The following is a 66571-nucleotide window of genomic DNA, read 5'->3' on the forward strand; positions in this document are numbered from 1 at the left end:
GACCCAAAAGCAGAGCTTCGTATTCAGCAATATTGTTTGTGCAACTGAAATCAAGTCTTGCCGCATAACAAGTTTTAACTTTAGAAGGTGAAACCAACACAGCAGCTGCTCCTGCTCCGAAGGTTCCCCAAGACCCATCGCAAAACATTGTCCATGCTTCGGCATCTTTATTCGTTTCTTCCTCCTGAGCCCCTGGCGTCCAGTCAGCAATGAAGTCTGCCAACACTTGGGACTGAATCGAAGATCTATGCACATAATCAATACAAAATTCATTGAGCTCTGCATCCCATTTTCCAATCCTTCCAGTAGCTTCTCGGTTTCTCATAATATCCTTCAACGGTTGTGAAGAAGGAACAATTATATTATAAGCTTGAAAATAATGCCGAAGCTTCCTGGAGGCCATCAAAACAGCATACAGTACCTTCTCCAATTCTGTATAATTTTTCTTTGATAAACTAAGAACTTCGGATACAAAGTATATTGGGGCCTGCTTTTTGACTTGGCCTTCAAGCTTCTCCTGAACAAGTGCTGCACTTACCGCTGAGTGTGAAGCTGCCACATATAATAACAGAGGAGCCCCTGGCGTTGGTGGAGTTAGTGTTGTTAGATCTATCAAATATTGCTTCAGCTCTTCGAAGGCTTTCTGCTGGACTGGTCCCCATTGAAAAACTTCGGCTGACTTCAGCACTTCGAAAAATGGTAAATTTTTCTCTACTGATCTAGATATGAACCTGTTGAGAGATGCCAGTCTTCCTGTCAATCTTTGAGCCCCTTCTTTGTACTTGGTGGTTCCATTCGAAGGATAGCTTCAATTTTGTTTGGATTAGCCTCAATTCCTTTTGTTGAAACTAGACAACCAAGAAATTTCCCCTTCTTTACTCCGAAGACACATTTTTCTGGATTCAGCTTTAAACCAGCCTGTCTAAAATTAGCGAAGGTCTCTTGCAGATCAGCAATGTGATTATCTTGCTTCGTTCTTTTCACAATGATACCATCAACATAAGTCAGCACATTCCTGCCTATCTGAGAATGGAGAACCTTCGCTGTCATTCTGCTGAAGCTTCCTCCAGCATTTTTAAGCCCTTCAGGCATCCGAAGGTAACAATATGTTCCACTAGGGGTTATGAAGCTGGTCTTCGGCTCATCCTCCTTCTTCATCCAGATTTGATGATAGCCTGAATAACAATCCAACAGACTCATGAGCTCTGATGAAGCTGCTGCATCAACTAAGGAATCTATCCTCGGCAAAGGAAACTCGTCCTTCGGGCAGGCCTTATTGAGATCAGTAAAGTCGATACACATCCTCCATTTACCATTGGCCTTCTTTACCATAACAGTGTTAGCCAGCCATTCTGGGTACTTTACCTCTCTGATAACTCCGGCACTGAGGAGTCTTTTCACTTCATTCCGAGCACCTTCAGCCTTGTCATCAGACATCTTCCGAAGCCTCTGCTTCCTGGGTCTGAATGATGGATCAACATTAAGCGAGTGTTCAATAACATCCCTGTTAACTCCACAAAGATCATTAGCTGACCAAGCAAAGACATCTTTGTTGTTGAACAAAAACCTTATCAAGGCTTTCTCCTGTTCTTCGGATAATTGAGATCCCAATAGTACCTTCTGCTCTGCTATATCCTCACATAAGAGCATGGGCTTCGGCTGATCAGCCGAAGCAGCTTTTCCCTTCTGAACTTGTACTGCTTACAAGCTTCAGCTCCATCTATGTTATGGATTGCTTTTGAATCTGTCCAATTTCCTTCAGCCCTTCTGGCAGCTTCCTGACTTCCATGAATAGCAATGGGCCCTTGGTCCGAAGGTATCTTCATGCAAAGGTAAGCTGGATAAAGAATTGCTTCGAAGGCGTTGAGAGTACCACGACCAATGATAGCATTGTAAGGATACTCCATGTCAACAATGTCAAACACAATTTGCTCAGTCCTTGTGTTGTTGACAAATCCGAAGGTTACTGGCATGGTGATCTTCCCAAGTGCTACAATTTGCCGCCCTCCGAAGCCACAAAGAGGGTGCGTAGCATCATGGATCTTGTCTTCGGGCTCTTGCATTTGTCTAAAAGCCTTAGCAAATATAATATCTGTTGCACTGCCTATATCAACCAAAACATTATGTGAAAGCATCTAGGCCCCTGGTTGGTTTTAGTGATTAATGACAACGTAATATTATATGTGACTAACGTGTGTTTTGCAGAGACAAATGGTAAGTTAGGTCGCATGACAGGTAAAAGCACTACAATGTGAAAGCAATCTCGGAGATAAAAACTCGAAGCGACGGCTAGAACAACGGAACAAAAGGTGAAGGTCTACGGAGTCCGAGTGTCAAGGAGATGTGGACACTCGCGATCTAGTTAGGTCTTTTATTCTCTTTTAGCCGTACTATAAAGAGGGGTTGTCGATGAGTAGTTTGACCAAGAGAGTTCTAGTGTAGTGTTGGTGCACAATCACACTCATATACAGTGCTAGGTGTCACTCTAGAACTCACACACAAGTTAGAGCGAAAACCGATTTTAAAATCAGTTGAAAAACAAGACTTAGAGTTTCTGGCTTTGGGGCACCGGACTGTCCGGTGTGCACCGGACTGTCCGGTGCACCCTCTGCCAGGTGGGCCAGGCTGGTCCATGGCAGGGACTCTCCCAGTCGCAGAAACCCGAGAGCGCAGCCTTCGGAAATGAATTTTAGTGGCACACCGGACACCGCACCGGACTGTCCGGTGTGCACCGGACAGTGAACTGTTCACTGTCCGGTGCGCCATGAGTCCAACGGCTAGCTGTCAGAACTAGCCGTTGGAAGTGACCGTTGGCGCACCGGTGGCGCACCGTTGGCGCACCGGTGGCGCACCGGACTGTCCGGTGCGCCATCGCGCAGCAAGTTTCCTGTAACGGCTAGTTGGTGGGTGAGGGCTATTTATACCCCTTCCACCCACCATATTCAATGTCTTGCACTCCACATTTATTCCAGCACTTTGGTAGAGCATTGCAAGCACCAAAAGCCTAGTGAGGAGATTAGAGAATCATAATCCGCGCTTGTTCCTCATTAGCGCTAGTGAGAGCCACCTAGAGCACACACCACTTGCATTAGGCTTCTCTTGGTCAAGCGAAAGTCTATGGCTTGTTACTCTTGGTGATCGGCATCACCTAGACGGCTTGGTGGCGTTGGGAGCTCGGTGATCACCGTGAAGATCTTGTTGGTGACCCGGCTCAAGTTTGTAAGCGGTCTCGAGGGATCCACCGCGCCGGAGTGGCAAAGGATCATCTCGTAGTGAGCACTTGGTTCTTGCGAGGATCAAGGGGGAGCGATACCCTTGCGCGGGTGCTCCAACGAGGACTAGTGGAGAGTGCTGACTCTTCGATACCTCGGGAAAAATTGGAGGAGTCTTCTAAACTTTGCTTTACATTCCGCACTCAATTTAAGCACTTTACATTGTGTATTTGTTTAGCAAGTATTTGAAGTATTATCTTAGCTTTGTTACATTTCTAGTATTATATTCTTAGTGCTAGTTGTTGGGGTGAAGTTGGGCTCTTGTTTAGCTCTTGCTTAGGTTTTAATTAGTGTTGATTTTTAGAAAAGCCCAATTCACCCCCCCTCTTGGGCATCGTGATCCTTTCAATTGGTATCAGAGCCTTGTTGCTCATAGATTAGCTTAACCGCTAGAGTTACGATGTCCGGTGGGGATGGACCTCCTCCCGTTTTTGATGGTGACGATTTTCCTTATTGGAAAATTCGTATGGAAGCATACTTAGAGGCTATAGACATCGGTGTCTATAAAGCCGCCACACAAGGGTTCCCCGAACCTAGAGATGCCACAAATCTTGTAGGTGATGAGTTCAATTATGAGAAATGGAATGCGAAGGCCAAAAACACCCTTTTTTAGAGGCCTTTGCAAAGATGTGTTCAATAGAGTTCGGAATCATAAAAATGCTCATGATTTGTGGATGGACATTTGTGCTCTACACGAAGGAACTAGAAGTGAACGTGAGGAAAGATATCACATAGCTATGCGAAAGTTAAATTCTTTTGAAATGCTTGTCAATGAAAATGCAAACGCTATGTACTCACGACTTAATATTCTTGTAGAGGAAGTCAATGGATTGGGGCTTACTCAAATCTCACAACCGGATGTTGTGAGGAAGATTCTCAGTGTCCTCCCAATAGACAAATATGGACACATTGTCACTGTGCTACATCAAATGGATCTTTCGGTTACCACACCTACACAAATTTTGGGAAAGATCAATGCCCATGAAATGTACATGCACATCAACGACAAAGAAGAATCATCTTCCAAAAGAAAGGATTTGGCTCTCAAAGCAAATCATGAAAGAAAAGGAAAAGCAAAAATACAAGTTGAGGAAGAATCCTCAAGTGATGATGACCTTGATGCAAACATTGCCTTGATGGTAAGGAAGACCACCAAGATGTTGAAGAAGCTAAATAGAGAAGGCATCAAATTTGATTCAAGGAAGAAGAAGTTCTTTTCCAACAAAAGAAAGCCCATTTCTGAGATGGACTGCTACAACTGTGGTGAGCTTGGTCATCTTGCTCATCAATGCAACAAGCCCAAGAAGAACAAGTTCAAGGGCAAGAAAGAAGATGACAGCGATGATGAAAAGAAGGAAAAGAAATTCTTCAAGAGAAAGGATGGGAAGCAAAAGAGGTTCCACAAGAAGAAGAATGGAAAGGCATATATTGTTGGCGACTGGCTCACCGACATCGAATCATCAAGTGGGTCTTCTTCAAGTGAAGAAGAAAATGATGAAAAGGTTGCTGCCATCGCCGGGGACTTCTCTTCACCACCACCATCGCCATCATCCACTTCTCACCTGTGCCTCATGGCTAGGGGTGAACGAAAGGTACAAAATGATATTAATATTGATGATGATAGTGATAGTGATAGTGATGAAGAATTTGCTTCACCTTCATATGATGAGTTAGCTGACTTGCTTAAAGAATATACTCAAATCATTAGAAAGTCAAAAGCTAAATGTGATAGGTTGAAAAATGAAAATGAATCTTTAAATGCCAAGTATGACATAGTTATAAAGGCTAGTGATGAAATAAAGGAAGAAAATAAAACTATGTCATCAACTGTAAATGAGCTCACAAACTCCCTAAAAGATGCTAAGGAAAAATATGACAAATTAAATGAAGCTAATAGGGAGTTGAAAAATAGACTAGTAAAGATCAAGGAAGACTATACTCAAATTAAATTTGATCATGACAATCTTCTTGTTGAAAATGAACTTTTATCTTGCAAAACACATGAGGCTATTAACCCTGTTGTTAAGCTTGATGTAGCAACCTCATGTGATGACTTGATTCAAGAAGAGCAAACTAGTCTACATGATGAATTGACTGAAAAAGTTGAAGTCCTGACTTTAGACAACCAAAAATTGAAGAATTACTTGACTGATGCAACTACTAGAGGAAAAGTTGCTATTGAGAACAATGATTTCAACAATGAGTTGGCAGTGGATAATCAAAGGCTTAAGAATGAGGTCAAGAAACTAAAAAGTGAAAATGAACATCTTGCAACAAGTGTGCAAAAGTTCAACAAGGGTCAATACCTCCAAAATGAGCTGCTTATGAACACTGTTATGAAAAATAACAAGAGTGGTATTGGATACAATGCTTTTGTGCAAAAGAAAGCTATCACTCAATACAAGCCAAAGCAGACTCACAAGCCTATCAAATGCTTTGAGTGTGGAAATGAAGGTCATTTTGCCCACAACTGCAAAGCTAAACCACCAACTCCCTTGCCTAAGCACTCAAGACCATTTGCTTTCAATGCTCACTATGTTCTAAGAAAGGTTGCAAATGGAAAGATTAAGGTTACATTCCTAGGTCCACCAAATAAGAGTAGACCTAGACAAATCTGGGTGGCAAAGTCCTTAATTGAGAGAGTCACTGGTCCTATGCAATATAGGGCTCTCAAAACTCAAGCTTGAATTGTCTGTGAATGTAGGTGAACTACAAGACCGGTGGGAGCCATTGGGTTATTGACAGTGGATGCACACAACATATGACAGGCAACCCACGGATGTTCACCTCATTAGATGAGAATGTTGATGGTCAAGATAAAATCACATTTGGAGACAACTCAAAAGGAAAAGTACAAGGACTTGGCAAGGTGGCAATCTCAAATGACTTATCAATATCAAATGTTCTCTTAGTTGCACCTTTGAGCTTCAATTTATTATCAGTGGGACAACTCTGTGATCTTGGACTTCAATGCTTATTCACTCCATCAAAGGTTATTGTAACAAAAATGGATGATGAATCAATGGTATTCAAGGGTTTTAGATACAACAACCTCTACTTAGTGGATTTCACTTCAGAAGATGCAGACTTAAGAACTTGCCTCTTCACCAAAGCTTCTCTTGGATGGCTTTGGCATAGGAGGCTTGCACATGTTGGGATGAGCACACTCAAGAAGGTATTAAAGAAAGATATGGTTAGAGGATTAAAGGATGTGGTATTTGAAAAGGACAAGCCATGCAGTGCATGTCAAGCTGGAAAGCAGGTTGCTAATACACATCCCACTAAAGCTTTCATGTCAACATCAAGGCCACTGGAACTACTTCATATGGATTTATTTGGACCTACAAATTATGTCAGTGTCGGTGGCAACCTCTACTGTCTAGTGATTGTTGATGACTTCTCAAGATACACTTGGGTGTTCTTTCTCCATGACAAATCTGAAGTTGCATCTATATTCAAGAAGTTTGCCAAGAAAGCACAAAATGAATTTGATTGCAAGATTAAGAAGATTAGAAGTGACAATGGCAAAGAATTTGACAACACCAACATTCATGAGTACTGTGATGAAATTGGGATCAAACATGAAGTATCTGCCACATATACACCTCAACAAAATGGAGTTGTTGAAAGGAAAAATAGGACCTTGATCACTCTTGCAAGAACAATGATTGATGAGTATAACACACCGGAGAGGTTTTGGGCTGAAGCTGTCAACACTGCTTGCTATGCATCAAACAGACTATTTCCTCACCGGCTACTTGCGAAGACTCCTTATGAACTACTAAATGGGAAAAAGCCAGACGTCTCTTTCTTCCGGGTGTTTGGGTGCAAATGCTACATCTACAAAAAACGCCATCATCTAGGGAAGTTTCAAAGACGTTGTGATATTGGTTTTCTTTTGGGTTATTCATTAAAGTCCAAAGCATATCGAGTATTCAACCATGCCACTGGCGTGGTAGAAGAAACATATGATGTGGAATTTGATGAGACTAATGGCTCCCAAGGAGCACTTGAAAATCTTGATGATGTAGGTGATGAGCCACTTAGGGAAGCAATGAAGAACATGCCTATTGGAGCTATCAAACCAAAAGAAGATGAAGAAGAGGTGCAAATCATTGACAGGCCTTCTTCATCAAATGTACCACAAGATGATGAAAAAGATGAGAGGCATGCAAATGAAGATACATTTGTCTCTCATGAACAAGCAAGGGTACAAGCCGAAGATGTTGATGCTCCAGGATCTTCTTCCCAAGTGGTTGACAGGAGAAACTCATCACTACTTCAAGCTCATCCTCAAAACCAAATCATCGGGAGTCCTTCACAAGGGGTTATTACTCGATCACATAGACATGCTAATTTTATTGAACATCACTCTTTTGTTTCTTGTGTTGAGCCTACTTGTATAGATGAGGCGCTACAGGATCCGGACTGGGTGAATGCCATGCATGAAGAACTTAACAACTTCACCCGTAACGAAGTTTGGACCCTGGAGAAGCCCCCACAAGATGCAAGAATCATTGGAACAAAGTGGGTGTTCAGAAACAAACAAGATGATCAAGGTGTGATTGTAAGAAACAAGGCAAGACTTGTCGCAAAGGGATTTTCTCAAGTTGAAGGCTTAGATTTTGGAGAGACCTTTGCACCGGTTGCTCGACTGGAAGCCATCCGTATCCTACTTGCATATGCATCATGCTATGATATAAAACTTTATCAAATGGATGTAAAAAGTGCATTTTTAAATGGCTTCATAAATGAACTTGTATATGTTGAGCAACCGCCTGGATTTGAAGACCCTAGATATCCTAACCATGCTTACAGGTTGTCCAAGGCGCTATATGGGCTAAAGCAAGCTCCAAGGGCTTGGTATGAGCGTCTTCGCGACTTCCTCATCGAAAAGGGCTTCAAAATCGGGACCGTCGATACAACTCTCTTCACAAAGAAACATAACGGTGATATTTTCATTTGTCAAGTATATGTTGATGATATAATATTTGGCTCGACAAATGACTGTCATTGCAAGGAATTTGGTGAGTTGATGTCGAAGGAGTTCGAGATGTCAATGATTGGTGAGCTAACATACTTCCTCGGCTTTCAAGTCAAGCAAATGAAAGATGGTAACTTTCTCTCACAAGAGAAGTATACCAAAGACTTGTTGAAAAGATTCAACATGGAGAAGTGCAAACCAATCAAGACCCCCATGCCTACAAATGGACATCTCGACTTAGATGAGGGAGGTAACCCGGTTAATCAAACTCTCTACCGTTCTATGATTGGTAGCTTATTATACCTTACCGCATCTAGGCCCGATATCATGTTTAGTGTCTGCATGTGTGCTAGATTTCAATCTAATCCTAAGAAAGCTCATCTTCGCGCTGTTAAGAGAATTCTTAGGTATCTCAAGCACACCACAAGCGTTGGTCTGTGGTATCCCAAAGGAGCTACTTTTGATTTAATTGGCTATTCCGATTCGGATTATGCCGGTTGCAAAATTGATAGGAAAAGTACTTCTGGGGGATGCCATCTGCTTGGTAGATCACTAGTTTCATGGACATCCAAAAAGCAAAATAGTGTTGCCTTGTCAACTGCCGAAGCGGAATACATTGCCGCAGGTGCTTGTTGCACACAGATTTTATATATGAAACAAACTCTTCTAGACTATGGCGTAGTTCTAGAAAAAGTACCTTTGTTGTGTGATAATGAGAGTGCTGTTAAAATTGCTAATAATCCTGTACAACACTCTCGCACCAAGCACATTGATATCCGTCATCACTTCCTTAGAGATCATGTTGCTAAAGGAGATATTGTTTTAGAAGGAGTGAGGTCGGAAGATCAATTAGCGGATATTTTCACTAAGCCACTTGATAAGACCCGCTTTTGCATGTTGAGAAATGAACTAAATATTCTTGATCTCAGAAATTTTATGTGAAATGTCAAATGGTGTTGTCAAGCTTGCATTGCATATTTAAATTCCTTGTATTGCATCTAGGGCTTGTCTAACCTAGTTGAGATAACCGCCAATAAAGCGAGTGAAAAAGCTTAACTCGGGTCAAACTTGACAAGTCCTAGCTTTAAGCTTTTAGCACCTAAATTCTTACTTTCATGCAATTATTGGTTCTTGAAATATGCATGAGGTACTGCACTTAGGGGGAGTATTCAAAACTCAAATCACTCATGAAAACCCCTAGTGCAAACCAAAATACAAATTTCACCATTTGCCTATTTTCTCTAAAAAATTATCTAGCCTATGGCAAAATATTTTGAAAAGTATATGAGGGTGCCAATACCTGTCCCAACAAGTGTTCTTTTGTGTGATTATAAGTTGGGATTTGGTTTGGTTAGGAGTTAGATAGAAAAATTCAAAATTTTCCAAACTCCCCTCTGTCTGGGCTCACCGGACAGTCCGGTGTGCACCGGACACTGCACTGTGCAATGTCCGGTGCACCGGCAGCCGCGCGCAAAATTCCTCTTTTCCTGTGCGCTGTCCGGTGGTTCACCGGACAGCTACTGTGCGCTGTCCGGTGTGCACCGGACAGCCACTGTAGACTGTCCGGTGTGCCCATCTCGCGTTTTTAAAAAATCGGCCTCCAGCCCATGCCAGGCCAGAGGCCTCATCCTTTCCCTGGCCGCGCTCTGTCTCCGCTGTCTCTGGCGACTTCCAAGCGCCCGCCATCGATCTCTTCTCTCCGGCGGCCTCCATCTCCGGCGGCCTCCATCTCCGGCGTCCTGCGCACCCCTTCTGCTCCCCCTCCATAAGCAGCCCTCTGTCCTCCCTCTCTCTCTCTCTTTTCTCTGACAGTTAGGCAGTGAACTCCACCCTCTTGCAAATCCTTCCAATCTCTGTGAAATCCGATGAATTCCTTTGTGAAATGTGTTCCCCTATGTGCCTTAAGCATCCTTGCAGGTTCCTAGCTCCTTCGGGAGGGCATTCCCACCTCAAATGGCCATTTCCCTAAAACCCTAGATCCCCGCACACCACGTGCTCGGTGAAATGCCCAAACCAGCCAAACTTGCTCAAATTGAACCCAAATTTTTCAGGCTCCTTCACCACACTTCCAGTAACCTACTTGCCAAATTTCACGCCAATCCGAGATCCCAGGCTTAAATTTCATCAAAATTCCCGTTTTGCGCGATCGTTTCCGAGTCGAGTGTCCAAAACCCTATTTCTTCGCCTAAATTCAAACCAAGCACACACTTCACTCATATTGACCTATATAAACCTATTCGTGAAGTATCGGCTCAATCCCATATCGTTTTGTGCCTCAATTTGAATTCCAATCACCCTATGTCTCTATTTGTCCGTCAACCGTCGTTTTCACGGCTTTTGACTTATCGATCGTCCCGTCTCGTGCCATCTCTCTTTGTGTATGTATTTATTCACATTTCATATGCTTATGACTATGTGACTAATACGTGCTCACCTCTTCTGTCATTTCAGTGACCTTGTGTGACCGTGTGCCGTCTCCCGTTCTGCCTGGATCGTCACCTCCAGTGTGCGCTTTCCAGGTAGACATCTCACTCTTTACTAAATCTATCGGTCACTTTTGCTCTGTGCTTAGTTTCTCTATCTTGTTTGCAGACTTTAGTTCCGGATGCCGCGCACGAAGAATGCGTCGGCATCAGGGGGTGGCGACGATGAGGACCCTCGTCGCCCCTTCAGGCAGGTGAAGGGCAAGACTGTGTATCTGGAGCAGCAGGAAGGCCGCAAGAAGCGGCGTTCAGACAGAGAGGCTCGTGCAGCAGCAGCTGCTGCAGCAGCCGCTGCACAGGCAGCACTTGGAGATCAGCCGGATGTTCCATCAGATCAGATTGCTTTCCGTGCTCGTCGTCTCGCCTCCCGGTCTCGCTCCTCCACTCGCACCTCCGCTTCCACTCTGCCACCCACTCTGCCTGCTCCAGTCACTCCTATTGCTCCATCCACCTCCACCGCCATACCCACTACCAGCACCACGCCAGCTTCCACTGCTTCCCCTGCCCCCGCTCCCGCTTCAGCTCCACCTGTCCCTCCACCTCGCTTCCGGGAGCGTGATGAGACTGAGGTTCGTCCTCTGGCTTCGGATCCTCGTCTGTTTGATCTTCAGCGTGCTACTGCAGCCCGGGTACGTCGGTTCAGGTACGTACCCGTGGAGTCTTGGCTGCCTGCTCAGAGAGACCCAGCAGTAGGAGTTCTCTTCAGCACACGGATTCAGGAGTCTTTCTTCAGGGCTCAGATGTCTGCTCAGATTGCGCTACGAGTTCACCGCCTATTGGATCTTCCAGCCTTCTTGCTAGCAGCCGGTGCTGAGTCTGAGGCGCATCTCACCTATTTGCCAGGCCTTCTGTCCTTTCTGACTATCAGCGGCAGATATGTTGAGGAGTGGGTCCGCGTCTTCTATGCCTCTGTTTGGATTGACCCGGATCATCAGTGGATGAGGTTTCGTTTTGAGCGCGAGGATGTCACGATCACTGCTAGTCAGATCCGTCAGCTTTTTGGATTCCCTGATTCGACGACTCGCCTTCACAGTCTCTGCTACGGCACTTCAGATCCTCCACGTCGCCCTCACGGCGGTGTGGCTCCAGGGACAGCTCACGTCGCGGCTCTGTTTCGCCCGCCTTTCACAGATGGGTCCCGACGTTCTCCAGCAGACTTCACTACTGCAGCGAAGTACCTGTATGAGCTCGTCAGGCGGACACTCCTGCCTAGGATGGGATACAGGGAGGCTACCACTCACATTCAGCTTTGGCTCCTTGGTGCCCTGGTATCCCACTCTGAGTTTGATGTTGTTGACTTTCTGATCTGTGAGATTGAGGATACTGTTCTGGATGGGATTCGTGCTCGACGGCAGCTACCGTATGCTCACTACTTATGCCACATCTTTGCGCAGCTGATTCAGCCACCTCGATTTCAGAGCACTCTTGAGGCCTCACGCCTTGTGTTTGGATCTTACCGCCCTGCTCCTGAGATTCCAGTGCCAGCTTCTGCTTCTGTGTTTGACTCTCAGGCCGAGGACGCAGCTCTACGTCAGTTTGACACTCAGGGTACAGCTGCTGATGATGATGATGATGATGATGATTTTGGGGTTCCTCTTCCGCCTCCGCCTCCTATGCCTCCACGCTCACATGATCATGAGGCTGGGAGTTCCCGTGCTGCCCCTGCTCCTACTCCAGCTTTGGACCCTGCCCTTGCTTCGATTCTTCAGACTCTCACCCAGCAGCAGCAGACTCTCACTCAGCAGCAGCAGACTCTCACCCAGCAGCAGGCTCTTCTGGCCGCCGAGCAGGCCCGTTTATCCGACAGGATGCTCTCGATGTTTCAGAGCATGCAGGACAGGCAGGATGCACTTCAGCAGCAGCTTATTCAGGATAGGGCAGAGAGTAGGGCATTCATGGCTCTCATGCTTCAGCATTCTGGTATCTCAGCACCTCCGGTTCAGTCTGTTCCGCCTCCTCCGCTTCACGCTCCAGTGGTGCCTTCGATCTTGTCTGGACCCCCTGTTGGTACCTCTCCGCTCCGGTCGGTCACTTTGGCGTTCACCTCTCCGGTTCTCAGCTCTGTCTGTCCGCAGCCGCCAGTGCCACCAGCATCTGCTGTTACCACTACCGCTGTGGCAGTATCTGTGACCGCTTCTGTTCCGGTAGCTCCTGCAGCGCTGCCTGCGTCCGAGTCAGTACCTGCTCCAGCTTCTACCGCAGATCCTGGATCCGAGACTGACTCTGACCCTCCGTCGGCGTTTGCTCTGCTACCTAGACCTCGACCGGATGCGCCCCCGCCGCCTCCTCCTGCTTCAGGTGTTTAGGTTCAGGTCCCTTTTGGTGTTTGACGCCAAAGGGGGAGAGATATGAGTTGTGAGAGCTAGGGGGAGTTAGAGAGTTAGTAGAGAGTCAGTGTCCTTTTGATGTAATATTTGTGCCTGCTACTCTCTGTTCTAGCTTGATGTTTTTGCCTCACAAACTCGTCATATACTCTCGTTGCTTATGGTTGACTGTGTGTATTACGATTTCATCTTATATCATATCACCAGTCTTCCTGCTCTTGTTTCATTAATTTACTTTCTCTTTTATATGAACAAGAATCTTATGATGTGTATGCGTTCACTCTTATTATTATGGTACACATTCTTTCTGTCAAAAAATTACTGAGTATAACTAACCATTCTTTCTATTGACAGAATCTTCAAAACAAACTACTCTCACAAAACTTGTAGGGTTGTCATCAATCACCAAAAAGGGGGAGATTGAAAGCATCTAGGCCCCTGGTTGGTTTTAGTGATTAATGACAACGTAATATTATATGTGACTAACGTGTGTTTTGCAGAGACAAATGGTAAGTTAGGTCGCATGACAGGTAAAAGCACTACAATGTGAAAGCAATCTCGGAGATAAAAACTCGAAGCGACGGCTAGAACAACGGAACAAAAGGTGAAGGTCTACGGAGTCCGAGTGTCAAGGAGATGTGGACACTCGCGATCTAGTTAGGTCTTTTATTCTCTTTTAGCCGTACTATAAAGAGGGGTTGTCGATGAGTAGTTTGACCAAGAGAGTTCTAGTGTAGTGTTGGTGCACAATCACACTCATATACAGTGCTAGGTGTCACTCTAGAACTCACACACAAGTTAGAGCGAAAACCGATTTTAAAATCAGTTGAAAAACAAGACTTAGAGTTTCTGGCTTTGGGGCACCGGACTGTCCGGTGTGCACCGGACTGTCCGGTGCACCCTCTGCCAGGTGGGCCAGGCTGGTCCACGGCAGGGACTCTCCCAGTCGCAGAAACCCGAGAGCGCAGCCTTCAGAAATGAATTTTAGTGGCACACCGGACACCGCACCGGACTGTCCGGTGTGCACCGGACAGTGAACTGTTCACTGTCCGGTGCGCCATGAGTCCAACGGCTAGCTGTCAGAACTAGCCGTTGGAAGTGACCGTTGGCGCACCGGTGGCGCACCGTTGGCGCACCGGTGGCGCACCGGACTGTCCGGTGCGCCATCGCGCAGCAAGTTTCCTGTAACGGCTAGTTGGTGGGTGAGGGCTATTTATACCCCTTCCACCCACCATATTCAATGTCTTGCACTCCACATTTATTCCAGCACTTTGGTAGAGCATTGCAAGCACCAAAAGCCTAGTGAGGAGATTAGAGAATCATAATCCGCGCTTGTTCCTCATTAGCGCTAGTGAGAGCCACCTAGAGCACACACCACTTGCATTAGGCTTCTCTTGGTCAAGCGAAAGTCTATGGCTTGTTACTCTTGGTGATCGGCATCACCTAGATGGCTTGGTGGCGTTGGGAGCTCGGTGATCACCGTGAAGATCTTGTTGGTGACCCGGCTCAAGTTTGTAAGCGGTCTCGAGGGATCCACCGCGCCGGAGTGGCAAAGGATCATCTCGTAGTGAGCACTTGGTTCTTGCGAGGATCAAGGGGGAGCGATACCCTTGCGCGGGTGCTCCAACGAGGACTAGTGGAGAGTGCCGACTCTTCGATACCTCGGGAAAAATTGGAGGAGTCTTCTAAACTTTGCTTTACATTCCGCACTCAATTTAAGCACTTTACATTGTGTATTTGTTTAGCAAGTATTTGAAGTATTATCTTAGCTTTGTTACATTTCTAGTATTATATTCTTAGTGCTAGTTGTTGGGGTGAAGTTGGGCTCTTGTTTAGCTCTTGCTTAGGTTTTAATTAGTGTTGATTTTTAGAAAAGCCCAATTCACCCCCCCTCTTGGGCATCGTGATCCTTTCATTATGGACCAGAAATCCTTTGATCACACAAGAGATAACCATAGCATCGTTGTGTGGGTAGTCCTTGAGTTGAAGATCTACTTGAGAGAAGGTAATTGGAATGTGAGACCATCTTGACTTGATGAAGGGTCCTTGCACCCCGACATGTTGTACCCTTCTCTGTGCCTCCTTCTTCTGCTTCTTGTTAGCTGGCTCTGAGCATGAACCGCCTGTTATGAGGAGTACCAGCTTCGGAGCCGAAGCAGCTCCAGCTTGATCGTTGAACGAAGCCATTAGCTCAAAAAAAGTGGAAGCGAGTTGACCGGAGGTGGACGCCAATGTTGGAGACTTGTTCTCAAATGCTATGAATCAAGAACAAGGCAACACAAAAGATGTTAAATATCAAATGTCCTTCGTCCGCTGAAGCATCATCTCCTCAAGGGTTTAATGATCTTCGGACGAAGGCCTCAAACACAATATTACGAAGGTGACAAAGATAATATAAAGCGATGTAAAATGTAGAATATTAAAGATAAATATGTTGGAGATAAATGGCATCACTCACATATTTTATCATATGAATCTAAAATGTTTGAATACAATGTTTAAGGTATGTTTATACCTTCGCCTTGACAAGTAATAATTCCCGAGTGATGCACTTGCGATTACAGGAACACGTGAACAGTAAAGGAATATTGTTCACTATTTATAGGCATAGGACACAACCTGTGAGGAATTACAATCATGCCCTTCATAAAAGTTTACAACAATGATTCAGACCCCTACAGGCTAAAAGGTCATTCTATCTTTAAGTCGGTTCGACCCTTCATCTTCGGATACGTTATAATCCCGAAGCTTCATGAATGATACCTTCATCGTCACGTACGAGCAGCTTCAGCCGCAGCTGTTTCTTTCTGTAGGACCTTCGGCGACGAAGCATGGTCCCAACACCTTCTTCTTGTAATATATCTTCTTCTCCTTCTTCTTCCCCTCTTGTCGTTATCCCTGTCACTATCACTAGACAAAGGGCATTTAGTGATAAAATAACCGGGCTTACCACATTTGTAGCATACTTTCTTAGAGCGGGGCTTGTAGTCCTTCCCCCTCCTTTGCTTGAGGATTTGGCGGAAGCTCTTGATGATGAGCGCCATCTCCTCATTGTTGAGCTTGGAGGCGTCGATGGGGACCCTACTTGGTGTAGAGTCTTCTTTCTTCTCCTCCGCCGCCTTAAATGCGACGGGTTGCACATCGGGTGTGGAGGAGGCGCCTTGCTCGATGATTTTCTTGGAGCCTTTGATCATCAATTCAAAGCTCACAAATTTTCCTATCACTTCCTCGGGAGACATTAGTTTATATCTAGGATCATCACAAATTAATTGAACTTGAGTAGGGTTAAGAAATATGAGTGATCTAAGAATAACCTTGACCATTTCATGGTCATCCTATTTGGTGCTCCCGAGGTTGCGCACTTGTTTCACCAAGGTTTTTAGCCGGTTGTACATGGCTTGTGGGTCTTCTCCTTAGTTGAGCATAAAACGATCGAGCTCCCCCTCGATCGTTTCCCTCTTGGTGATCTTGGTCACCTCGTCTCCTTCGTGCGCGGTCTTGAGCACGTCCCAAATCTCTTTGGCGCTCTGTAACCCTTGCACCTTATTATACTCCTCTCGACTTAGAGAGGCGAGGAGTATAGTGGTCTCTTGGGAGTTGAAGTGCCAGATTTGGGCAACTTCGTCCAAGTCGTAGTCTTCATCCCCTACGGATGGTACCCGCACTCCAAACTCAACAACGTCCCAAATACTAGTGTGGAGTGAGGTTAGGTTATGCCTCATTTTATCACTCCACATGTTATAATCTTCACCGTAAAAAACCGGTGGTTTGCCTAATGGAACGGAAAGCAATAGAGTACATTTAGAAATGCGAGGGTAGCATAGGGGGATCTTACTAAACTTCTTGCGCTCATGGCGCTTAGAAGTTACGGACGGCGTGTTGGAGCCGGAGGTGGATGGCGACGAAGAATCGGTCTCGTAGTAGACCACCTTCTTCATCTTCTTCTTCTTGTCGCCACTCCGATGCAACTTGTTGTGGGAGGTTGACTCTCCCTTTCCTTTGGAGCCGAACTCCCTTGATGGAGCCTTCCCGTGGCTTGTAGCGGGCTTCTCGCCGGTCATGACCTCCTTCTTGGCGTGATCTCCCGACATCACTTCGAGCGGTTAGGCTCTAATGAAGAACCTGGCTCTGATACCAATTGAAAGTCGCCTAGAGGGGGTGAATAGGCGAAATCTGAAAATTATAAACTTAAGCACAACTACAAGCCGGGGTTAGCGTTAGAAATATAATTGAGTCCGAAAGAGAGGGCGAAAACAAATCACAAGCAAATGAAGAGTGAGACGTGGTGATTTGTTTTACCGAGGTTCGGTTCTTGCAAACCTACTCCCCGTTGAGGTGGTCACAGAGACCGGGTCTCTTTCAACCCTTTCCCTCTCTCAAACGGTCACCTAGACCGAGTGAGCTTCTCTTCTCAATCAATCGAGACACCAAGTCCCCACAAGGACCACCACACAATTAGTGTCTCTTGCCTTGATTACAATTGAGTTGGGAACAAGAAAGAAAGAAGAAAAGAGATCCAAGCGCAAGAACTCAAATGAACACAATTCTCTCTCTCACTAGTCACTTAATTTGATTGGAATGATCTTTGGACTTGGGAGAGGATTTGATCTCTTTGTTTATGTCTTGGAGTGAAGTCTAGAGCTCTTGTATTGAATGCAATGGCTGAAAACTTGGATGCCTTGAAGTGTTGGTGGTTGGGGGTATTTATAGCCCCAACCACCAAAGTGCCCGTTGGGGATGGCTGCTGTCGTATGGCACACCGGATAGTCTGGTGCGCCAGCCACGTCACCCAACCGTTAAGGTTCGACCGTTGGAGCTCTGACAAGTGGGGCCACCGGACAGTCCGGTGGTGCACCGGACAGGTCCTGTTCACTGTCCGGTGCGCCTCCTGCGCCTGCTCTGACTTCTGCGCGCGCAGGCGCGCACTGTTCACTTTCACTGTTCCTTTGCAGATGACCGTTGGCGCGAAGTAGCCGTTGCTCCGCTGGCACACCGGACAGTCCGGTGTTACATCGGACAGTCCGGTGAATTATAGCGGAGTGACTCCCTAAATTCCCGAAGCTGAGCAGTTCAGAGTCGTTCCTCCCTGGTGCACCGGACACAGTCCGGTGGTGCACCGGACAGTCCGGTGCGCCAGACCAGGGCAAACTTCGGTTGTCTTTTACTCTTTTTATTTGAACCCTTTCTTTGACTTTGTATTGGTTTGTGTTGAACCTTTGGCACCTGTAGAACTCATAATCTAAAGCAAACCAGTTAGTCCAATTGTTTATGTTGGGCAATTCAACCACCAAAATTCATATAGGAAAAGGTTTGACCCTATTTCCCTTTCAGTCCGGTACTAACACGTGTCAGGACCCAGTCTGGTGCGGACCTGTCCGCATACGCCTCTGCTCCCCGCCCAGGCGGAGACTCGATGCTGCCACGTAGCCTACTGCGCGCGACGTAAGCCAGCGGACGGAGCCTTACGTAAGGCCTCCGGGTTACGCAGCCCCTGCATTTATTGCGAATAAGGCGCGCCGCCTGACAAGCGATGTGCCGCCTCGGCATTTAATGAGGCCTGCCCACTCTGCTGTTAGGCGGCGACCTGTCCATTCCACTGGCAAGCAGTGTGCCGCCTCAATATTTAATAAGACCTGTCCATTCCGCTGGCAGGCGGCATGCCTGTCTATTCCATTGGCAGGCGGCACGCCTATGCTGCCGCATGCACTATATTCATCGTCACTCATACGTACCAAGGAAGCTACTGTTGTGTATCAACACTGCGCAGGCAGCGGACATCGGGGTGCCAGAAGATCTCTCAGGCGTCACCTGTATTAGTTGCTCCGTGTATTCCTTCCATTATGTCTCTGGGCCCACATATCAGGCTCAACAACCTTGTACGTGCCTCCCTTGAGCTATAAAAGGGAAGACACACAACGTTACAAGGATCCTCACTCAGACTCACTTAGACCCTCAGGAAGTTCTCCAAGCTCTCGAGCAATACAACACACAGTGGAGTGGGGTATTACGCTCTGGCTGCTCGAACCACTCTAAATCCGCGTGTCATTTCGTGTGTTCATCCACCATCTAGCAACAGACAAAACGCTTAGGCCCCCTCCTCATTTTAGGATTTAGGGCGGGTGCATTCCGCCATCTGGCCGGAGATTTCCCTCCGACAACCCCTATATCAATAAAGAGTGTCACATATCTATATTACGTAGAATTAAACCTCACAATTGCAAACTTTAAATCAGTGATATCCAAACAATAGAACTGAAATTACAATCTCAATAACATATTCAAATAGAGCATTAAAGTTTTGTGGGTACTCTAAAGCCGTAGCGGTTGATCCTAGACAGCACCCTAAATTTAGATGGAGATCCTACCACCTCTGAATCTAAGGTATTCTCTCGCTTTCCTCATAATTTTTAATACTCAACACTATAAATTAAACATAAGATTAATATATAAGTATATTTTAGGCTATGACAAATATATATATATATATATATATATATATATATATATATATATATATATATGTGAGAAATGAAATTTAAAATATATATATCGAATATTGTGTATTGTGTATAGAGATGAATTCAAAAAGAACTCGTATAATACAGCGTGTTTGGTTCGCGATCTAGATTGGAAGCGAAGGGTCAGAACAAGGCATAAGTCACACCAAACAAGAGCCGGAATTGATGATAAAATTGTAGTGGAGCCCGCGTAGAGATGGCAACGGGTACAAACCCGCCGGGTTTTGCTGTCCCAAACCCGTACCCGTGAAAAATATTTACACTCATTAAAAAACCCGTACCCATGACGGGTTTGAAATTTTGCCCAAACCCGTACCCATCGGGTTTACGGGTGTCCACGGGTTACCCGCGGGTTTTTATCTCCAATATGCTTATCCTTTTTATAATCAATAAGTATCGTAATGATTAATGAGATCATGGTCCAAAATTTATGTAATGAACAACGAATTAATGATTTGGTATAAATAATATTAGTAGAGAGAATTAAATACAGATAATAAGTTGTATAATCAAGTTACCTTGCACTAAGTTATACATCCACCACATATATAACACTGGTAATAACTATAATAGCAAGCAAGCAACACTATCACCAACTACTTATACATTCACTATTTTATAAAAATTAGGAAGTAAATAAGTAGATAACAAGTTTGTTGTTCGTTTATAAAATAAAATGACAATATGCACTAGGTTTGGTCGGGTTTAAAAAACTCACGGGTTCACGGGTTTGGCTACTACAGGAACAAACCCGTACCCATGAACCCGTCGGGTATACATTTATGTCCATTAACAAACCCATGGGTATGAAAATTGACCCAAACCTGTGCCTTAATGGGGTAAAAACCCATCGGATTTCGGATTTCGGGTACCCATTGCCATCTCTAAGCCCGCGTCACACGGATCGACCCCTGGCGGCCTTTCCGCACACCAGCCCATCCGTTCGCGCGCACGCGAAGGAGCCGAACCGATCGCGTCGTGCGAGTGCGACACGTAAACGAAAGAAGAAGAAGAAGATGGGGACGTGAGCGTGCTGTGGCAGGGCCCACAGGCCACACAGACTGGGTTTGCGTGCAACTCACGCAGCGGCCCACGAAGCGCTGTCGCACGCGATCCCCGAACAGCCGTGCACGCGCCGTACCCGGGAGGCAGCAGGTGCCCACTGGCCACTAACCCGAGGCGCCAGTTCACGCGGGCCACAGGACGCCCGCGCAGTGACGATCCGGACGCGAACCTCGTATCAAATTCGCTTATGGGCAGCCGTCCTATAAGAGGCGTCGAGTCCGCCGGCGCATGGCAACCCCACCACAACCCAGCGCCGGCAGTCGCCGTCATCGATCGATCGCCGGAAAACTAACCCCTAACGATGTCTGGAGCCGGCGAGGAGGACAAGAAGCCCGCGGAGGGCGGCGCCCACATCAACCTTAAGGTCAAGGGACAGGTCAGCACGCCAGCGGTTTCTCTCTTCCTCATTTTCTTCTTTCTTGTCATCTCGCCGGTGGTCCCCCTTCCTCACCATCTTCCCCGTAGCGAGGTAGATTAGCGCTGTTAAACCCGCACCTCCTAGCGATCGATCGTCGTTGCGAGGTGGATTCTCGGATTGCTAGGGTGCTGGCTAATTGGGATTGGTAGGTAGCGATGTGTCGGTGCTGTTAGATGGTTCTCTGCGAGCGAATGTTTTGTCGATTGCGCCTGGTGTGTGCTATAGGTAGCCCTTGCAGAGTGCAGTACAGATTTTCTGAAGAGGGCATCGATTGTTGACCTAATGACCTTACAGTATTTACTAGTTTACAAGGTCGAATGTTCATCCTTTAATTCTCTAGCTGTTTGTTAACAGGATTGTTGATCGCACAAATCTGAACTGGGTTCAATGCCAGAATTTTCAACTTGTTTTATTTCGCTTGATGTTTGTTAATATCAGAAGTTGGATACTGATATGCCTTGCGCCTCGCATGTAATTTAACAAATTGTGGAAAAAATAACTTTTTTGTCATCATTTGGGGCTTTGTGTCAGTCTGCAAGGCACAGAAGGGTCGGTGACGCATTAAAGTGCCATCCGTAAAGTGGCAAAAAAATCGAAGGGTCCCCTAATTGTGGTCATCATTTCATATAGCTGTTTGTTTGTTATTTGGTCTGTTTCCCTGATGCTATATCAAATGATTAATCTTCGAAGTAATCAGTATGTCTAGTCAGTTGAACTTTGATATGCATGGCATCATCTCGAACCGATCTGTACTAGGTACTACGGACGCTGGCAGAATTCTCATCTTTAGGACCCCTTTGGAGCAAAGGAAATACGAAGGATTTTTTAAGGATTCATTCCCTATAGGAAAGTTTTCCTACATGACCCTTCGGAACACAGGATTTAATCCCATCAGTATCTTTAAATTTCTATGGATTGTTCCTCCATACAAGTTTTTGAGAAAAATAACAAGAGGTCCAACCTCTTGGAAACTTTCCTATGGCTTCTATCTCTCTACACAAATTCCTGCATAGCATCCAAAGGCAAAGTGAGAATTTTTTCTGCGTTCTCAATTACTATAGGATTGCAATTCATAGCCAACTCTAATCCTATGTTTTTCCTATTTTTGTTCTACCGTGTGTCTAAATGGGGCCTTAAGATTAGTTAAATGTCCGACACTGTATCTGTTGAAGCACCGTACCTTTATGTTTTTCGTTTGTTTTGTTCTCTGGAATCCTTTTTTATCCCACGTGATTCTGAATAGAGGTTTACCTTAATTCTGTTCTACCGTGGGTCTAATGAATAGAGGTTTATATCCTATAAATTTTAAAGATCATCATATTTGTTTATACTGTTATTTTTTTTGGTTGGAGGATATCTCATGTGCATGAAACTGATATAGGCTAGTAATTTACTATTATTTGTAGTGTCTGATTTTATTCTTTTGTGCCAGGAGCTTAGATTGCTGATAATTGTCAGTAGCTTTTCTAGTATTAATTACTGAAAGAATTGTTAAAGTTGCTTGACAAAGCACTTTATTCTGAGTTTGGTAAACAACTTATTTTCTAGGCACTACACGTTATGACTTATTAGAATCGGATTTAAAAGAGAATTCTCACTATTACTAATTGGTTGGTGTATTTGAGATAAGGCGGTTGTCAGACATTGATCTATTTGATAGGGTTCTAGGGGCTGTGTGCAAATACTCCACTGCTTAACTAGTTTTAAGAGGAAATTTTGAAAGTGTATGTATTATGTAGTCTATCAATGAATTGACAGGTGACCTTAAATGGTTAATGCTTTGAGTTTTTCATAGGTCCTTTTTTATAAATTTTACATGTCATAAAGGTATCATTCCTAAAAGTAACTTGAGTCATGCTTTAAGCGTTTATCTAAATAATTTTTTTAAGGTTAAAATTTAAATGTTTCCATTTGCATTATATTGGGTTATCAATATTGCTTAATTTACTGATCGAGCTGCTTTGTGTATTGCTCGAACATGGTGGAATTTTACATGTCATATTGAAAAGGTTACACACTTTTGATATCGCAATCTCAAGTGTTATCTGTCACTTGACTCTTTTCCATCTTTATAATAATAATTGTATAGGATGGCAATGAGGTGTTCTTTCGCATAAAGAGGTCCACCCAGCTGAAGAAGCTGATGAACGCTTATTGTGACCGCCAGTCTGTGGACATGAATGCCATTGCGTTCCTGTTTGATGGCCGCAGGCTTCGCGGCGAGCAGACCCCTGATGAGGTGACCCAATTCGGCTTTAGATCCCAGCATTGAGTGGAATACTTGATCGATAGATCTTTTGCCTGTGCAGCTGGAGATGGAGGACGGCGACGAGATCGACGCCATGCTTCACCAGACCGGAGGCAGCGTTCCTAGCACCACCTAAAAGCCTCGTTTTGCTCTCCGTCCTGCGTAGTACTAAACAAAAGGGAAAAAGTCTTTTTAAGGAACTTGTGATGCTCTGGCTCCTTGTGCCATTGCTGAGGGACATCCTTAGCCTTTGTTTAGTAGTATGGTTTGGTACTTTGTTCTGTCATCACTCGTTTATCTATCCCTAATACATGCCGCCATGATTGTACTCCCAATGACGCGCAGATCATTTGCTTTGTTTTGTCTGCTCGAACCTCGAAGTCGTCTATGCTTTTCAGATTATTTTGGGCATGTTTGGTTGTCTCCTGAATCCTGATCCATACGTTGTCAGCCGCACCATAGTCACATTGTGCTGCTCCTGCAATTGAGGAACGATGATAATGGAGGGAAAATGTTTTAGTAAGAAATTGCCGGTGATTAATTATGTTGATGGATCTTGTTCAGTTTGTATAATTAGGCCGATGATTTTGCAGGTGAATTGCGGCTGCACGCCAAACACGCAGCCTTTGTTTGTTCGGGATTGATCTTCCGAGATTTAAAATTAAGTGTTATTAAAATAAGTAACTGGACAATGAAGACGCATTAAATGAAGCAACATAAATGAGGAGTCGTGAACGCCTAGGATGAGGTGCAAAATATGGTTTCTAGCTTAAACGATGTGGATTTCTGGAAGAATTTATTTTGCTTAGATGATGAGGACTTTTGGACGGAGGTGGAAGAATTTATTTTGCTTATATGATGAGGACTTTTGGACGGAGGGAGTATAGTTGGGGAGATTATAATGGCATCAAGTCTCAAATAGTGCGATCCGACATGTGCAGTAGCGCGAAATTAAAGTTAGCCACACGATTCAAGATATACTCGCCGGTAAACAGATCTGTGAGATATGTTCAGTTCGCTCACATCCGTTCCACCGCCAGTAAGAAGCGAAGCGAGATAGTCAAGATCTAAATCTGGCCTACACCTTTTAGCAGCACGCAACCTTGTTTGTTTAGGATTATGATCTTCTCAGATTTAAAATTAAGTGTTATTAAAATAAGTTAAGACTGTTTAATCTAGGAAGATTATAATGGCAGCCTTTAAAGTCTCAAATGGTGCGATCGGCGATCTGACATGTGCCGTATAGCAAAATTTAAGAAACTCGCCGATCTGACATGTGCCGTATAACAAAATTTAAGAAACTCGCCGGTGATCAGTTCGCTCCCATCCCCTCCACCACCAGTAAGAAGCGAACCGAGATCAAGTCAAGATCTAAATCCGGCTTGCACCTTTGGCTTGTTTGCTTCGAATTAAATGCAGTTGTTTAGACTGTTGCAGATGTAATCTATAAAGACAAATATTGTAGATCATTAGAAGCCGATATGAATTAAAGCCACGTAAATAGGCTCCCTATTTATTTTCTTCTAGAATTATGTAATCCAACTTATTATATAAGCACTCCTGTTTGTTTCCTTCTAGATTATATAATCCAGCTTATGGATTATATAAGCAATTAGACTATGTTTGTTTTCTTCTAGAATTATATAATTCAGCTTATGGATTATATGAAAACATAGTGCCTATTTATTTACCTTCTAAATTATATAATTTATCTTAAATAAGTTGATAGGTAAACAAACAATACAAATTATTGGATAAATTATGTAATCTAGATACCTAGATCATGATAATCTATATGTCAATAGGTGCTTATATAATCTATAAGTTGAATTATATAATCCTGGAAGGAAACAAACAGGAGCTTAATGATCTGTTTATGGATTATCATAATCTATGTATCTAGATTATATAATCACCTAATAATGTGTTGTTGGTTTGTCTCTTTACTTATTTAAGCTAGATTATATAATCTAAAAGGTAAACAAATAGAACATTAATAACCCGCTTATACATTAACATAATCTAAGGGGTGTTTGTTTGGGATTATAATCTACCCATATTATAATCAAACAAATTTTGAACTAGTGCTCCATTTGGATGTCGATATTAGAGGAATAGAATTGAATTGGGTTCAATACCAAATCAGTCATGGTATAATTCCAAATAAACAAGACTCGTATAATCCCAAATAAACATGACTCTTAATTCAAAATTTGTTAGAATATAATTTGGGTAGGTTATAATCCTAAACAAACATGCCTGTATAATCTTAAGGTAAATAAACAGGATAGTCATAAGAATAATATGTGGTTCGCACCTTTCGATTTTGTTTTCGCGGGGTTCCGTGTCACTTTGCAAACTGCGCACAACCGGAGACAGAGGGAGAGAGAGCGCGAAGGATAAAGCATCGGGGTTTTGGACATGTGTATAGACAGAGAAAGGGCCAGACAGAGGGAGATGGCTGAAACTGCCACCTGCTACCCAACACCCCGCGTCCCCCACTTCTTCAGGAGAAATATGAAATTATGCCATTATGGAACTTGAGATTTGCCCGAATGCCATTATGTGCAAGGTCTTTGGTAGAGCACCATTCTCACACGTTGTTTACCGACAAAATATCATTTATCACCGATTCGATGAATAAACAAAGGAGAGGTCACTTGCTTGGACCTTTTTGTCCCTGCTCCAAATCAAGACATGTATGGCGCGACTTGAGAGGTATGCGCGTGGACTCGCATAGAGTCGGACGGTCCGGCGAAATACGTCGGTCGATCCGTGACATATCCAGACGGTCTAGCGTAAGGTGTCAAGCGATCCGCGATCGGGCCGAATTGTCCGGGGTCGTACCCGGATGATCCGGCCATGTACGGTGCGACCTGAGTGATCCGTGCGTGGGCCTGTGTAGGATCGGACGGTCCGGCGAAATACGCCAGACGGTCCGCGATGTAACTGGACTGTCCGAGAAGTCTCTCGGACGGTCCGACTATGTCCAAAGCCTGTCGCGTGCCTGGTGGCGGAGGCTGTGATGGTGACACGAATGTGTGCATCGGCACACCATATGACGGCTGGGCCAAGGGTGACCCATTAGTAGTCGATGTGTTTGGCGCGAGTGGCTCCGCGTTAGACTCATGCGAGAGAAAACTAGGGGCGGTCGATTTCTTGTATGAACGCATACACCTTTTAATAGATTTGTCTACATATTGCTTTAACTAATCTCCTTGCTGTTCCACGAAAGCCGTAAGAGATAGATCTAGAGCACTTACAGCAGGAGCCTGAAGCGGAGGTAGGATAGATTTCATATTGATCTCCCCTTAACGGATAATCTTCTGGTGGCGATCCACCATGAAGTGTGATTGGTACTTTTCCGTCGCCTTTTCGCGCCGTTCGGCGACTTGTCGCAGCAGTTCCGCCTCCTCCTTGTCACGCTGTTCGGTACATTGTCACATCACCTCCTTCTCCTCGCGCCCTACAAGGTCCTCAAAGGGATACTGGTCATCAGCCGGGAGTACCTCCAGGGTCGGCTTGATGATGTTGGTGGTGGAGAAATTGGTGTGATTCTTGGAACCGGCCATCTGTGGGCCGATTTTTAGTACATCTACACACCCTTGTCCCCAACAGAGTCGCCAAAAAGTAAGTTGGCACCGATCTGGGCGCCAAACACAAAAACGATCAGCCTGACGGTGCTCTCTGCGGAGGCGCGGACGGTCCGCGGTACAGGGTCAGACGGTCCGTGACCTGGGCACAGGAGCGGATCCTTGTCTGCATGCTTCCGGATGGTCTACGCCCGAGGACGGACGATCCGCGATAATGCAGAGGGTCTTCTTCTCCGTGAAGAACCCTAGAACACACATCGGGAGAGATCCCATCGAGGGGGAGTTCTAAGGCATTGCTCCGGGTCAGCAGGCTGCCCAGTACTCCTCTAATCGGCGTAGAGTCGAAGAGAGATTGTTGTGGAAGGCTAAATTAGATTTAAATCTAAGTCTAAATTACTTCTACTCCTAGGAATAGGAAGAGCGATGCAAATAAGGTAAATTTGTTAAGTCAATTTGATTGTATCGCTCGTAGGGGTTTAATCAGCCGTAACTCTTCATCTATATAAAGGGGAGGTCTGAACCCGTTATAAGTCGGTCCTCGAGTTAATTCCGCGGGTTTAGCTAACAAATCACACAAATAATCTGGAACCCTAACTGATTCTGCGCACGTGCGGACGGTCCACGCCGCTACCGCGGACCGTCCGACCTCAGGGCCGGACCATCCACCTGGATATTTTGGTGCTCAATATCTAGTACCCTATGCTTAGAGTTATCTTAGTACCTAGGATTATAGTTTATCAGCATTCGTCGTATCTTTTATTTCACACGGTGTGACAAACATATGACGCATCAGGGCCATCCCTTGACTGAGCCCTAAGCCATAGAAATCAACCCAAATTTAGCTGCTACACCGTGGTGCCTCACAGTTCATCTGGACTTTACTTCTCATGTGTATTTGCTTATTTTAGTTTCTGTCGTAAGTCATAACCAGCTCAGTAGCACCTGGCTTGTAGTTCTCATCTAATAAATGTTTAACTAAATCTTCTTTATGCGGCCTATGATGATGTAGAGGGAGCAGGATGCAAGCACTACTAATTCTGGGGACAAAGGATGTTATCTAAATCTCTGCTTCTTGAAATTGCGTTAATCACATGGTAACTGTGATATGTAAATCCGAAACATATAGAAAGCAGGATGACTAGTATAATAACAAAGCCAGCTGATTATGGCAATTAGAACAAGTATGTCTGATCTGAGCTAAAAAAATGCAACCAGTAGAGGATTTGGCAAACGCTCAAAAAGGCGCTTCAATGTCAGTTGCATTTTCTGACTAGTAAACATGCAGTTCAGATATCATCGTCAAAGAGTTAGAAGGGACGGAAACTTTACAGGCAAAACGCATACGGTATGCTGTGTCAGTTTAGGGGTGTTTGGAAACAAAGTTTTTCTGCAGTGTTGAAGCAATACTGTAGTATTGAGCAATATTGTGGTATTATATACTTTGAGGTATTTGGAAACTCATCTAAAATCTCTGTATACTAAACTGTAGTATTGTAAATACTGCACTTGTTTTGCAGTTTTGTAATCTTTGGTCTCAGCCAAAGTTTTTCTCTGTAAAGAGAGCGCCAGCTTGGTCCCGCTCTAGCTGATTGGTCTCAACCAAAGTTTTTCTCAAACACCTTGATGTATTGGATACTGTTGTATTCGAAAACTGAAGCATTGTAAACTGTAGTAATATCATGACTAAAGCATACTTTAGTATTTGAAAAACTGTAGTTTGGAAAAACTGTGCTCCTAAACAGGGCCTTATAGTGGAATGTTGTTCTGTAACCATGTCTTTGTATGTTTAGGCCATGTTTGGAAGTGTAGTATTTTTGCAGTTTTAAAACAATATTATGGTATTTGATGAGTATTAGAACACCTTTTAAGGTGTTTGGTTTGTATAGTCAAAAAACTTTTAAATATAATAGTTTATCTAAAATTGTGGTATTTTTGGGTTTTCGAAACTCCACTCAGGACCTCAGTTTTCTTCTATTCTCTCTACATATACTTTGTTTTTTTAATGGAACCAAACAGATCTCGGTTTTAAGCAACATTGTGGTTTTACTGTAGTAAAGTAATACTGTAATATTTGTGTCGTGCACAATTGTAAACTATAGTATCTTAAAACTACATTATTTCAAAACAGCGTTTTCAAACAGACCCTTAGATGACATGTTCTATGACTGAAGACGTACGCATCACGCTTGTAGCTTGTAGCATTTCCCCCCTCTTATTGGAAAGGCGAAGTAGCTGGGTTTAGTTTGATTAATATGGACATGATGGTGGGTTTGGTGAGGCTATATAGGCCCTGTTTGTTTCGGTTTTTCGCAGCTTCTGGTCACCAAAAGCTGCTGCGGACTGCCAAACACTCAGTTTTTCAGTCAGCTTTTATAAAATTTGTTTAGGTAAAACCATTCAAAATCAACATGAATATATAATCGGTTGAGTCGTCGCAATAGTAGTAATCCGTTACTTTATAGATCCTGGGCCCATTGACAACTTTATTTTTCTCCGCACGTAATTCTAATGATAATCAGATTCTCTACGCAGACAGATTCTCCCACAACTAGATTCTCGGAAAAGCTGTTCAGAAAAAAGTTGAACCAAACAGGCCCATAGATCTCCGAGATGTGGGCTTGAAGTTGGTTTTGTAATTTGGATGGTTTCTGAAACCACGAACCTTTAACCCCACTGCAGAAACAGTATAGGTCGACGGATGTCTCCAACTCGAAGGGAAGGTCTGACGGTGGAAGAAGAGCAACAGGGATTGGGCCCATGCCATGCCCATGAATGCTGCCCAATGCTGTCTGACTCCGCGCCGTGCGCCCGTGGTCGGCCTCGTGCTGGTCCGCGCCATCGACGCCACGCGTCCGCGCAGCGCGCACGGAGCCGGGCCTGCCGCTCGACACCGGCACGGTCGCACGGATGAGTGATGAAGCGTCGTGCCGTCCCACCCCCCCCCCCCCCCCCCCACACACACACAGAGGCGTGGCGTACGGTCACAGCCTGGCCGGGGGCCGGGAGAGGTTGTTGGCGCGGCGCCTTCCTGGGCGGACCCACCGGCACCGGATGTCCGTGGCGCCCAATCACCCGTAATCACGGCTCGTCTCCTTGCTGCCAAGGCAAACAAGTGTCTCAGCAGCTGATGCTTCGTTGCTCTGCTCCTCCGTCCGTCAGATCCAGTCCGGTAATAAGTAACCGGCCTCGTGAAGCAACGGTACTGATTCCCTGTGTGCTAATCAGAACGCACTGTTCAGTTCAGAGTTGAGACTCTAGGCCTGAAGGAGAACGGCAACAATCTCTGCGATCGCTCTGCATCTATACTTGGACACCGACACTCCACGCTGCTCTCTCTCTCTCTCTCTCTCTCTCTCTCTCTCTCTCTCTCTTCTGTAATGTAATTAGAAGACCTTGATGGTATATAATGTACGACTCCAGCTCAGACTTCAGAGCAGCAGGAGATGAGATGGCAAGTGACAATTCCTGGTTCCAACGGTGAAAGGAGAGTGAGAACAAGAAGTTGCATTATCGTCATGACATCATCTTTTATTCTAATCAAACTTTGTTCTAGTATTTTATGGTCCTGAAAGATGAAATAAAATTGTACACTATTCATCCTTCTTTAGCCATCTAGATCTTGTCACATAGATGAGTTCCATTAGCAAATTGGCTCTAATTATAATGTGAGAGTGAGTTGTACGAAGTACCTCACTAGAGGTCTCGAGCAATAAACAATCTTTTTTGATAAAAGAAGCTTTATATTAAAGGTTAACAAGAGCGATACATTAAGAGAATACATACTCTTGGTACACAAACTTAAAAATTCGAGCAAAAGTTACAAATAGAAGTGATAATGAATCACGATTCAAATATTTCATCATAATTCTTTAATTTTAGTTTAAAAATAAATAGAAATAGTGTCTGATCTTATTCTTCAATTTTGTACTATAAAATTTAGAGTTCATTACCGCCATAATTACAACAGATAACAAGAAGATCTATCCAGTCTACCTAAATTTCCTACAATACCTTAACACAATCAAGTACTGTCGATAGCATGTTAGTATCTTAATCGTTTCTTGTGTTTGTATCCTCATGGAAATAAAATTCCTCGTTTTTTTGCACCTAAAATTGCGTGCTACAAATATAATGGCCCTAAACTGAAACCAGTGGCGTGAAACTCATAAAAAAATTCTGTACCCAGAAATAGGAAGGCCGGCGATTACGCATGCATGGCACTTCGGAAATTTGGGCCCAATTGTCCGCAGGTTGCGGTAATTGTATATACGCCAGTTTAAAAAAGCCCGCGAGATCCGCTCCAAGCACCAAGCTGCCCCGTGTCCGTGTCCAACGCCTCTCCACCACCACTCCCCGCGCGCAATCCAACCCGGCCACCTCCCCACATCTACCGCCAGTGGCGCCACCTTATCGCCTCGCCTCCAACCCCGACGCGAGCCAGGTACCTACCTGCTGCGGCGGCCGAGAGAGATGGATGGCCGGCGGCCGGAGATGCGGCGGACGATGACGCTGTCCGAGCAGCTGTCCACGCCCGACCCGCTCATCCGCGACTTCCTCAAGATCCCGCACGACGCCGACGCCGGCGAGGGTGATAGCCCCTCGGCCGTCGACGCGCAGGGGGGCGGCAGGACGACCGGCTGGAAGCAGCTGCGAGACCGGCTCCGGCTCCGGCGCGCGGCGGGCGCCTGGCAGAGGCGTAAGACCGGCGCGGCCGCGGCCCACGCCCCGGCGAACGGCGGCGGCCTCAGCAATATCAGCAGCGCTAACAACCGCAGCAACAAGTACAACTACAACCCCGGCGAGGCGGAGGCGGCGTTCTCCCGCACCTTCTCCCGCGCGCCGTCGCTCCGCGCGACGCCCACGTTCTCGCGCGTCGCGTCCACCCGGGTCGGCCCCGCCTCCTGCCGCTCCAGCTCAAGGCGGCTCTCGACGTACGACTTCCGCGACGTCGAAGAGCGACGCCACGAGGACGAGGACGAGGACGGCGACGGGGAAGAGGAAGAAGACGGCGAGGACGAGGGGGACGAAGAAAAGACGGCGGCGCCCGCGGCGCAGATGTCGCTGATGGCGCTGCTGGGGCAGACGGACAACCAGTGGGACGACGATGAGGATGAGGAGGAGGAGAGCGGAGGCGGCGCGTTTAAGAAAGGCGGGGCCGGCGCCGTGGGCGACGAGGACGAGGACGACTGCGACAGCCGGGAGGATGAGATGGTGCACGTGTGCTGCGTGTGCATGGTTCGGCACAAGGGCGCCGCCTTCATCCCCTGCGGCCACACCTTCTGCCGCCTCTGCTCCCGCGAGCTCTGGGTCAGCCGCGGCAACTGCCCGCTCTGCAACGGCTTCATCCAGGAGATCCTCGACATCTTCTGACGGACCGAGCTCGCCGCCTCCATCGTTTGTTTATCTTCTAGGTCCCTTAGCTTCACGTACATCCATGGCATCATCGCCGTCGATACCCATGTTCTTGCACCGGTTCCTATCCTACAGATTTTGTGTGTGTGTGTGCGCGCGCGCGCGCGCTGGGGTGGGGGGTAGGGGGATCATTGATTGTTACAGTACGTTGCAATAAAATGGTACAGTATTACGCATACGCAATGTGTGCATTTTCGTATAGTATTTCAGAGTGGTTGTTAGGTTGACTTACCAGGCACCAATAAAAGAGCGTGTGATTCAGATGAACTTCTGCATCCAACTAACCAGAGGTCCAGAGCATCTTTTGTTTAGCTGAGACTCAGAGAGTCAGAGGTGCTCGTATGAGTGTATCCAAGTTCTCATTTTTCTCAGTTGGAAGTTGGAACTGAACTATCAGAATTGTCCATGCGGCCATGGCACCATCTGATCTGACGATAACAAAACTTGCATGGTCCAGTTTGCAAGCATAAGACTATTTACAGCAACGTCTTCTATATTCATCCTCTATATCTGTCTTTTACAGTCTTTTCTAAAAGATTCCATCCCCTATATCTACTTCTTCTCCAACAACGTCCTCTAAATCACGTCATCTATATGCAAATTTTATATTAGAGACATTTTTAAATTTTTAATTTTTGTATATACTTATTGGTCATACTCTCAAATATATTGTACATATTTTAGTTTTGCTAAACCGGTTGTTTAAAGTATTCAAATAGATAGAGAACCGTTTAGAAAAAATCTATATATATATATGATTCAGCAGCATCATTTAAATTTAGAGAACCGTTTAGAGGACGTTGCTGGAGGGAGTAGAGGACGACCTCGTCCTCTAAATTTATGGTACAGAACCCTTTAGAGTGTGTTTGGTTGCAATGACAGGACGGGATGAGATAGAACGATCCCTCAAATTATGTTGTTTGGTTCTGGATCAAGGGTTGAGACAGAATTATCCCAGTGTTGTCCCCTGTCGTCCCTCAAAATTTGAGAGACGAGACTTAGCTGACCCGCAACCAAACGAGTTCCTTGTTGGAGCTAGTCTAAATCAACCATCCTCTCGGCCTTTTGTGTCCTGGCCCATCTGGTGCTCACGCGCGTCCGGTATACAAGGACCACCCGTTTGGCGGGCTGGCCCGTTTTGTTTCCCGTTCATCCCGGAGCGGTGAAGCCCATGATATCGCAGCCGATCACCATTTTTTACTGGATCCTGCTCACCCTGCATTTCTTTCTCTCACCTTCTCCGCTTTTTCTGTAGTCAGGATTGTACGCCGTGTATTTCCCGCCGTAGAATACATGATAAAAAAAAAGTCGTATTGAAGGAAATCGTTCGAAACCGATCCGGCTGCGCCCATCTGAAGTTCTGAACTTATCTGGAAGACTGGAAAGGGATAAAATGATGGGGTTCAGGTTTGGATTTTTCCGGTGAAGCATACGAGCGCATGGTCCCTGGCGCGCGAAATCCATCCCCGTGACCGTGAGCAGATGCCAACTGGCGCTGGCAAGGTGGACGGGGTGGCACGGTACAACACACGCAGGGTCGCAGGGACCACGTCGGCACATGCCTAGACGGCTAGACGCCGCCGCGTTATACACACTTGAGGACAGACGCAGGCTTCGGAGGCCCGGCCGGCCAACCGGTCGATGCCTATCCAGTATCCACGGCAGGCACGGAGAGAGCCCGGACACCCGCGCTGGTCCAGGAGGAGGAGACCACCGGCGGCTCGGCGCGTAGCCAATCCAACCCCGTGCCGTGCATCCGTCCGCATGCCTGCCGCGAGCCCCGCCGGAAAGGCGTTGTGAGGTTCGGGTGGGAGTACAACCAAACACCAACCCAAGTACCCAACCCACCCATCAACAAATCACTCCGCCCCATCTCTTTCCTTTCCCGCACTGACAATCTGCCACACCGCGGCCATGTCAACATGGTGCTAGCAGTAGTGTATGCAATGGCAGACTGGTAGTGGCACCACCACTTCGACGCTCCCATCCCCCGTATCCGGACGGCGACGGGGACCGGGGGCAGTGCGTACTGCCTGCTGCTGCTGTTGCGCGCGCGGACCTAACGCGCCCTTTCCGGTGTAGTAAAGCAAAGCCTCGCCGGTCGGCAGCTGCCCTGCTATCCTAATCCGCTTGCTCTGCCAGCAAGTCAGCAAGAGGCAGCAGCGCCGGCCCCTGGCCGGCCTCGGCTCAGCTGGCGAAGGCCGTGACCGTGAGAAGCCATGAGCAGGGAACAGCAGATGCCACGGCGGAGGTTCATCGCCATCCCCTTCTCCTCCGGCTGCCGCTCCCACTCCAGCGTCGACGTCGTCGACACCGGGCGCCTCGCCGGCGACGGCAAGAAGCCCCACCCGCAAGGTACGTGCGCGCGCGCGTCAATTGGGCAGCCCGCAGTTCTGTTCCGTTGCCGTTCTTTCGACGGCCGACAACAGTTACTGAAGAGTTCCGCCTGCTATGACAGGGGCTGAAGCAGGGGCGGCGGCGGCGGCGGCGAGGGGCAAGGGGGAGTCTCTGGTGGCGCGGCTCCTGCGGGGGTTCAAGAACCTGTCGCAGATCTTCGCGGTGTACGACGAGGAGGAGGAGGAGGAGCGGGAGATGGTGATCGGCCTCCCTACGGACGTGAAGCACGTGGCCCACATCGGCTGGGACGGCGCCACGAGCACCAGCAGCAACCTCCGTTCCTGGAACCGCCCCGCGCCGCCTCCACCGGCCTCGTCGTTCTCCGCGCCCCAGCAGCGTCCGCAGGAGCAGTACCCGCTGCCCCTGCCGGCGCTGTCCATGCGGCAGCTCGAGCTCGCCATGGGCGCCCAGGCCCAGGCCGCCGGCGGCGCAACGACTGCGGCCCACCGGCGTCACAGCTAGCGCCAGACAGAGCGAGAGGCGGTGGTGGTACACGCCTACGGGCCTTGGTGATGGGCTGGGCTCGTCCGTCAGCCAGGCGTGAGCGTGACAGGCCGTCGTCCGTTTCTGCCGCCCCATGGTCGGCTCCCATCCCATGTGGAGGGAAGAGAAGGGTGGGGGGAGCTGGTCGTCGGAGTTGGTGCGTGCTTCGTTTGCTTGTGCTTTGGCGCCATATCGCTGCGGAGCGCTGTACGTAGCCATTTTTCGCCGGGGGGGGTCCTCACCCTCCTCGTTGGCTTGCTACGTGTTCCTTGCCGCCATTACGAAACCTTAATTGCTCGCTTTACACGATACTCCATCCATGGGATCTGGTTGTCGCTACCTTTTTTGTTTGTCTCGCTCTCTCTCCTGTCTGCGCCTCGGTGGACGGTGGTTACGTTCGGTTGCGCTGGCCATAGGAAGGCTGCTGTGCGCCCGTGCCAACCGGTTGCCGTGATCGTCCAGTTTCCCTGCCTGCCTGTCTATGTTCCTGCTCCACGGAAATGTTCATGATGGTCGCCGGTCGGTGTACCGGTCCTCGCTAGAACAACAGTCTGCCGGTAGCGCTGGCTCCTCCCGGACCCGCCTCCGCTCTGCCTGGGTGGGTTGGCTTGGACTCCTGCGCTTCACGTGTCCCGTCCCACGCGAGCGTTAGATGCCGTTGCCGGGTACCCGTCGCGACGGGAGCCGCGCGCCCGTGACGGCACTAACCATGGCCGGATCGGACGAGCCGCCGTCCGCGCTGCTGCGTGAGCGTGACTGGCTGGCGGCCACTCAATGCGCCAGGACCCAGGGTTGTTAGCTATATAGGTTCCGTGTGGCCACCGCTGCGACTGCGACGAGGTGCTGCGTGGTCCGGGGGGCAGGGCGCGACGGGCACCGTGCGTCCGTCCGTCCAGCGTCTTGTGAGTTGTGACCCGCGCCGGCTCCAGCAGCGCTTCCGTTCGTCTAGTCTACGACTACGACCAGTCACGTCACGTGGAGGTGGAGGATCGCCCCAGTGCTGGTGCTGCTATCAATCCCATCAGCATCCGGGAACCAGCAGGCTGGCTCTGGCTCTGGGTCCCAAGGGTTCGGTAGCCTGCCTGCCTGCCTCCTCAATCAGTGGGTTTTAGTTTTCCTTTCCAGATGCTACTGCTGGCTAAGCTAGTACCTGCTAGTACCCACTTGTCTACTGGCAGCTGCGAAATTGTCTCTTGTCCCGCGGCATCGGTCCCTGTTCCGGAAAATTTGTACCTTGGGCACGGGCGCTTGTTGCCTACCGCTTGGCGTTTCCGCCCCGCCACCGGCTTCGCCGTGCGCACATGGGTTCAATTCCAGCCTTCCGTTCGTCTCTTGTTTTGTACTATGCCGGTAGTGCGCCACGTTTCTTGCTTGGTTGACATTGACACCTAAGGGGCCCTTTTGGAAGGCCACGACCAAAGGCAGCAAGAATCTGGGGAAAGGACCATGACCTTAGATCTATTCAGTGCAGCACAACAGCGAAGTAGAAATGTAGTTCGGGCAACTCTGGGGATGCAAAACCACAAGAGCTAAAAAACTATTACGGGCAATTCTATGAAGCAAGTAGTCACTGCATCTTATGGGCTTAAACAATCTCTGCCATGGTCCAGATGAAAAGGTTACATCAATAACTAACAGCCTCAACATGAGAAGCATTAGTTTCTCTCATTATTATATATCAACACACGAAGAGCATTCGCTGAACACCCTACGGGCCCGTTCGGTTCACGGGGAATAGAAGGCCGGAACTGTTCCGGTCTAGATTACTTCTCTAATTTGTATAAGTTTTGATTAACAGGAATAATTCTTGGTGCAATCCAGCAGAAACGAACGGGCCCTACATCAGCAGCGACACCGTCAGCAATGCATTACATGTTCTTGGTGACTGTCGCAACTCACAGGGCCGCATTCTATTGTTTCGGCCATCTTGAGGCCCTTCATCACCTCCAGCATAGTTGGCCTCTTCCATGGCTCGTCCACAGTGCAGTCTCGGGCGATGGCTAGCACACGGGCCATCTGTTCGCGCCACACACTCGAGTCAGGCAAGCAAGGATCAAACACCTCCTCCTCTTTACCATGTGCCATCATCCATCGCATCCAGCCAACAAGGTTTCCACCCTCTTCCCCTTCCCCTTCCTCTTGCCCCGTGGGTGGCCGTCCAGTGAGCAGCTCCAGCATGACGACGCCGAAGCTGTAGACGTCGCCTTTCGTGGAGGACTTCATTGTCAGGCCTTACTCTGGAGGTATGTTCCCAAATGTACCGGCAATGTCGGTGCTGACATGGGTCTCGCACGCGCTGATTATCCTCGCGAGGCCGAAATCAGAGACCCTTGGCTCCAAGTTTCCATCCAGCAGAATGTTGCTCGGCTTCATGTCTCGGTGGATGATATGGGGCACAAATCCATGGTGCAGGAACGAGAGCCCCCGGGCAGAACCGATGCATATCTTCAGGCGGTCTGGCCATCCGAGTGCTTCGATGGCGTCGGCCCGGTTCCTGAGCCACGTCTCAAGACTCCCGTTCTCCATGTACTCGTACTAGTGGTTGGCGTGCGCCTTTGGGCGCGCTTGCAAATTACATAAATATTGTAGAGAAATGTTTTTTATAATAGATCATTATAGAAGGTAGCTATATTAGGTCATCATGTTTGGTTTGAGAGACTATTTTAGTCTCTAAATTATTAAACGGTGGGACTACAATATAGACTAAACTGTTTGTCTCTAGTCCTTTAAGGGGTGACTAAAAGAAACTAAATCATATTAATTTCACCTTTTGTCCCTTCTTTATTTCAGTTGCACTAATGACGGGAGAATATTAAAGAGTATTTTGACCTCTTATGATTCAGTTAATGTTTTTTTGAATACTTTTAGTCCATAGAACCAAATAGAGTAGGACTAAACTTTAATCTCCTAACCTAAACTAAAGAAACCAAACGAGTCCTTACTCCTTAGTATCTAAATGTTGAAAATGAGACGAAGATATGTATATAGAGTTGATACTTAAGTTACTTAGTTACTTTGTATACAGGGGAATGTGTAGAAAAAAGTTGTTCAGTTCAACAGTACCACCACTAACTAATTAAGAGAATCCAAGGAAACAGAAGAGCAAGCACGTACCAATAGTGGAGTCAAGTTAGCCCATAACAGAAGCATGGCACCACAGGCCACCGTCATTGTGCGACAGGATGTTATAAGTTCTAACAACGCTGGATGGCAATTCACTGATAAAAAGTAGCGGATAGACTCGTTTCGGCATTCCATCAAGCAGCTTGAGGACATAGAACGTACAAGGGCATAATACGTAGAAGTTTGTCGCACTTTGAAGACAAAGCAGCCACCGACGCGGTTCTTCTCGCGCTAGCTCGCGCCGGTGAGGAGGTGCGTCATGTGCTGGCATGTGGGAGGGCCATGGAACCACCACTCGAGGTTTGGTGCCAGCAGTTCTTGTGCCCGACGCGCGTCGCAGGCGTTGAGCGCCTCGTACAGTCGCAGGCTCGCAGCACTAGGAAACAGTTCTCTTCTTCAGCGAGCACCACCTCCGTGTCCACCGTTGTCTCGTGCGATCGCGGCGAAGCCGCTCTCGGACCAGAGGTGTAGATAGCTCTTGCTGCGAGTGCCGCTTAGACAGTCCTCTCCATGCTTGAGCTACTGGCCTACTGGGCAGCTTAAACCAGCAGCGGAGCCAAGCCTAGGCACCGGCCCTGCTGGTGTATACCGACTCCCTCGTCATCGTACGCGAAGCAGCAGAGGATAGATGGATTGGGGCTACGGTGGAAGGAAGAAGGGAGGGGAGGTGGGGTTGCAGGAGGGCGCCGTGAGCGGCGACGACCATGGACGGAGTGAAGCGAGGAGGTGACCGAGCCGTAGGAGAGTGAAGTGAGCGAATAGCCGAATACTCTGGTAGATTGCTGAAGGATCGAGAGGCACAGAACAAAGTTGGACGAATAGCTGAATACTCTGGTAGCTTGCTGAAGGATCGAGAGGCACAGAACAAAGTTGGAGGAAGGTCCTGACCATTGATCCAGAATCCAATGAATGAAAACATTTGGGCCGACGTGGATATCTTAATCGACGTTGTTTCGAACCGGCTTTGTAATATAGAATATCAGGAACCTTTCATCGCCACATACACAGTAGCCAAATAGAGGAACAAGGTTAGGATGCTTCACCTTCCCGATTGTCTCCATTTCGGCCAGGAATTCACGATCACCTTGGAACTGATGGCCACCATGAAGCCGCTTGACCGCTACTCTCCGACCTTCAGGAAGCGCTGCCCTGTAGACAGTGCCAAACCCACCATCACCAATAATGTGCACCATACTGAAATTCTCCGTGGCTTTCTGAATATCGTCTGCGGTGACCCTCAGAAGTGAATGCTCAAATGTTGCAAGATTGATACTCAGGGGTTCTTGAAACTTCTTCCCTAGGAGTTCGTCACTCGAGGTTGGTTCAATGGTAGCCTTGGCCTTGCTGACAGGTAGAAGAGCCAAGGGTCTGCTTCTCAATAGCTTCCGTCTCAGATAAAGCACCAGAAGAACCAAGACAACGGTGACAGCGAGTATACTAACACAAACGATTGCTGCTCTTCGAACTCTATCAGATGAATGAAGCGCCTTCCGATGAAAACCCTTTCTGGTACAAAAGCCTTCTGCAGCACAGTCCGCTAAGCCGCTCATGCCAATGTGATTACCAGAGAAGTTGGCAAATGTGAGGCCAACTACATTGCAGATACCACACGGGGCGGGACCATGGAAGTCATTGCTTGAGAGGTCAAGATAGTTTAAATAACTGAGACCAGAAAGTAAAAAGGGCAAAGTTCCAGTGAGGCTGTTGTTGTGGATATCAAGAAAAGACAGTTGTGTGAAGTTCGAAATAGACTCGTCTAGGTTCCCTGAGAAATGGTTACTGCTCCCATTGAACAGTATCAGGGAGCTCGATGACTCTTTTTCTTTAGAACAAGAGAATGGGATTTGTCCAGAGAGGCTGTTATTACTGATATCCAGATAGGTTAAGTAATTGATGCAGAGTGAAGACTCGGGTAGTGTTCCAGTAAGTGCATTACTGGATAAGTCTAGCTTTTCGATTTTGGGAAGTATTTTGCCTATCTCAGCAGGAATGGAGCCACATAAGTGGTTATTAGAGAGAAAAAGGCCTTGCAGTTGTACTAATGTGTGCAGACCAAGGAAGCATGGGGCCAACCAATGTGTTATAAGAAAGGTAGATGGCTGTAACATTTGGCAGTTCTGCAAGCTCTGGTGGAATGGTGCCACTTAGCATATTTCCTTGGAGGTTGAGGACTGTAACCATAACACAATTCTTGATCGCTGTTGGGATATTGCCAGTCAATCTGTTGTATGAAAGATCAAGCAAGCCATGATGCTGAATAAACTCCGAGTCAGGGTGAGCTGCACTCCCAAATCCAACACATATCTCAGCAGGTATAGCACTGGAGAGCTGGTTACTAGACAAATTCAAGTTGTTGAGAAATGTCAACTGAGATATGGCACTTGGGATGTGGCCAGACAAATTATTAGAGCTTAGATCCAGGGTGACAAGGTTTCTGCAGTTGAAGAGCTCAAGTGGAATGTTCCCAGACAGCCTATTGCCCCATAGAGAGAGATTTGTCAGGTTCCTTAGAGCGCCGATTGACCGCGAGATAGGCCCTTCTAAGTAGTTACTATCGATCCGTAGCCTCTGCAAACTGGAGAGCCTACCAACGCTTTCAGGTATAGGGCCAGTAAGCTGATTGTAGCTGAGTGTGATCTCCAGAATAGTTGATGATTCCCACAATTTCTCTGGCAGCTTTCCTGTGAAGTTATTTTGGGACAACTCCACTATTACTAGTGGTAGCTCAGACAAGTAATGTGGTATCTCACCATGAAGATGGTTTCCTTGCAGGTTAAGTTCCGTAAGGTTCATGCACTCCTTAAATGCCTCCATGATATTCCCAGTCAGATTGTTGTTGTGCAACATGAGCGACTGCAGCGAATTGGCCTGACAAATCTCAGAAGGAATAGAACCTGATAGCATGTTAGTTTCTGCAGAAAAAATAACTAGATGCTGTAATGGCAGTACTGGCAGGGGTCCATTAAACATGTTCTGCGCCAGATATATTGAACGAAGATTAGTCCAATTCCGGATCCACTCTGGAATTTGACCAGACAGATTGTTCCCTTGCACATTGTTGGAACTTGCTCTTAGCAGCAAGGAGGCCAACAAGGGTGAACGGTGGTGACAACAGGGTTACGTGCACGGGGGCAATAGCTCTGTTGATCTAGCCTCTCACGGGCACTGTGCGGGGGTATTTATAGGTATCTGAGTGCCCAGCGCCTTGTGTTAAGGACGCATGTGCCCTCAGACACCTAGTTTATCCCCAGAATATTCCCATAAAGCAGGGTTACAAGCTGTAATTACAAGAATGCCTTTACAAACTAGGCCCGTAACACAAAGGCGGCCACGCGGGGCCCGTTGCAATGGGCCAGATCACACGTGGGCCTTAGAGCAGGACGAGGCCGTGCTGCGGGGAGACGTCACCGCAGGCCTTCGTCTGGTGCTGAATGAAGCGAAGGGTGTCCCTGCCCGCTTTGTCTTTGACAGACCAGCGACTGCAGCGAAAGGCGACGAGCGAAGGGTGGCGTCTTTGCCTTCGCCCCAACATTTGCCCTCCGAGGGACCAGTTCGACGAAGTCACCTGGTGCCGAAGACGTCGCTAGATGGCGGAGACGCTGCCCTCGCTCGAAGTGGTTCCGCGGGGGTTTTCGATGTGACCGTTGATGGACGGCGTACTGTTGGATTGCGGGTTTCCCGAAGCGCCGCGTCCTGTCGGATTGCGGGTTTCCCGAAGAGCCGCGCCCTGTCTATAAAAGGGGGGCGGGGGTCGGTGCTTTTTGAACTTTGCCTTCCGCGCTCCGCGAAAACCCTAGCCGCCCGCCGTCTTGCTGCTCGCCTGCCCGCCGTGCTCTTGATCGCCGGAGATCTGGCTCGAGTGAAGCAGACCGCCCGCCGCCGCCGACGGTACGTAGCAATGCCGTCCTCTTCTTCTTCCGCCGACACCGCGCCGCCGGCGGCCGCCTCGTCTGAGGAGACGTTGAGTAGCTTGATGGTGGAGGAGTTGCGCGCCGGCGACTCTGTTGATTTTGGTGTGTCACGGATGACGTCAGCCCGCGTTGAAGATATGCAGCGGTTGTGCTACTTTGGCGGCGGAGTTGCTCGTGCTCCGGGGACGGAGGAAGTCCCCGAGCCGGAGGGTGAGTTGGTCGTTTTCGAGGCGTTCTTCGCCACCGGTCTCCGCTTGCCTGCGCACCGGTTTGTTGGCGAAGTCATGCGTAGATTCAACGTTCAAATACATCAGCTGACACCGAATGCCATGGTGGCGCTGGCGAAGTATGTCTGGGCGACGACTTCGTACGGCGGACAGCCGTCGGTTGAGGTTTTTGCGAAGAATTATTGTTTGCATTGGCAGAAGAGGATGGTTGGGGACGGAGTTGCCCAGTTTGGGTCATGCACATTCACGCCGAAGACCGGCAAGACCACAATGCCAGTAGTGGAGTTGGTTCCGTGCGCCCGCAACAAGTGGGGCAATTGGAATGAATTTTGGTTTTACGTTGCTGAGGGTGCTGTCGAAGGCCATGAGGGACTCCCCGTGTCTGAGATGTGCTCTCATTATTACTCTGCGTATCCGCCCTTTGAAGTGGCAGAAGAGGATGCAGACGAAGGGGCCCTTCGGTGCGCCGCCGGTCAGAGCAGTGGGCGTGATTTAGTTGAAGAGTTCGTGGCGTACGGGGTCTGGCCCTTGGCGCACGGCTGGGCGTTGGGCGAAGTGTGCCCTCGCCAGATGCCTTTTCACGGAGGAAGGGTGGTGCGAAGTCCTGCCTTCGCACTAAATTTGCGAAACCGTGACCCGGCCGCCTTTGTGCGTGATGCGGAGGACTTGGCGGTGCGGCTCGTGGGGCGTTACGTGCCGAGGACGGAAGGCCAGCGCAGCTTTGATATCCGCGGGTCAAATGACCGTTTGAACAGGGTCTTCGAATTAAATCAATTGCCGTACGACGGCTATCCCGGTCAAGACGAAGCGGACCGCCGTGGGAAGAAACCGGCGGTGGAGACTGGAGACGACCCTGCGCCGGCGGCCGCCCCTTCCTCGAAAAAGAGAAAATTAGGTACTGCGATGGGAGGACTTGGGGTGTCTGACAGTTTTGCTAGAGAGTTGATGAGGACGTGTGCGGCCCCGGGGGAAAGGATGTCTTCGCCCGAGCTCCGGGAGTCTTCAGCTCGGATGCTGAGGGTTACCGGGGGCTGCTGGCCTAGAAATGTTCCTATCCCCTGCGCGGCTGAGGAGGACTGTTTTACATCTCGTATGGTTCATCGGTGGAGAGTTTTTCCTTACGGGCGAAATATCGGTGCTGTTGTGTGGGCAGTGATGGACAAGGATCGCCAAGGTGCGGCGCAAAAACGCCAGGCGACTGTCCGGCTGCATGAAGCTAGGCCGAAGAGGCAGCGGGGGGCTCCGAAGGCTGCGGCCTCCGGCGGAGGCAAGCCGCCGCTGGCGGCGAAGGCGGGCGCCGCTGCACCTAGCAAGGCGCCGGAGGCGACGGCGGGCGCCGGAGGCTCCAAGTCAACGAAGGTGGTGCCGCCGGCCAGCGGAGTGGCGGAGGCTTCGAAGGCGGCCCAAGCGTTGCCGTTGTCGGGCAAACGCGTTGCCGACTTCGGCACCGATATTACTGTGGACGACTATCTTGGTGGTAAGTCGCTGGCCTATTATTGTTATTATTTTTTTTAATTTGTTGACGCGTTGCAGGGCCGGGCGAGGGCCAGCTTGCTATAGCTGCGCCTGGCGCGGCGATCGCGACGGCCGTCATGGTGCCGAAGGCGAGGGGCGAGGCGCTTGGCGCCGAAGGCGAGGTGTCGGCCCTCGCGTTGGTCAGGGACGAGGCGGGCGTGGCGACCCGCCGGCTGAAGGGAGTGACGGAGGCGCTGAGTCAGGCGACGGAGGCGCTGAGCCAGGTCCGCTGAGCTATAGTCTCTCCCCCCCTTTCTTTTTCTTTTTTTACGTCAATGGCCTTACGTGTGCTCTGCAGGTGGCTGACTTCACCAGCCGTACTGCATCGGGGGCCCTCACGGCAGCTGTGTCTGCCGAAGTCGAGAGACTTCGGACACAACATGCTGACGCTGTCCGTGAGAAGTCGGCCTCCGACAGCAAGTGTCGTAAGCTGACGGACAGGGTGGCCGCCCTGGAGAGGGAGAAGGCCGACCTCCGGCGCCAGCTGGCGGCAGAGAGGAGGGAAGCCAACGAGGCCGTCGCCAAGGGGCAGGCTGCGCAGGCGGAGGCCAAGCTGGCGCGGGCGGAGGGCAATCTTGCCAAGGAGCTCGCCGAACATCTGCAAGAGCGGCTCACCGCCCTGGAGAGCCGCGCGAAGGAGGCCGAGGCCGCGATGCATGCGGAGGCCGAACGGACGCGCACACAGCTTATGGATACATATCGTGAGCTGGGTGCGCGGACCGGTGACTTCGAGGTGCCGGACCGAGAGCCCGGGCTTCGCTGTCTGCAGTGGGTGCAGGAGGAGCTGCTGGAACTTCCAGCCGTCGCGGGGGGGGTTGATGTCGTACGCCTCCCTGGTCACCTGCGAGGGGGCGATGAACACTCTCTCCCGCGAAGGGTGCCGGCACTTTGAGGCCTTCGACCAGGCGGATGAAGAATTTGAGCGAGATATCTATAAGGTCGAAGACCCCATTGTGAAGGAATCCGCCGGGGCCCTTTATGACCGGATGTGGGGTCTGTACGGTCGTGAGGTGGTCAGGGAGCGGGCCGAGACTGCGAGGGCTCAGGTAACGTTGTTGTTTGTTTGGCGTTTGCTGTATGCAGGCTGTGCGTGTGTTTGCTGAATCTGTGTGTCTTGTCCTAGGCGGAGCGCGGCGAGCGGGTGGACGACTTCGGGGCTCTGAACAGCGCGCTGCCAGACCCGGAGCCGACCCTCGCGGAGGCTGTGACTGGGGTCGCCCTGGAGCCAACCCCGGAGACCGCAGCGATCGCGACGGCTGCCCCCACATCCGCTGTGGCCGGCGAAGACCTGCCCCCGAAGGTGGCCGAAGGCGCCCCTGATGCCCCCGCAGCTGCTGTGCCGAGTGCTGAAGATCCCGCGGCGGTGGCGGCGGAGCCAACGGCGGAGGCTCCCGCAGCGTCAGGGCCTTCGCAGGTGGCGTAGTAGGTGTTTAGGGTTGGGGAATTTTTGGATGCTGTGCTGAATTTTGGTTGCTGCGCAGGTTCAAGATTTTGGGCCTGCGCACGCAACCGCTACTACTGAGTTTTTGGCGGCTTCGACCGCGGAAGGTGGGAATGAATATGGTGGGTCTGTATCTGAGTTTTTTGATTTTACTGACTCTGGGAGCTCGGTTGAGTGGACTGAGGAGTCGTCGGAGGAAGACTTGGATTATTTTGCGGCCTTGGACGTGGCTGCGGCGGAGGCTTCGCCACACGCCGCGGACGCGCCAGACGTGCCAGGTCCTAGCACCGGGCGCCGACGACGAAGGGCGGTTGCAAAACGTAGGGTTAGCGCGGAGGAGGGGGCTCGGCTTCGTGTGAGTAGGGCTGGTCGTCAGGAACTGTTGTCTTTGCCGGCCGCTGCGAGTACAGGGGAAAGGGAACTGCGAAGTCTTTTTGCGGGTGAGGAGCTTAGGATAATGTTATTTAATTATAGAGAGATGGGACTTATTCCTAAGGTTGAGCCGATGTAGAGTGTGGTGCCCTCGCTTGTATATGTGTGGGGGTTTGTACGATGAAGTTGTGTGCCCTCGCGTGCCTGTGCCTGCGAGGACGTTGTGTGCCTTTGTCTGGTATGGTTGGTTATGCTGTGCTGTTGTGATTATAGTCGTTCTTAGCACGGATGGTTTGATGCTATCGTTTCTGCTTTTGTTGTGCTAGTTCGGCTGCGCCCTTAGGCGGCTTCTGCGCGGAGTCTTTGCGATAGACTTCGGGTTTTTTCGCACTTGTTGTGCTAGTCCGGCTGCACCCTTAGGCGACTTCTGCGCGGATAGTCTTCGCGATAGACATCGGATTTTTTCGCACTTGTTGTGCTTGGTCCGGTTGCACCCTTAGGCGACTTCTGCGCGGATAGTCTTCGCGATAGACATCGGATTTTTTCGCACTTGTTGTGCTTAGTCCGGCTGCACCCTTAGGCGACTTCTGCGCGGATAGTCTTCGCGATAGACATCGGATTTTTTCGCACTTGTTGTGCTTAGTCCGGCTGCACCCTTAGGTGACTTCTGCGCGGATAGTCTTCGCGATAGACATCGGATTTTTTCGCACTTGTTGTGCTTAGTCCGGCTGCACCCTTAGGCGACTTCTGCGCGGATAGTCTTCGCGATAGACATCGGATTTTTTCGCACTTGTTGTGCTTAGTCCGGCTGCACCCTTAGGCGACTTCTGCGCGGATAGTCTTCGCGATAGACATCGGATTTTTTCGCACTTGTTGTGCTTAGTCCGGCTGCACCCTTAGGCGACTTCTGCGCGGATTTGTCGCACGCGAGGGTGGCTAGCGCTTAGCCTCGCGGTGACTTCGAATTGGTCGAATGCCGAAGACCGTTGTCGCGGTCTTTTTTCGACACATGCTTTTGCGGGGGATTTTTCTCACATATATTACATGGCTCCGCCTCGTTAAAAACCTCACCCCCCGGGAGGAAAAGAGTGTGGGCCGGTACAAGATTGTTTGCAGCGAATTACAAGGGCGAAATCAGCCCTAAATGGGTCAAACAAAAAATTTGCGAAGGTTGTCGATGTTCCAGGAGTGCTCCAGGTCCTCGCCATTTGGCGTTGTGAGCCTGTAAGCGCTGGGGGAAGCTTTTGACTTGACTATGAAGGGGCCCTCCCACTTGGGCTCCAACTTGCCCTTGGACTCCGTCCGAGCTGTTCTGACGAGTACGAGGTCCCCCTCGCTGAACTCCCTCGGGATGACTGCGCGGTCGCGCCATGCTTTGGTCTGGGCTTGGTATTTGTTTAGGGCCTGTAGGGCGAAGACCCGGTCTCCGTCAATGAGATCTTTTGAAGTTGGCTCGTCCACGTCGGGGACGGCTGACGGAACTGTACGCGGGGACCCATGCTTTATTTCTTGCGGGGTCATCGCCTCCGATCCGTATAGAAGGCGGAAAGGAGTGAACCCGGTGGCCCTGCACTCAGTTGTGTTTAGCGCCCAGACTGCCTCCGGTAATAAATCGGTCCATCTGCCTTTTTTTCATCGAGGAGCATCTTTTTGACAGCTGTGAATATTTTCCCATTGGCACGCTCCACGACCCCGTTGGACTGCGGATGATAGACTGAAGCGAAGGCAAGCTTGGTGCCGATGGAGAAACAAAAATCCTTGAAATCTTGGCTGTCGAACTGCTTGCCGTTGTCAACTGTTAGCTCGGACGGTACTCCGAAGCGGCAAACGATGTTCTGCCAGAAGAATTTTTGGGCAGTCTTTGATGTGATTGTGGAAACAGCCCTCGCTTCAATCCATTTGGTGAAGTATTCGACGGCTACGAAGGCGAACTTAAGGTTCCCCTGAGCGGTGGGCAGGGGCCCGACGATGTCCAGGCCCCAGCGCTGGAGAGGCCATGTATGGGCAATCAACTTTGTATATTGCGAGGGGTTGCCTGACCGAGGAGAGAACTTCTGGCAGGCTTCGCAGGACCTTGTGACCCGATTTGCGGCGCAGATCATTGCGGGCCAGTAAAACCCTTGTCGGATCACCTTGGCAGCCAGGGCCCTTGGCCCTGCGTGCGAGCCGCACGTGCCACTGTGGACTTCGCGTAGGATCTGCATGCCTTCGGTTTCGGTGACGCATTTAAGCATTGGCTGACTGACCCCTTTCTTGTATAATTGGCCCTCAATCAGTGCGAAGTCCCGGCTTCGATGTCTGAGGCGCTTTGCCTCACTGACGTCAGTTGGATGATAGTACCCCTGTAGGAACAGGGTTATTGGTGCCCGCCAGTCTTCGGTCATGATTAGGTTGACTATACGGTGGCCCTCGCTATCATTAGTTATTTGGAGCCCTTCGGGGCTCCGGACGGCGGGCGTGCCGATGGTGTGAAAGAACACGTCGGAGGGCAAGGGCTCGCCCCTGGCGGCAGCCTTGACCAATGCGTCGGCCTCCTCGTTCTTGGCCCTATCCACATGCTGCAGGGTGAATCCCTTGAACTGTCTCTCGAGACTTCGGATAGCCGCGAGGTATTGCATGAGCGCAGGGTCCTTTGCTGCATAGTCTTTCTCGATCTGGCCGGCAACTATCTTGGAGTCTGTCTTGATGATACATGTGGTGACTCCGAGGGCCCTTAGCTTGCGGAGGCCGAGGATAACCGCTTCATACTCTGCGATGTTGTTTGTGCATCTGTCGGACTCCAGAGCGAAGCTGAGGCGTGCTGCATATCTGTGTTTGACTCCGGTTGGTGAGGTGACGATTGCAGCGACGCTTGCCCCCGCATGGCACCATGCGCCGTCGCAATGGATGGTCCAGAATTTTTCTGTGGACGGGTCCGGCTGTGCTACTGGCCCAGTCCAGTCGACGACGAAGTCTGCCAGGACTTGCGACTTGATGGCTGTCCTGGGCTCAAAGCTGATGTGGTAGCCAGAGAGTTCGGCTGCCCACTTGGCAATCCTCACCGATGCCTCCGGGTTTCTGAATAGTTCGCCGAGCCCTCTGTCAGAGGTGACTCGGACCTTGAATGCTTCAAAGTAATGGCGCAGTTTGCGCGAGGACATAACAACTGCGTAGGCGATCTTCTCCAGCTCTGTCATGTTGCATTTGGACGGTGTCAGGACTTCGGAGACATAGTAAATAGGGCACTGTCTGACTGTGTCTTCAACAGTTTGCTCCTGCACTAGTGCCGCGCTGACCGCGTGCGGCGAAGCCGCGACATAGAGCAATAGGGGGAGCGAGGAGTCGGGGCTTGTGAGGATGGCCAGCTCCGATAAGTACTGTTTTAATGAGGCGAAGGCCGCTGCTTGCTCCGGCCCCCAAGCGAAGTCTTTCGCACCGCGAAGTGTTTTGAGGAAGGGGAGACTTCGCTCGGCGGACCTGGAGATGAATCTGTTGAGAGCGGCCAATCTGCCTGTCAGACGCTGGACGTCCCTGACGGACTGCGGAGGCGACATGTCGACGATGGCCTGGATCTTGGTTGGGTTGGCCTCGATGCCGCGGTGTGACACCAGGTAACCCAATATCTTGCCCTGGCGAACACCGAAGACGCACTTTTCTGGGTTCAGGCGGAGTCGTGCATCTCGCATGTTCGCGAATGTCTCGGCGAGGTCGGCGAGGTGGTCCTCCTTATTCTTGCTGGCGACGACGATGTCGTCCACATATGTAAATATGTTTCTACCGACCTGCCCTTCGAGTACTGTTCTGGTAAGTCTGGAGAAAGTGGACCCCGCATTCTTGAGTCCCTCCGGCATCCTGATGAAGCAATAAGTGCCGAAGGGTGTTATAAAGCTGGTGCTAGCCTTGTCTTCCTCCTTCATGTATATCTGGTGATAGCCGGAGAAGCAGTCGAGGAGTGATATGACCTCGCATCCGGCCGCGCTATCGACTATTTTGTCGATCCGCGGCAACGGGAAATTGTCCTTCGGGCAGGCCTTATTGAGACTGGTGAAGTCTATGCACATTCGCCATTTCCCGCTTTTTTCCTGCACCATTACGACATTGGAGAGCCACGTGGGGTAAGCCACTGGCTCGATGAATTTAGCTTCTAGGAGGCGGTGCACTTCCGCCTTGGCGGCCTCTGTCTTTTCGTCGGACATTTTGCGGAGCCTTTGCTTTTTTGGTCGCACCGAAGGGTCAATTCCCAAGCTGTGCTCAATTATGGATCGGCTGACTCCGACCAGGTCTAGGGCGGACCAGGCGAAGACATCTTTATTCTTGGCCAGGCAGCAGAGAAGCTTCTCTTCTTCATGTGACGTAAGGTCTTCGCTGATAGTGACTGTCTGCTTGGGCGTGGCCTGATCAAGGGGAACAGTCTTGGTTCCGTCTTGGCTCTGCAACTGTGCCTTCTCGTGCTGCTTGTCGGTTGGGCTGGCGGGCGCGGGGACCTCGCGCTGGGTCGTGAGACAGTGTACGTTCCTCTGACCAGGCACGAAGTCCCGCTCTATGTTGCGCGCCGTCTGCTGGTTGCCGTAGATCGTGATAGCGCCTAGCGGACCTGGTATCTTCATACATAGGTACAGTCCGTGGATGGCAGCTTCGAACTTATTGATGGAGCCCCGGCCCATGATGGCGTTGTACGGATATACCATGTCGACAATGTCGAAGGTTACTTGCTCACTTCGGGCATTGGGTGCTACACCGAAGGAGAGGGGAAGCTCTATTTTGCCAACGGGAAAGGTGCCCTTGCCGCCGAAGCCATACAACGGATTGTCCGAAGGCTTGAGCAGGCTGTGGCTTATACCCATGCGGTCGAAGGCGTGGAGGAAGATGATGTCCGCCTGGCTGCCGTTGTCGACTAGGACTTTGTGTAGGTCCCAGCCTGCCACGCTGCAATTGATGATCATAGCGTCGATGTGGGGGGCGCTGCGCAGGTCGACGTCTCGTGCATCGAAGGTTAGCGGTATGTGGGACCACTTCGTCTGCACGACTGGGCCGGTGACCGCGACATGGTTGATGCTGCGGTAGTGGTCCCGCTTCTGCCGCTTGGTGTCGAAGTCAGTGCTGGACCCCCCCTGTTATCATGTGAATGACTCCGCGATATGGTTGATCGGCGAAGTCTTCCTGCTTTGGGGCATGGGGGATGTTTTGGTGTTGCTGGTGTGGTGGTGGGGGTGGAGGAGGTACGATTTGTACTTCCTGATGGTGTTGGTAAGCGTGGTGCGGTGGATGCGGAGCGGGAGCGTGGATATATGGTGGGGGGTGGCTGGTAATTATGCGCGACAATTCTGGGATTGTTGGCTGGCTGCGCCCGCGCCATTCTGTCTCTGGTGGCCTTCGTTTCGGGGCAGTCTTTGGTTTGGTGGGCGCAGTCTTCGCCGTGGAAAAGGCAGTAGAACCGGCGCGGCGGCTGCGCGCGCCCTCGGCCCCTGCCACGAGTTCCATTTCCGCGGCCTTGGGGGGGATATTCCTGGCGACGAGGGGGGTCAGCAGCAGGCTGCTGGTTTGCGATGTTGTGCACTTGCTGTTGACTGCGGCCATCTCGACCGGAGTCTGGTTGCGGAGTCCTCGTCCATGTGCGGCTGGACTGTGGGGCATCTTTGGGCTTCCGCTGTGACTCAACTTTGCGCTGGTGGAGCTCTTCGGATTTGGCATATTTTTCAAAGAGCTGATATAGCTCCTGAAGGTTCTTGGGTGGATCTCTGATACAGTGGCTGTAGAGGACGCCGGCCCGAAGGCCACTGATGGCGTAGTGGATAGCGATCTGATCATCGACGGAGGGCAGCTGTGACTTGAGCGTTAAGAATTTACGGTAATACTCCCGCAGAGTCTCCTTTTCCAGCTGTTTGCAAAGCGAGAGCTCGGCCAAAGCGTCGGTGTCTGGGCGGTACCCTTGGAAGTTGAGAAGGAACTTGTCCCTGAGACTTCTCCACGAATCAATGGACAGCGGAGGCAATCTGGTGAACCAGGTGAGTGCTGGGCCCTCTAGGGCGATGATGAAAGACTTCGCCATTGTGGCGTCGTCCCCTCCGGCGGATGCAACGGCGACTTGATAACTCATTATGTATTGCGCCGGATCGGTGCTGCCGTTGTACTTGGGATATGCCCCTGCTCGGAAGTTAGCTGGCCAAGGCGTCACTTGCAGGTGTGGCGCCAGGGGACTTCGCTCGTCGAGGTAGTTGACCCCTTGGAATGGCGCGCCGTGCTGGAAGGCGTAGTCATGTTGGGGGAAACGCGGGTTCTCCGGCTGCGCCCGGTGTTGCAGGGGTGGGCCATGCTGCAGGCCGAGGTGGCCTTCGCGCGTGTCCTCCGGTTGCGCGCGCTGCTGGAGGGGTGGCTCTTGCTGTAGACCGAGGTGGCCTTCGCGCTGCATCAGCGCGATCTCGCGCTCGAGGTCTTGGGTCTTCTGCTCCTCATCGCGTATCATTTGCCGCACCTTGGCTAGTGCGGACACACGCTGGCGCTTGGCTTCCAGTATCTCTTTCTGCCTCTGGAGATTGCGGTTCTTGAGGCGCAGGGCGCGCAGCTGTAACTGTTCTTCTGTTGAGACGCCGAGGACCTCGCCGTCCTCGGTGAGATCCGCGCCCTCCACTGGGGCGAAGCCTGGGGGCGGCTGCGATTGTCCTTCGGGCCCGCAGGTGCGGAAGGTGCCGTCTTCGCAGGTGCGGGGAATGTTGTCTTCAGTGGGCTCTTGGTGGGTGGATTGGGTGAGGGCGAGGGTCTTGCCCTTTCTTGCGGCCAGCAGTGCTGCCTTCGCAGCCTCGTCAGCCTTCGGGTTAGCTCTCTTGGGTGCCATCGCGGGTGGTCTTGTCGTAGCACGAACGGTGGGCGCCAAATGTTGGAACTTGCTCTCAGCAGCAAGGAGGCCAACAAGGGTGAACGGTGGTGACAACAGGGTTACGTGCACGGGGGCAATAGCTCTGTTGATCTAGCCTCTCACGGGCACTGTGCGGGGGTATTTATAGGTATCTGAGTGCCTAGCGCCTTGTGTTAAGGATGCATGTGCCCTCAGACACCTAGTTTATCCCCAGAATATTCCCATAAAGCAGGGTTACAAGCTATAATTACAAGAATGCCTTTACAAACTAGGCCCGTAACACAAAGGCGGCCACGCGGGGCCCGTTGCAATGGGCCAGATCACACGTGGGCCTTAGAGCAGGACGAGGCCGTGCTGCGGGGAGACGTCACCGCAGGCCTTCGTCTGGTGCTGAATGAAGCGAAGGGTGTCCCTGCCCGCTTTGTCTTTGACAGACTAGCGACTGCAGCGAAAGGCGACGAGCGAAGGGTGGCGTCTTTGCCTTCGCCCCAACACACATCTAACGTGACAATGGCTTCTAAACCTGCAAGTTCTTTGGGTATAGGGCCAGAAAAGGAGTTGCCGTTCAAATCAACAAACACAAGCTTCTTGCAGTTACCAAGTTCTCTAGGAATATTCGCAGTAAGCCCAGCACTCCTTGCATATAGAAGAGTCAGATTTCCCAGCTTGCCAATAGATGCCGGGAGTTCAGTATTGAAATCATTCCCTGAAATATCAAGCTTTCTCAAACTTCTGAGACTACCAACTGTCCAAGGGATGCCTGTCAGCTTGCATCCTGGGAGCTCAAGCTCTTCAAGCAGCTTTAGTTCACCGATCTCTTCTGGAATGCTTCCATTGAAACCATTATACCCCAATATTAAAGATTGAGCATTCTGTAGCTGGACGATTTCCCTAGGTAGTGGCCCCGCCAAAGCATTTGAAGAGAGATCAACTATAATTAGGTTTGCCATTGCAGTTATTCCAGGAAATATTGAGCCGTGGATATTATTCTGGCTTGCATCAAGGTGCAAGAGCCGAGACAGATTACCCAGAGCTGCTGGTATTGACCCGTTAAGTGCGTTCATGTGAAGGTCCAGGAGCTCCAGATTCTGCAGACTGCCCAACTCTGGAGGAATGGCACCAGAGATAGAATTCGAGGATACAGAAAGCTTCTTAAGGTACTTAAGCTGTGCGATAGCAGGGCTCAATTGCCCGGAAAAGAAATTATTGTCAAGCACCATTTCTTTCAATGTCTTCAGTCCATACAATGAAACAGGAAGGGCCCCTGTAAGCTGGTTGTGGCTCAAATCAAGGTACTCAAGGCTGTGCAAATTCCCCAAGGCGTCTGGAAGCTCACCAAAAAACCCACAGCCGCTAAAGTTGAGATGAGCAAGTGATTGGAATGACCCAACGCATAACGGGAATGGGGCATAAATTGGCACAGAAGACAAGTCTATTCTCACAACAGTATTTTCCACACAAGTTATACCGGACCAACTGCATGGGCTTTTTTCTGAATCAAACCAGTCACGGAGAAATCCTTTCCCTTCAGTGACCGCCTCCCTCAGTTTGGACAAGATATTTATATCATTATGTCCAGCCAAAGCAGAGCTTGGGGTGAAGCATATCAGTAAGATAAAGACGAAGAAAAGGGATCCCATCGCCAGCAGTTCAAATTTTAATCTGCGCAAAAGAAAATAGTCAAGTTAGTAGCTGCTAAAGGACCACACAGGACCAACATGAACTGCAGGAGAAAAGATGTTTCCATAGGATTTCTTCAGCTCTACAAAAGAAGTCAATTAACTGCAGTGTTAGAAAAAAAGGTGGAAGGGTAGTACGTTGTGTTCTCTATGTGGGGATAAAGAGACAGTTGATCACATCTTTATTCATTGTGTCCTTCCGAAATATGTTTGGAGAAGAATGAAAAATGTTACTGGTTGGGACCGTGGCCCCAGGTCTGTAGCTAATCCATTTAGCAATTGGGGAGTGGGCACCTCCCATGCTGCTTGCACATTCCATCTCTTTATTGTTGTTGGGCTGGTTTGGTCCCTTTGGTGTAACAAAAATAAGATGACGATTATGAAAAAATTTCCTAACAATACGACAACGATCATATATGAGGTCGTGTCTTTCTTACAGAGTTGGAGCGTGCTACTCAAGACAAGGGAACAGGCGATGTTGGAAGATATACTGGACTCGGTGAAGAAGTGGTTACACATTCGGTTGAGGAAAATTGCAGTGACATTGGAGTGGTCTGAAGTGGAAGAAGTCCCTTCTTTTTGTTTGGAAAGATGCCATTTCCAGCTTGCTTGGCGCTTTTTAGTCTGTTGCTTTATGTTTCGGATGATAGTTCCTGGTCCTCTGTGTGCCGGCCGGCAGCATGTGCTTCTTTCTATGTTGTTCCAGGCCGTGGATCTCGTATGTGCTTAGCTGCAGGTTGACTGTCATTGTGGCTCTCTGATCTGTGGTTGTAAACTGGTATCCCCAGTGTGTCTGTTTAAACTCTGTTATTTGCTTTCTTAAAAACAGAGTAATTTCTCGTTGAAAAAAAGTCAATTAAAGTGGCACTGGCATACAACATATGGACGTGACAAATCATTTTAGAACACATATTGTTTACTGAACTAACACACAGGACGAGGATGGCAATGGCATAGAGCTATAAGTGCTAATTGGATGACATTTCAGAAACTAATTAAAGAATACAGTTTCACAGAGGACGAAACATTTTGACAGTTGACAATAAAAATGTGGCAAACGGACCTCTAGTTGAGTTGATTAGATGGTTCTAGTAGCACTCCTCAAAGGTCATGGGTTTGACTCAGTGAGAGCGAATGGACCCTTAGGCTGTCTTTAGTGGTCGCGTAAAATAGGGACGCGGTACTGTAGATGACACTGCTTGTAGAGTGAAGTTTGAAATAGTGGATGAGATATGTGATAGGATAGAGGAGATGCTAGAGACAACCTTATGCTGCACAGAGGCTAGCTTTATGATCTTTTTCGGTCAGTTTTCGATTGAATTTCTTCTTAATATAATACAGTAGATGCAGCCTTTCCTCTACTGACCAAGTTTTTTTAATAAAAATGTTATCAGAGGTAGGCCATAGAAAAATGGAAGTCCGCAAGTTATTAGACATCAGTTACTGGTTTTAATTCTTGTACTTTAGTAGAGCATGTTTGGCGGAGCATAGAGCTGAGGCATATTATTGTGTTTGGATGAGCCATCTTGGGTGTATTTTAGACTAAAACAGGCTTAAAAGTACTCTTTGGAGCTTAGGCTGTAGCCTTGTCAAACAAAAGGTATGTACTTGGTGGATCGTTTTGTACATGTTTGCTGCCATTGTAAGACCAACTCCAGCAACACTCCCCATCCCACTCCGCATCCGCATTTTGCACGGTCTGAGGCACTATTGCGCTCTCCAGCAGGCTCCGCATCCGTCTCCGCAAAATAGACGCTGTGTCCCTGCACTTCCCATTTCCACGCTTTCTCTCTCCTCTCCGCAGCTCTCTGCGTGCGCGCGCGGCTGCTCGCGGGCCCCAGGTGTCATAGACTGCATGCGGAGTGGGATGGGGAGTGTTGCTGGAAACGGAGACGGATACGGAGAGGAGAGAGAATGTGTTGGCCGCGCGTTTTAGGGATACGGAGAGGGAGTCTGCTGGAGTTGGTCTAATGACTGAAATGCTCCAAAAAGTGAACTAAGTGCTTGCTGTTTTTATTTGAGTGAAACTCGGAGAGATATCCAGACATCTGGACTGTTCAGGTCGAGGCGAAGATACCAAGGCGATGAAGGCGATTGGCGCCGCCGCTCCCCTTGGTCCTCCATTCCAGTCGCCGGGGGATCCTCCGTTCGCCGCGGGCTGGGCTCGCGCCTCCCTTCTCGGCGGGCGCGGATCGCCCCCGCGCGCGACGGACTCCTGGCTCGGTGACCCGGTAAGTACGGCACAGGTCCTCCCTCATTCTCAGGCTCAGATCAGAGATGATTTCTTCAAGCAAACTCAAGATTACCAAGGCAAGGGCGGCCCATTATCTCAATCGCAGCTTCAATGGGTCGCCGCGGCTGGAGATGGTTCTGTTTCGACGAGCCGGGTGGATCCAAGGTCAAAATCCAAAGCAGATTCGCGTCCAGTGCAGGCAGTACTTGGTGATCCTCTTCGGCAGTCTTCAATGCCGCGTATCCTGGCGACTGGAAAGGTCAAAGAGGTTGCAGATCGCTCGCCGGATTTCCAGCACTCCTGTAAGGCGGAAGGGGATTTGAATTCGGGCAACGTTTGGTCACATCGGCGTGCTGCTGGGCTCGATCCCGCGCTGCGTTCGAATGGACAGAGGCCATACCCTGCTGCGCCGGATGATATTGAAGGGGGCTGGTCGGTGGTCAGACCGCGGTACTGGTGGCGCAAGAGCTGGACATCCCCTGAGCGAACACGGCAATATCATCAATTCGACGTGAAGGCCACTGGTCTTTTCAAATTGAAGCTAAAGGGTAAATGTTACAACTGTTTCTCACCAGAACATCTAGCTTTCTGCTGCTCGGCTCCTTCGCGCTGCTGGAATTGCCTTCAATCCGGACATCGGGCGAGGGCCTGCAACTGGAAAAGCTCTCAGGGGACATTCACTGCTGCTAGCAATATTCCTAAACCACCCGAGCTGCCATCAAGGACCTCTACCAACCATGAGGCACGGCCATGGTCTGACGACCTACATAAGTACCATGAGCCACTTAGTCAACCGCCCCCCACACACAAGAAATCCTACCTTCAGGTTGTTCAGGGAGACTACGGAATGGAGGCTCGCTACCCTGGTGACCCTCGGGGAAGACCATCGCGTGCCTTCTGCACGGTCTCGGCGACCGGCTCCTTCCGTCGCCATAGAGACGAGCTGATTGACAAGGCTGTGGTTTGCTCCTTCGACGGCAACAGCCACGAGGTAGACACATTATCTGCAGGAGACATGCTAAGGGAGAAGTTCAACCTTCATCACGGTCAGTATCAGTTGGTCAAGCACTTTCCTGAGCAGTTTTTTATCATCTTCTCGGACCCAAGGTCGAAGCTGTGGGCGCTTGATAGGGGTTCGGTCTCGTATCGTGGTCGGATTTTCCATTTTGGAGATTGGTCAGAGGACAGCTATGCTAGGAAAATGAACCTGGAGTTTAGAGTTAAAGTCCGGGTTGAAGGTATTCCGGTTCACTGTTGGGGGGAAGAAGTGGCTTCGAAGGCCTTAGGCAAGAGCTGTGCAATTCACTATGTGCAAGAGCGCACAAGGCGTAGAGAGCGCACTAGGTCCTTCGATCTTTGGGCATGGTGCTCTGACCCTTGTGACATACCCAAAGAGGTCCAGCTTACGGTTTTAGAACCGGACAGGGAGCTTCCACCAGTTAGCACCCCATTGCCGCTTTCTGGTGCTCATCATGATGAACCGTCCGATCTGAAAACTGGCCATGTATACACTCTTCGCAATCACATCGAGGTGGTGGAAGACCTCTCCTTCCTCCATGGGAGGGGATCCAGGGGGGCTCCTAATCGCAAGCAGCGAAGAGAATTTGTCTGGAACTATGGCGCCCCGGACTCATTGGGTGAAAAAAGAGGACGTACAGAAACTTTCAGAGGTAGAGAGACTGTGCGTCGTGACTGGGGCCACGATGATGATGAGGGGGACTTTCAGCGTGACAGACGCAGTGGAAACCGTAGGCACCGCAGTCTTTCCGGTTGGGCGCGTTCATCACGATGCCGGGGAGGGATGGATGACTGCTATAGCTCCAACGACAAGCATAGGCATTCAACTCCTTTCCGTCGTCATGGTCTGGGGATGTCACCACCAACTCGCTGCTGGGTGCCCAAGAGAAAGGGCAAAACTGTTTCTTTTGCAGACCCTGTTGTTTCTGCTGTCTGGCCGCAGGTTGGCGGCCTGGAGCTTGCTGCTGGTGTTGGAAGCTCGCCAGGGTCTGTTGGCGGTGTCAACCAGGAAGCCTCACATGACCCTGATGCCTCCAAGTGCAAGGTAACCAATTCGGTTGATCTTAATAATGTTTTTGCCACAATTCTCAATAGCTTAGACAGTGTTCTGGCCCTGAAAAATTCTATTCCTGCCAAGGCCCCAGCTGTCCAACCGTCTGAATTTTTAGGCTCCCAACTGGTTAACGATAATCAAGCTGTAGATCACAACTTGGCAGCTGCTGTCCTCAACAGTTTAGACAATGCTCTGACCCTGACCAATTCTACTCCAGCTAAGTCCATAGTTGTCCAACCGGCTGAGTTGCTGGGCTCCCAACTCGTGAATGCTATTCAAGCTGTACATCACAACTTGCCAGCTGCTGAACGGGTCGGCCAAATGGGGGCCCCAAGTATCCATAATTTGTCCTACCCAGTTTTTCAGTCGGGCGTTAGCGATAACCATCCAATGTGTCAACCAGATTTTCAACCAGTGGATACCAATACTCATGAAACCTTGAGAGTTTCTCCTGCTCTGAAGACAGGGAACAGCTTAGCCGACAATACTCAGTTGACCAACTTCATCGCGGAAATAACAACGCCACCAGAACCACCACTGATCCCATCTCTGCCGAAAAGTAACACGACCAATTCACCACATACATTAAAAATTCAGAAGCAACCCATCACTAGAAGATCAAGCGTTAGGTTGGCTGCGAAGAAAAACTTTAAGACTGGTACTAACCGAGATGCAATATCCAAAGCTCAGGAAATCATTCGCGCCAAACTTAACAACTCTGCAGTTAAAATTCCAGATGGCTCTATTTCTTCAGACTTTGCTGATTTTGATGATTCATTTGAGCAGATCGCAAGTCTATTCACAAGGCCTCTTACCAAGAACCAAATGGAGGCAATCATGGAGCTGATAAATCAGGACAACGTGAAGGCAGGGAAGACAAAAAAGAAGGGTCGTAAGGTGGTGCCAACCATTGAAGCCATGAAGGCTAAGGGGTTCTGAGCTGCTTCGACTGGGTCTGTTGGTGGTTCTTTTGTTGATCAATGTTTCCTCAGATGGATAGGCGCTTTTGGCGCGGTTCCGGGTCCACCCCTCCCTTTTTTATCTATTTATTTTCTGCTGGTTTTAGCGCGTCTGGGCAGTGCTTTAGGGTCCATGGCATGCCTTTGTATCCATGTAATCTCAGATTGTCGTTTGGATCTGGGCTTTGTTCTAGTTCAACGATCCCTTGTTCGAAATTATCTTTCACTGGTGGTTCGCTGCAGCAGGGTTCCTGGCTGGGATTTGTTTGGTGGCTTCATTCTGTCTCATCTAGAGTGGTTTTTTTATCTTTATGAATCCGAAATGCACTATTTTCTCTTGGAATGTGCGGGGGTTGAACGACCATGCTAAGAGAGAAAGCGTAAGGCATACAATTCTATCCACTGGCGCTTCCATTGTTTGCCTTCAAGAGACAAAGATCTCGAGCTGGTCAAATATATTATTAAAGGAAACTGTTGGTGCCAAGCTTGCAAATCAAACTTTTCACGTGCCTTCTCAGGGTGCCTCGGGCGGCATCCTAATCGCTGCCGATTCGGACTACTTTGACTTGGTCCTCTTACCATGCTCGGCAGCCTATTCGCTGTCTGTCCGGATCAATTCCAGATTGGTGGATGAAGTTTGGGATCTCACGGGTGTTTACGGCCCCCAACCGGACAATGAAAAAATGATCTTCCTCTCTGAGCTCAGAAACATCCAAACCATGGTGAGGCCAGAATGGGTGATTTTAGGTGACTTCAACATGATCAGGAGAGGAGAGAAAAAAACAAAGGGTCAATCAACAGAAGGGTGATGAGGCAGTTCAATAACACAATTGATGATCTGCACCTCTTAGAGCTAGATCTCACCGATAGAGCATTTACCTGGTCAAATGAACAAGCTAACCCTACCATGACTAGGATTGACAGATTCTTCGCGACAACCGAATGGCATGACCTATACCCCTCGGCTGATCTTCTTTCCATGTGCACCATGACGTCGGACCATTGCCCACTGTTAATGCAAGGCCACTCCCCGGTTAATTTCTACCGGGGGTTCAGATTCGAATCGTTCTGGCCACAGTTGGAGGGGTTCAATGAGGTAGTTCATCAAGCATGGAATTCTACAGTTAACACTGATGATGCAATCCTTCGCCTTCACGTGAAGATGACTCGCACGGCCAGGGCTCTTCGGACTTGGAGACGCAATACAGTTGGCAACTTCAAAGTGCGGATGGCTATCATTCAGATCATCCTCACTCTTCTGGAGAAAGCACAGGAAATTAGACAACTCTCCTCCGAAGAATTGGAATTCAGGAGGACCCTTAAAATCAAGATTCTGGATATTGCCTCCGCTCAGAGGTCACGAGCAAGACAACATTCCAGACTTACTTGGATGCGATTGGGCGATGCTAACACTAAGTTCTTTCACTTAGCGGCCAATAATAGAAGAAGGAAAAATTTAATCAGATCGCTAACTCGAGATGACATGCTGTTAACGAGCCAGGAAGACAAAATGAACGAGGTACAACATCACTTCGGTCAGATTCTAGGCATGACAGGAAGGAGGAGCAGTGCTGTTTGTTGGGACCATCTGGGGTATGCTCCTTTTGAGCTAGCTGAGCTGGACAACTTGATTGATGATAATGAAATTAAGGACGTGGTCATGAGGCTTCAATCTGAAAAGGCTCCCGGGCCGGATGGGTTCATTGGACAGTTCTACAAATGCTGCTTTGAGTTGATCAAAAACGATCTCTACATGGCAATAAATGATTTTTTCCATCATAGATCCAAAAGCCTGCATTTGGTCAACGAAGCAAACATCATCCTCATACCCAAGGGGGAAAATGCTGACAGAATTGATAGGTTTAGGCCGTTAAGCCTGATCAATAGCTTCATGAAAATTATAACAAAAATCATGGCAAATAGGCTTGCGCCAAGAATGAATGAAATTATTTCCAACGCTCAGAACGCCTTCATCCAGAACCGGTCAATCCATGACAACTTTCTATACGTGCAGAGGGTGATCATGAAGCTGCATAAAAAAGGTAATCCAGCTCTTTTTGTCAAGCTTGACATCTCTAAAGCTTTCGACACCCTGAATTGGGCATATCTCTTGGATGTGTTAAGGGCCTGTGGGTTCTCCCAGAATTGGCGCAATTGGGTAGCTGAAATCCTGGGATCGTCCTCCTCAAGAATAATTTTAAATGGGCAACGTTCAAAGGCAATCAAACACAGACGTGGGGTTCGGCAAGGGGACCCTCTTTCTCCCTTCCTATTCATTTTAGCGATGGATCCGTTGCATCGGATGATTGAGAAGGCCGCTGAGGATGGACTGCTTGGACAGGTATTGCCTAGAGAAGCTAAGCTTCGGTGCTCTCTCTACGCGGATGATGCGGGTGTTTTTGTTAGAGCTGACAAATCAGACTTGGAGGTGCTGAAAGGGATTCTCAACGCGTTCGAGGGGTGTTCAGGACTAAAGATCAACTATGACAAAACAGAAATTTTCCCAATTCGATATCCAGCATCATTATGGCCAACACTAATGGAAGTGTTCCCTGGAAATTACTCTAGCTTACCCGGAAAGTATCTAGGGCTACCCCTTCATTACAGGAATGTAAAAAGGACTGATCTCCAACCACTAATCGAAAAAATTAACAACAGGTTGGCTGGCTGGAAAGGTAAACTGCTGTCCAAGGCTGGTAGGGAAACTCTAGTAAAATCGGTGCTATCCGCACAGCCAATCTACCATCTAACGGTTTTTTCCGCCTCATAAATGGTTGCTGCATTCAATTGACAAAATGAGACGCAACTTCCTGTGGAAAGGGAACAATCCAGAGGCTTGCTCCGGGGGTCACTGCCTTATCAACTGGCCCACAACTTGCCTTCCAAAGAGCAAGGGGGGTCTTGGAATTCTGGATCTTGATCGTTTTGCGAGGGGGTTAAGACTAAGATGGCTTTGGCTACGATGGAAGAGCAAAGACAGGGCGTGGACTGCCATGAAGCTTCCTTGTGACAGTACTGATGAAGATCTCTTCAATGCATCCACAATGGTGACGGTTGGCAATGGAAAGATAGCTGAGTTCTGGAAATCTAGCTGGATCCATGGTCAAGCCCCTAAGAGCATTGCACCTTCACTCTTCAGGAAGACAAAGAGGAAGAATATCACGGTTGAAAAAGCACTCACTAACAACAATTGGATACGATTATGCTTCCCATGCTCGGGGGAGGTTGAGCTTAGAGAGTTCGTCTCTCTATGGCAGGCCATAGGTAACATGCAAGAACTCAATGGTTTGGAGGACACCATTACTTGGAAATGGTCGGCAGATGGGCAGTACAGTGCAAGCAGTGCTTACAACATCCAATTCTCATCCAATTACAGTACAATGAATCTCTGCCCTATTTGGAAGGCTATGGTGGAACCGAGGTGCCGTTTCTTTGCCTGGACATTACTACATAAGAGAATCCTAACGGCCGATAACCTTCTTAAAAGGGGTTGGCCTTGCAACCCATTATGCTGTCTCTGTAACTCGGCCCCAGAAACAATTCTGCACTTATGCAAGGACTGCCCCTTCAGTAGAGAGGTGTGGAACAAAGTGTTGTCCTGGGCCAACCTTCCTTTCTTGAATGGGATTCCCAGCGACACATCTTTGTATGATTGGTGGACGGGCCTGCGTAGCCTTTGCAACAGACAGTCCAGAAGATGCTTCGACGGCCTGCTAATTCATTTTTGGTGGAATTTATGGCTGGAAAGAAATAACAGAATTTTCCAAGGTCAGCATAGAAGCGTTAATCAAGTGGCCCTTGCAGTCATCGGATATTGCTAGTAGCTGAGGTCTCGTTGTTCTGGTCTAGTGGGTTTTTGTTCTTCTCTTTTTATTTTTTCTTTCTTATCCTCTCCCCTCCGGTTCTTTGGTTTTGTACCTTCCATTTCTTTGCTCTCTAATCTAATATATATCGGAGCGGCAAGTCTTTTGCCCCTTCCTTTCAAAAAAAAGAAACTCGGAGAGATAACAATAATGTGTACACTGAGACGTACTAGGAAAGTCTCTACTGTTTCAAGAAGGCAAGTTACTCAAAAGTGCGTTGCTGGAATTGAAGGACAAGATCTATCAAAGCTACAAGAGTTAATTAGACAGTTAATATATTATTAACTGTCTTAGTTACATTAGCTCCTGTAGAATAGTGAACTCATAACCCTAAACAGGGTTGGGAGTAGTATTAGTAGACTCAGTATATGGGCCAGGCCCATTACAGTGAGGGTGATACGGTAATTACAAGGGGAACACCCCAAACCCTAGACGGGTAGTCTAACAACCCCCGCAGTCACAACTCTATCATGTACAGATGTTGAGACTGGATCGAAAATCTAAAAATACACTCGACGGTAGCCCCTTGGTGAAGATGTCGGCGAACTGCAGCGTGGTGGGGACGCTGAGAACCCGAATGTCACCGGCAGCGACACGCTCGCGGACGAAGTGCAGGTCGATCTCTACGTGCTTCGTGCGCTGATGTTGTACGGGATTGGTGGAGAGGTAGACCGCACTGACGTTGTCGCAGTAGACGAGGGTGGCGCGCTGGAGGGGACTGTGGAGCTCGTGGAGGAGCTGGCGCAGCCAGGAGGCCTCTGCCACAACGTTGGCCACGGCACGGTACTCGGCCTCAGCGCTGGAGCGAGAGACGACAGGCTGCCGCTTGGCGGCCCAAGAGACGAGGTTGGCGCCCAGGAACACGGCGTAACCGAAGGTGGACCGGCGCGTGTCGGGGCAGCCAGCCCAGTCAGCGTCGGTGTAGACCACGAGCTCCGACGTCGGGGATGGGCGGAGTAGGAGGCCGTAGTCGAGGGAGCCGCGGAGGTAGCGCAGAATCCTCTTGAGCGCAGTGAGATGGGGCTCCCGCGGAGTGTGCATATGCAGACACACCTGCTGGACGGCGTAAGCGATGTCGGGCCTGGAGAACGTGAGGTACTGGAGTGCGCCGGTGAGGCTCCGGTAGGACGTCGCGTCGGCGACCGGAGGCCCGTCGTCCTCAGAGAGCTTCGCCTGAGTGTCGACAGGCGTGGAGCAGGGCTTGTAGTCGGACATGCCAGCCCGCTCCAGGATGTCGATGGCGTACTGGCGTTGGTGGAGGAAGAGACCCTGAGGCCGGCGCTCGGCGGTGATGTCGAGGAAGTGGTGTAGGGGCCTCAGGTCCTTCATCGCGAACTCCCGCTGAAGAGCGACGATCGTGTGGTGTAGAAGGTCGGCTGTGGATGTCGTGAGCACAATGTCGTCGACGTAGAGCAAGAGGTAGACGGTGTCGTCGCCGTGCCGGTAGATGAACAGGGACGTGTCCGACTTGGCCTCGACGAAGTCGATGGAGGCCAGGTAGGAGGCGAAGCGACTGTACCATGCCCGTGGCGCCTGCTTAAGGCCGTACAGGGACCGATTCAGCCGGCAAACCAGATCCGGACGGTCAGCGTCGATGAAGCCGGTGGGCTGGCTGCAGTAGACAGTCTCCGTCAGAGTGCCATGGAGGAAGGCATTATTGACGTCGAGCTGATGGATCGCCCAGTCGCGGGAGAGGGCGAGGGAGAGGACGGCGCGAACAGTGGCGAACTTGACGACAGGGCTGAAGGTCTCGTCGTAGTCCACGCCGGGACGCTGGGTGAAGCCCCGAAGGACCCAACGGGCCTTGTAGCGGTCGAGGGAGTCGTTCGAGGTCAGCTTGTGGCGAAATAGCCACTTGCCGGTGACCACGTTGGTGCCTGGTGGACGCGGCACCAGGTCCCAGGTGTGGTTGGCCAAGAGGGCCGCGTACTCCTCCATAGCACGACGCCAAGGTGGGTCGGCGAGGGCAGTGCGAACGGAGGAGGGCACCGAGGAAGCGTCGGGTGGAGTGCTGGACGTAGCAGCGGCCAGGATCAGCCGGTCGATGGGGCGAAGAACGCCAGCGGCGCACCGAGTCACCATCGGGTGGACGTGCCCGGGGTCGCGGTGGATGGCGACCGGGTGGTATATGGACGACTCGGAGCGCACCGCCGGGACGTCGAGAGCGTCGGGTATGGTCGGCTCGCGGCGGTGATAGACGACGGCGGGGTCGGCGAATCTGGCCGCGCTCGTCGACGGGCCCGAGTCGGGGTGCGCCGAGGAAGTGGCGTGGCCGCGGCGATGGTAGACGAGGGCGTGTTGGCGAAGCGAGCCGGGGTCGACGGAGTCGCGCGTGGCGCAGGCGGGGTCGACGGGGCCGCGCGTGGCGCATGCGTGGTCGACGGGGCCGCGCATGGCGCAGGCGTGGTCGATAGGACCGCGCGTGGCGCAGGCATGATCTCCGTGGCCGTGTGCAATTTAACTGACCTGTGCGTAGCCAGTAGCCAGCCACCGGCCACCGGGCAACTTCTCGCCTTTAAATCCTGGTCCAGTCAGGAGAAAAGTAAAAAAGATGTGTTTTTTTTTTTGTTCCACAGATACGATATGTCTGGTCCTGCTGCAGCACGGTATCGTATCGCAGATCGGTCGACGAGTGATGACGATTTATATAACCCCACCCGTTTGTTGGGTCCAACGACATGATTGCCCATGCAGATGGGCGTTTCCTGAACGCAATGGTCCCGGGCAGGATCTCTCTCGAAGGCAATCCGAATGGGTCGTCAAAAGAAATTCCGTGAGACAGAGACACACCTTTGCCGTGTTGACGGTTGTGATCGCACTTCACAGCAACAGGAAGTCAGCGCCACGGCTATACAGCGTCAGTGGCCGTGATTTCGCGAAAGAAGCAGGCCCATGGTGCTTGCTGGCGGTGATCACGGACCACCGCGCGCGCACGCGCGTAGCCTAGGCGGAGGCAGGCAGAGGTCCCGAGCCCAAAACCCGCCGGAATGGCACGCGACGCAAGCGGTCGGTGGGCGGTGGCCAGGAGGACCACGAAAGCGAGACGAGACGAGACGAGACGGGACAGGGGAGATACGCATGGCATGATCGATACGATAGCCAGAGAAGCCAAGAGAAGAAGGGGTTTGTGGGGTAGGAAAAGGAGACG

General features: G+C 49.6%; 4 protein-coding genes and 1 pseudogene across 6 annotated transcripts; 4 read left to right on the forward strand and 1 right to left on the reverse strand.

Annotated features, from left to right (window-relative positions):
* Positions 1-20770: 20770 nt before the first annotated feature.
* LOC100281954 (uncharacterized) lies at positions 20771-23723 on the forward strand. 2 transcript variants are annotated; one of them, XM_035961451.1, is made up of 3 exons: positions 20771-21115; positions 23154-23303; positions 23374-23723. In XM_035961451.1, exons 1-3 carry the CDS (start codon positions 20948-20950, stop codon positions 23446-23448), a joined length of 393 nt encoding a protein of 130 aa, XP_035817344.1. In that variant the 5' UTR covers positions 20771-20947; the 3' UTR covers positions 23449-23723. The 2 variants fall into 2 exon arrangements, with proteins under 2 accessions (XP_035817344.1, NP_001148344.1); NM_001154872.2 differs by having other exon boundaries at positions 20862-21022; positions 23374-23647.
* Positions 23724-31042: 7319 nt separating this feature from the next.
* On the forward strand, positions 31043-32584 carry LOC103636359 (uncharacterized). The gene has a single exon (XM_008658719.4). The coding sequence runs from the start codon at positions 31376-31378 to the stop codon at positions 32273-32275; it is 900 nt and encodes a 299-aa protein (XP_008656941.1). The 5' UTR covers positions 31043-31375; the 3' UTR covers positions 32276-32584.
* Positions 32585-34068: 1484 nt separating this feature from the next.
* On the forward strand, positions 34069-35503 carry LOC100283977 (uncharacterized 100283977). Its single transcript, NM_001156875.2, is given in 2 exon segments — positions 34069-34672; positions 34776-35503. Coding segments are annotated over 2 exon segments (537 nt in total). The 5' UTR covers positions 34069-34536; the 3' UTR covers positions 35177-35503.
* A 1273-nt stretch (positions 35504-36776) lies between these two features.
* On the forward strand, positions 36777-38922 carry LOC100382311 (uncharacterized). Its single transcript, NM_001175060.1, has one exon. It carries the CDS (start codon positions 37274-37276, stop codon positions 37775-37777), a length of 504 nt encoding a protein of 167 aa, NP_001168531.1. The 5' UTR covers positions 36777-37273; the 3' UTR covers positions 37778-38922.
* On the reverse strand, positions 36965-54258 carry LOC103637482 (leucine-rich repeat receptor protein kinase pseudogene; annotated as a pseudogene). The gene is made up of 3 exons (NR_163853.1): positions 53123-54258; positions 39280-41384; positions 36965-37732 (listed from the first exon to the last, which is right to left on the reverse strand). The product of NR_163853.1 is annotated as a leucine-rich repeat receptor protein kinase pseudogene (transcript).
* Positions 54259-66571: the final 12313 nt, after the last annotated feature.

Source organism: Zea mays, chromosome 8 (genome assembly GCF_902167145.1).
Source record: "Zea mays cultivar B73 chromosome 8, Zm-B73-REFERENCE-NAM-5.0, whole genome shotgun sequence".
NCBI classification, from domain to species: domain Eukaryota; kingdom Viridiplantae; phylum Streptophyta; class Magnoliopsida; order Poales; family Poaceae; genus Zea; species Zea mays.

Bases quoted from the DNA above. Each gene is read 5' to 3' on its own strand.
- LOC100382311 (NM_001175060.1), top strand. From the start codon at position 37,274: ATGTGCCATCATCCATCGCATCCAGCCAACAAGGTTTCCACCCTCTTC.
- LOC100281954 (XM_035961451.1), top strand. From the start codon at position 20,948: ATGTCTGGAGCCGGCGAGGAGGACAAGAAGCCCGCGGAGGGCGGCGCC. The intron at 21,116-23,153 runs GTAGATTAGCGC...ATAATTGTATAG, and splicing joins ACCATCTTCCCCGTAGCGAG to GATGGCAATGAGGTGTTCTT. The intron at 23,304-23,373 runs GTGACCCAATTC...TTGCCTGTGCAG, and splicing joins GCGAGCAGACCCCTGATGAG to CTGGAGATGGAGGACGGCGA.
- LOC103636359 (XM_008658719.4), top strand. From the start codon at position 31,376: ATGGATGGCCGGCGGCCGGAGATGCGGCGGACGATGACGCTGTCCGAG.